Raw genomic sequence first — 59,830 nt, 5'->3', positions numbered from 1 at the left:
CGATCTTTGACACAAAAAACTCATAAAATTCCCACAAGCCTCCACTGAAATAACAGGCCCAATGCTATTTGATGGATTAATAAAAAAAAATTGATAGTATTAAACAATACTCTAGGTCTATGACAGTTATTTTCAATAATAGCAGAAAAGTACTTAGCCTTTGGTGCTTTAACTGCTTTTTGGTAGAAATGCATGGAGTCCCTCAAAATTTCAAAAGACACCCGGAGCCTGTCCTTCCACCATTTACACTCTGCTCTTCTTCAAGTTTTTTTCTGAGAGCTCGTTTGGTATCATTAAACCAGGGATCTACCTAAGTTTTTACATGTTTCACCTTCAAAGGAGCAATAGAATCTAAAATAGTTGAACAACCAGAGTTGAAAGAACACAGTACAGGCTTCGGGATCCGGATATAGTGGATGACTTTCAAAGGTAGAAATATTATGATTCATCAAAAATGCCCTTGAAATCTAATTAATAACGTTAGTTCTGCATATGACACAAAAAAGTCTATAAGATTCAAAAAGTGTTTCACAAGGGGGTCACCAGGACAGCACACATGAATATCCCCCAGACTTGAACACTTTGTTGGCATCAGTGGAAGTGCATTAGCATGGTTTAAATCGTACTTATATGATCGCCATCAGTTCGTAGCAGTGAATGAAGATGTATCCTATCGATCACAAGTGCAGTATGGAGTACCTCAAGGCTCCATACTTCAAAATCCCCCACAATTAAAAATGTATAAAATTTCAATAAAATATCCCCTAAGAGTTCAGAAAATTCATGGATGAAGACTATTGAATTTGGGTGGGCGATAAACTAGTACACACAACACTGGCTCCACTAAATCCAATTTAAAGGCTTGCAAATCAAAACTAGTGAAGTCTTCAAACTCTACAGGTCGACAGAACAAGCTGTTTTTAAAAACTGAGGCTAGACCTCTGTCCCTGCCAAAAAATAATGGAGAGTTAATAAATTTGTCAGGCCAGCAAAAGGACTTAGATCACCAGAGAATAGCCACGTATCAGTCACAAATATAACATCCAATAATTTTGGAGTAAAAAGAGCTCTCAAAATAAGCATCTTACTGTAAAGCAATCTCGCATTAACCATTGCCATTTTTATTAACAAAGAGTCACATACGGACTGTGATAAACGACACAGCGGTCAAAGATTTTGGAGACATACACTCTTACCTTTACGGAGATACGGCATCCAATGTATAGTGTGTTCTACAAAAATTTCCAATGCAATCGGAGCAATCCAAGCTTATGCCAGCTCCAGAGAATGCTGATGAACTAGTTGGTGACAGGCCCACTCACCTTTGAAACCATGGTGATTGAAGTCAGTCATAGACGCCAAAACCCGTTTTAGTCTTAAGTTTGACTTTTTCAGCAAAAGAGGCAAGGGAAGCCGACACAGGGCCGGCGGCACCTCGGACAGGACTGAAAGTGTAAAAAAGTGATGTGACATTCAGCCAAGTATGGTGACCCATACTCAGAATTTGTGCTCTGCATTTAACCCATCCAAAGTGCACACATACCCGGAGCAGTGGGCAGCCATTTATGCTGTGGCACCCAGGGAGCAGTTGGGGGTTCAGTGCCTTGCTCAAGGGCACCTAAGTCGTGGTATTGCCAGCCCGAGATTCAAACCCACAACCAGAGGCGTCGTGCCCATTCAAAGTGAGGGGGCACGTGCCCCCTCAGATTTCTGAGCCAAGTGGATTTTAAATGCAGCTTCCAAACGAAAAAAAAAAATTGCAGAATAAATTTTTTTATATATTTGATACAATCACAGCGGTGTGATTAGATCGTTCAGTGCACAACATCAGCTGCTAAATTCAAATCTGCTTTCGCTGGCTGGCGCTGAGCCAGAGACAGACGCGTTCGTACAACGCTTCATGATAACCAATCAGAAACTATTCTGTTGCGCTTATGGATGCAATGGCCAATGAGAGACGTCCAGAAGAGTCATCACTGAAACGCGGTGTTTTGTTCACTTGCTCGCTGACTGAATTATTTAGCGAATTCTCTCATCAGAAACAACAAAAAGTGCAGATGTGCGTACGAATGTAAGTAAGATATTCGTTTCATAATGTAAAGTGCTTCAGTGATTTTAATGGGAGTTTTTGAGAGTGCCTGAACTCTGGCTAGACTGAATGAAAATGTTTTTTGATAATGTAAATGTTCTTTACTCTCTGTAAAATGAAAGTGTTAAAATAAGTATCTTACAATATTGTTATTAAAAATTACATTAAATGCAAATTCAGTCGTATTAAAAATATTTTATGGCATGATATGGCACTTAAGTAAAAAGTCAGATTTTTATGTGTAGTTAATAGATTAAACTATATTTCCATATATTGATCAAATAACAATCTATAAAGGTGCAAAACGCGTTTACCTACACATATTTGAGAAACGAGATATTTCCTGATATATTTAGCATGTTTGGAATTGTTTTGAAAAAAAGGAAAAAAAATATAAAAAAAATAAGCCTATATCAGTTATACAGTGCTTTCGTAGAATGACTTATACTCCCGACCCCATCCCCCAAACACCCCCCCCCCTAAAAAAAAGTTTCCCCTTAAAAACCATGAATGCATGACGCCCCTGCCCACAACCCTAGGGTTAGGAGTCAATCTCCCTAACCACTAGGCCACGACTTCGCAGGAGGAAGGAGTGAGCATGGTCTTCCACATTCTTGCTCAAACTGTATATCCACAGTGTGTTTTATGTTAGTCAACATAAGACAATCATAAACCAAGATAGCGGTTGCAAAGACAAACAAAATAAAAAACAAATAAACCAGGTATCAGATGGCCAGCCATGCACACAAGTGCCATCTTAGCTATAGTTTTTCATAGTTTTCATACAGAAAACTGTGTTTGTGTGGTAGATCAGTTATTATGCCTTAAAGTGTCTGTGTAAGTGTGTAGATGACACTCTTTGTGAACTGCAGGGTTGAAGTATAAAACTTCAGTGGATCAGAGCCCTGGTTTAGTTGTCATCCTGATGTTATTGCTTCAAAATCCTTCATTTATATCCAACTCTCTAAACTAATACTGTAGGTTTCTGTCTTTAGTGCTGAGATCTGTTATATAACACTGCTACAAATACCAGTGCATCTGAAGATCAAACACACATTTGGAAAACCTATTCTTGACAATATTTTAAACAAAAATACTGCTCAGGCATAATTATTACATCCAGACATACTCTGTACCCTTTTGACCATGTTTAACATTCATCTTTGAATGGTTTCATTTCATTTGGTATTATCTTTTGTTCTCTATTAATCTTTCGCTTTACCTTTGTGCCACATTTGAGTCATCACTCCATCACAAACAGTTGACTTGGATTTTGAGCATGGCTTTATTGATGTCCCTTTGAGGTGTCAAGATTTTATGCTACAAAATGCTTCCGATGTGTTTTGCATGTAAAAATGCACCCAGATGTCATGGTGTTGTGGGTGAGAAATTCACCCAGTTGAGTTGGTGGTTTCTGAAGAAATGGAAAAAATACAGATACTAATCAATTAACTACATTTAAACTTTTACAACGCAAATAAATTTCACATATAAACCATATATAAATATGTTTTACCATGCTGTGATGATTTTATATATATATATATATATATATATATATATATATATATATATATATATATATAAAATCATGTTATATTTATATTTTTGTTTCTTTTTTTTCTGCAGCTGATTGAACTGAATCACACTGAAATTATATTCTCTGCACATCCTATAAACCAGAATGAGAGATCCTGTGGTCTGGTAACATTTTAAAGCACTCCCCGCCTCTTCTCACATGCTGAGATCACAGGAATGTCTGACACCCAGGCTGAGAGGTGTCTCTGGAGTCCAGCAAAGTTCTGTATGCCATTGGCAAGGAAGTGCTTTATACTATATACTATATGTAAGGGATAATACATCCAGCCAGTTGTTTAAGCAGAATAAAGCCCGACAGGCTTATCAGCAGCCGATAACAAATGGTGTTCTGCCGATTTGTGCTACCCACTCAGATTGTGGTGCCTCCCATTAAACAGATAGGAAGCACATATCGATAGCAAAAAAAATGCTACCCATCAGATTGTGCTACCAGTATCTTATTCATGTGGTTTGAAGCTTTTTTAATGTCCATAACTACAGCACCCCTAAACTAAACCTACCCACCCATATGTACCTTTACCCTAAACTTACTCTTAAAACAATGCAAATACAGTTTTGGTAGCAATCTGATAGGTAGCATGTTTCATTGGTTCACCAGCTGGATGTACATTATCCCTCTTATTACGTGGCTTTTTGCCACAATAGTAAATAATTAGCCACTAAACATTGGTCTGACTTGAAATTTTTGAATGCAAGGTTGCCAGCATGTGGCAAGTTCGAACAAGACAGAAATTTAAAGGGGTCCTATTATGCTTTTTCACTTTTTGAAATTTACTCAGTGTATAGTGTGTATAGTAGTAAATTGAATGGTTGGGGGATTGGGAGGGGCAAGGTCATGGTTAGAATGCCTTTTTACAAATTTTTTTCCACTAATAACAGATTATGAAAGTGAAGCAAACGAGGACTGAGTATGTTCAGGTATAATCAGTTTCAAGATGCCTGTTGTTGGGAGAAAAAACAAAAACAAAGATGTTATATCATTGTTATCATTTTTATCAGTATTTGTTTTTCCTACAGTAAATTTAGAGGGTGATAGAGCTGGAAACTGATAAAAACCATTCATATCTTTGGATGAGACATGCTTTAACCTAGCCATGACATGGAGGAGAGGTTGAGAGCCCGGCGGTTGAGAGCAGCCCAGAAACATGTTCGCTGTGGGGCCTGACCACAAAATCAGTGCAATGGGCCCATAATTCCTAGTGACCGCACTGAGAGCAATCATGATTTCAGGCACATCCACAGTTTATCACCTTATATTTCCCCCATACCCCCCTTTCTTTACTTTAAACCAACTGAAAAAATGTTCTCCACATAGAGGTGGAAGGTTCACAATAGGCACCCTCACAAACAAGTCACTCTTCTCCGCCACAGACGACGTGTGCATTGACATCTCTGTATAATGTCATTATACAGAGTTGTGTCCTGATATGTCACAAAAACAAGAGCACACACACACACACACGTGCACACACACACACACACGCACACGTGCACACACACACACACACACACACACACACACACAAACATCCCTTTTCCTTTTGCCCCCTACCTCTCAATTTTCCTTGTCAAAAAGTCAGAGAGTCTGAAAGAGACTTATTACCAAGTATTTAATACAAACAAGGAATTTGACTTGGTGACAGGAGCTTGCAGAAGAAAGTATGAACATAGTGCAAACATACATGATGCATACGTGCAGACATATACAGGAATTGCATAGGAACAATACTGTAATATAACACTTATATAAGAAAAACTGAAAATTAGATGCACTATATACTGAAGTAGAAATATAGAGGGGAAAAAAACATGTAACATTGTTTAAATTAATGTACAGATATGTTAGTGTGCAGTTCACAAGTGAACAATTTTCTGTTTTCTATGTACAAACCCGATTCCAAAAAAGATGGGAGTATATGTTGTTCTAGAACTTGGATATACCTTTCAGCATTGATGGTGCCTTTCCAGATGTGTAAGCTGCCCATGCCACATGCACTCATGCAACCTCATACTATCAGAGATGCAGGCTTCTGAACTGAGCGCTGATAACAACTTTGGTTGTCCTTGTCCTCTTAAATCCAGATGACATGTCATCCCAGTTTTCCAAATAGAACTTCAAATTTAGATTTGTCTGAACACAGAACAGTTTTCCACTTTGCCACAGTCCATTTTAAATGAGCCTTGGCCCAGAGAAAACGCCTGCACTTCTGGATCATGTTTAGATATGGCTTCTTTTTTGACCTAAAAAGTTTTAGCCGGCAACAGTGAATGGTATGGTGGATTGTGTCCACCGACAATGTTTTCTGGAAGTGTTCCTGACCCCATGTTGTGATTTTCATTACAGTAGCATTCCTGTATGTGATGCAGTGCCGTCTAAGCGCCCGAATATCACAGGCATCCAGTATGGTTTTCCAGCCTTGGCTCTTACACACAGAGATTGTTCCAGATTCTCTGAATCCTTCGATGATATTATGCACTGTAGATGATGATAACTTTAAACTCTTTCCAATTTTTTTCTGAGAAACTCCCTTCTGATATTGCTCCACTATTTTTCACCACAGCATTGGGGGAATTGGTGATCCTCTGCCCATCTTGACTTCTGAGAGACACTGCCAAAAAATTGGTTCTCCAGCTGTTCCTTATATGGACATTTAACTTTTTCAGCCTCTTATTGCTACCTGTCCCAACTTTTTTGGAATGTGTAGCTCTCATGAAATCCAAAATGAGCCAATATTTGGCATGACATTTCAAAACATCTCACTTTAAACATTTGATATGTTATCTATATTCTATTGTGAATAATATATAAGTTTATCCATTCCTTTTTTACCCACAATTTGTACAGTGTCCCAACTTTTTTGGAATTGGGTTTGTATAAATGTGTCAACTATGATAGACTCTGTATTGTTATGAATGTGTTAATTGTTCAGGCTGAAGCTAGCCTGTGGGAAGAAAGTGTTCTTATGCCTGGCTGTTCTGGTGGTCAGTGCTCTCTAGCACGGACCAGAAGGCAACGATTGGAAGAGAGAGTGGGCTGGGTGTGTGGGGTCCAAAAGTGTTTTTCTTAGCCCTTTTCCTCACTCTGGAGGTGTAAATATCTTGGAGGTTGCTGGGCAGGGGGGGCAACAATAATCCTCTCAGCACTCCTGACTGTCTGCTCTAGTTTATTGATGTCTGATTTGGTAGAGCAAATCTGTTGCAGAAGTAGAGTCTTTACACTATATTTAAAGTTTGGAACATTAGTGTTACGGATCACTCGGGAGGCTAAAGAGTAACAGACAGAATGGTTTATTGAACAGACACAAGCAGAGGAGCAGGTAGTGTAGGATGGAGTGAGGGATGGATCCGTGCAGGCTGGGTGAAGACGTCAGAGGAGGAAGGTGAACCACACACACGCACACTGGGGATCTGGATCTTCGGAGAATCGCTGGAGAGAGGTAAGTAGAAGAAGAGTTAGTCCTTAGAGTTAGCATACAGGTAAGACCTTGTTGCGAACGAGACCGGACATCGATTGAGTGCGTGTGTGTGGTTTTTATGGTGCTGAGGTGATTGGGTGGTAATGAGGATCAGGTGGATGTGCTTAGTATTCCAGGGAGGGCGTGCGTAGTGATTGCGTGGAGGTGGAACCTGGCGTGTTTGTAACAGTACCCCCCTCCCCACGGCCCGCTCCTGAGGGCCGAGGACCCCGATGACATGGTGGACGTCCTCTTCCCCTGGGAGCTGGTTGGTCAGGATGATTGGAGTGGATGGTGTCGAGTAAGTTAGGATCCAGGATGTCGTTGCATGGGACCCAGGAACGTTCCTCTGGACCGTATCCTTCCCAGTCTACTAGATAATCCAGTTGTCCACCACGCCGCCGGGAGTCCAGGATGTCACTCACTGCATAGGCTGCGCCATCGCCTAGGAGGAGTTGGCAAAGCCAAGGATCCGCTGTAACTCCTTGATGGTGGTTGGAGTGGGCCAATCTCTGATGGCGTTTACCATCCCCTCATCCATCCGGATGCCACTGCTTCTGATGTTGTATCCAAGGAACTGCACTGAGGGCTGATGGAAAGAGCACTTTTCGGCCTTGAGATACAGTTGGTAGGCCCTCAGGCGTTGCAGGACCTCCGCAATGTGGCGTTGATGTTCTGCCAGGCTCCGGGAGTAGATGAGGATATCATCAATGTAGACTAGGACGAACTTGTGGAGGAACTCCCGGAGCACCTCGTGGATGAAGTCCTGGAATACAGAGGGGGTGTTAACAAGTCCATACGGCATCACGCAGTATTCATAGTGGCCTGTAGGGGTTATGAAGGCGGTCCTCCACTCGTCCCCCTCTCGTATCCGGATGAGGTTGTAGGCGCTGCGGAGGTCCAACTTGGTGAACACAGTGGCACCACGGAGATGTTCCAAGGCAGCTGGGACGAGGGGAAGTAGGACCCAGAACTTCACTGTTATATTGTTGAAAGCCCGATAATCAATGCATGGTCTTAAACCTCCGTCCTTTTTCTCCACAAAGAAGAAACTCGAAGCAGCAGGGGAGGTCGATGGATGAATATAACCCTGAGCCAGCGCCTCCTTGATGTACTCCTCCATGGCCTTCTCCTCAGGAATGGATAGGGGGTATATCCTTCCTTTAGGCACTGGTTCACCCAGCAGCAGATCGATTGCACACTCCCACGGCCGGTGTGGAGGCAGCATAGAGGCCCGTTTGGGGCAGAAGACGTCACTGAAGGGGGCGTAGCAGTGAGGGATGGCGATGGATTGGTTTTCCACTGGGCTCTCTATTGATGTGGAACAGACTGGAAGAGGTTCAGGGGAAGGTGTGGCTGGAACTGGACAACCTGTGATGTAGCTCTTGAAACAGGCGTCGCCCCACTTCAGGACTTCGCCCGTCTTTCAGGAGATTACAGGGTTGTGCTGCTCTAACCACGGGCGCTCTAGAATCACGTCAGCGGTGGATTCCTCCAGAACCAGCAGATGGATTTCCTCGTGATAGATTAATCGGGATTGGAGGGATATGGGACCCACACTATGACGCACGCATCTCCTGCTTAACAGCTTGCCGGTGATAGTGTGGACTTGGTAGGCTGACGGCGTTGCCGTGGTAGCGAGCTTGAGCTGATGGCAGAGGGCGCCGGAGATGAAGTTGCCGGCTGACCCAGAATTGAGGAGGGCAGAAACTGGAAGAGATATGTCAGCGGCAGTAAGTGTCACAACAGTGGTGAGTGGTTTCATTTGGTATCTTGAAGGGAGAATGGCACTTACCATGGGACGAGGAGGACGGACGGGGCATACAGAGATGGCATGCCCTGGGGCTGCACAGTAGTGGCACAGATTCTGGGCCAGCCGTCTTTGTCGTTCAGCCATAGAGAGACGATAGAAGTCTAGTAGCATGGGTTCACTGGCTGGTTCTGGGGACCTGACGGCCTCTGGTCGGCAGAGTGGCGTAGAGGAATACGCCTGGCCCTGGTGCTCTTCGAGGCAAGACTGCATACGAATGGCGAAGCGGATGGACAGCTGGATGAATCGTTCTAGCCCAATGGTGTCCTCGTATGCAGCGAGATGCAACCGCACTCGAGGTTCCAATCCCTGACGGTAGATAGTCAGTAAAGCCTGTTCGTTCCATCCACTGGAGGCCGCTAGAGTCCAAAACTGAAGGGCATATTCATTGACAGACATTTTCCCCTGTTTGAGATTATACAGCTTCTCACCAATGGAAGAGTCCCAAGCTGGTCTGCCGAAAACTTCACGGAAATGGTCGATGAAGCTGGAATAAGACTGAATAACTGGGTTATTTTGAGTCCATATTGAATCTGCGCACAGTAGTGCTTTACCTTGCAGTTGAGAAATTACAAAGGCTACCTTAGATCTCTCAAATGGGGTACAAGTGCGATTGCATCTCCAGGACCAGCGAGCATTGTAGGAGGAAACCGCTGCATTCCTCCGCCCCACCAGAGTAGGGCGCTGGCCGGACCATGGGACTGGCGTGAACAGAAGGTGAGGAAGTGCTGGCATCGTTGACGGAAGTGCTCGCTGGTGTTGGGGATGCAGTTGTAGCCTTGAGTGTCCTTCGGAGTGCATTAACCAGATCTTTAAAGGGGTCCATGAGGCTCATGCTTGTGCCCTGCGGTGTTGGTCCGGTCTTCTGTTACGGATCACTCGGGAGGCTGAGGAGTAACAGACAGAACGGTTTATTGAACAGACACAAGCAGAAGAGCATGTAGTGTAGGGTGGAGTGAGGGATGGATCCATGCAGGCTGGGTGAAGACGTCAGAGGAGGAAGGTGAACCACACACACACACACACACACACTGGGGATCTGGATCTTCGGAGAATTGCAGGGTTTCAGTCACGTGATTATGATGACGCGCGAGGGCGGGAAGAAGGCAGATGGAGGGCAGGAAGTAAACATGGAGAATACGTCTATAGAGGAAACCGTTGCAGAAAGTCAGTATTGTACGGATTTAGATCCAGTTTCAAGACATAGATACAAGGAGTTAATTAACAGATATGTTGGACGTGACCCGTACCTCATGAAGATGAGTGAGTTTTCAGTAGAACTGAAAGATTTACCGACAGTTGAAGCTGTTGACATCACCAACTATCTGGTCCTTCAGACATCGTACTACACCAGACAGCAAATGAAGGCCTATAAAAGTCTGGAGGCATACAACTTTTTTGTCAACGGATGGGTCCACAACCTCGGTGTCAAACGGCTCCACGATGATCATTGTTTGGTCTTCGCCAGAGTGAGTGTTTGTTCTTATATTTTTTTTGTGCTAAGAGGCTAGCAGTAACGCAACACATCTTAACGACGACGTTAGTCTGACAGTCGTCTATGTTCCAAGGTAAACCACTCTCAGAGGTCAAGCGAAACACCTCTGAAGACCTGGATTATTGCGAAGGAGGCTGGAGAAATCATTGCAGCTCATTGCAATTGCATGGCAGGGTAAGTAATTTATGTTGGCTGGGATGTTTACAACGAGATCACACACACACACACACACACACCGTACTGCTAGCATACTGTGTACTTCAGAACCAGCGGAGAGAGAGCTTTAAGGAATAAACATGTTGATTAATGTAAAGTGCTACTCCATCCATTTTAGTATAAGTGGGCTATATTGCACATCATCAAAATGTGCTGATATATATGGAACCACTTTGCCACTTGTGCAGATTGCATTTGAGGTTTAAAATATGTCATATTGTATTCTGTTCACAGACTATCAGAATCGTGTTCTCATGTAGGGGCAGTTCTTTTTTCCATTGAAGTTGGGGTAAAGATGCGAGATTCAGCTTCCTGCACAACAGAGCAGTGCAAGTGGCTGATGCCATCACATGTAAAAAAGGTAAGGTTACACGTTCACAGCAAACCTAATGTGGGACAGAGAATGTTATTTTGGGACACTGTTTAACAGTAGGCTAAATTATGATGTTAATAAATTAAAAGGATAGTTCACCCAAAAATTAAAATTCTGTCATCACTCACTCTCATGTTGTTGCAAACCCACATACATTTCTTTGTTCTGATGAACACAAAGGAAGAAATTTTGAGAAATGTTCGTAACCAAACCGTTTGTGGACCCCATTTACTTGCATAGTATTCCTTTATCCTGCTATGGAAGTAAATGGGGTCCACGAACGGTTAAATAACAAACATTTCTCTAAACATCTTCCTTAGTGTTCATCAGAACAAAGAAATTTATGTGGGTTTGTGACCACATGAGAGTGAGTAAATGATGACAGAATTTTCATTTTTGGGTGAACAATCCTTTTTTGATGTTTATATTGTGCCCCTTTGGTTATGTCTTTGCTCTGGTTAATTCATCAGGACACAACATACAGTAGACAAGTAGATTGCTTGCCTTTGTCTACATTTCCTCCTCTATGAGGGGATTTTCATTATATTTCATCTTACCTAATGTCGGTGATTATTAAAGTATTTCTATTCTATATTCTGCCTAAATCTGTGTAGCTTGTGGTGACATTGTGGTCAGTCACAATTTACCTGTTGGGCAAAGAGGAGTTAAGACAACAAAGACCCACATAAATACAGTTTGGCATCTCAATCCTGTGATCTCAATTGGATAAACGGCAGATTTAAACTGCATATAGATGTGTTATGGACCACAGAATGTGGAGTTAATGATCTTCTTTGTGTTAACTTATTTTCAGATTCCTGCTGCTCCCCTAGCTCTGATTGACTTCTCCTCAGCAAAAGCAAAAAAAATAAAGCTTGACAGTTTCATTGATGGCAAGACAACTGACAACAAGGTTGGGAAATCACTTCCATGCCCAAGAGTGAAGAGAGGGTCAGAAACATATGCTAGGTTTTTTGAGACATTAAGCAAAAACTGTCCAAGGAGTGCAGCACTGATGGCTAGGGAGCCTTACCACAAAGAATTCATCCCCAAATCTTGCATGCTTCCTAAAACTGTTCTTGAATACAGAACACCAGAGACTCTGCAGCTACCCCCCAAAGAGCTTGGAGAGCTATGCCAGGATTTCCAGCTAGAAGAGCTCACCCTGTCTCATGTTCAGGCTGTAGAGAGGGCAACTCGAAGTCAGAGTGCAAGCAGGGTTTGGTTTAGGCAAAGAGCAGGACGTGTAACGGCCTCAAAGCTGAAACAACTTCTTAAGACCAACCCCCAGCAGCCATCCAAGAGCTTGATCAAGGGCATATGCTACCCAGAAGCATATAGGTTCATCACAGCCGCTACAAGGTATTTAGGGTTGGAATTAGGGAAAGGCAAAGGTAAGATTTGGGGTATGAGGCATGAACAAATGTTTACTGTTTTCATAGTTGATTCATGGTATGGACAGCCCTGAAAGATAAACATTAGTTATAGGGTAATAAGACTAGGGTTATGCAGGATTAGAACTAAGTATAGGGGTTAGGTTAATGGCATTTAAATCACTGAACTTGCTGTACATGTGCAATACAAAGTAATGATTTTCTGTTTCATGTGTTGCATGTGTACTGTGTACAGTTATGGATGCAAACATGAAGCACAAGCCAGAGGAGCATATGAGAAGCTGATGGTTCGGGAGCATGCACGCTTCTCCTGTATGGACAGTGGTCTCTGGCTGAACCCCTAGTGGCCATACATGGGGTCCTCCCCTGATGGGATTGTCGCTTGTGACTGTCACGGAACTGGCATCTGCGAGATTAAGGTAACATTACAGTTTCTATTGTAGTAAATTCCCTATATCTCTAGTACGAGTCAAGTCTCAAGTCCTAAACTGAGCAAAAACGCAGAAATTATCTTTGTTAAAGGAAAACGAATCTTAACTTAGATAAATTAATACATACCTGTCTTTTTTCAATGTGTGCACTTCATCTTTGCCCAGTGCGTTGTGAATGTGTTAGCATTAAGCCTAGCCCCATTCATTCCTTAGGATCCAAACAGGGATGAATTTAGAAGCCACCAAACACTTCCTTGTTTTCCTTATTTAAAGACTGTTACATGAGTAGTTACACGAGTAAGTATGGTGGCACAAAATAAAACGTGCCAATTTTCTAAGCGGATAAAAAAAATAACTATATCATATTGCGGAAGAGCACTTAGTTTGCAGCACTTCGACCTCAGCGCTCAGTAAAATCATCACTCCTGACTTCAGAAGTTTGAGTGGGGGTGGGTGGGTTTTTAGGAGCGATGATGTTACTGCGCGCTGAGGTCGAAGTGCTGCAAACTAAGTGTTCTTCCGCCATACCATATAGTTCTCATTTTTTATCCACTTAAAAAAATCGCCACGTTTTATTTTGTAAACTTGAGGGCCTTTGCAAAATTGTCTAAAAATATAAAGCCAATGGTAAAACAATTAAAATTTAATCATAATGTACAATCTGATAAAGTATCCTCAAAATAAATTAAACATTACCAGTATTTGCCAATACACGGATTTTCCTGGAAATCCAATTTTGCTCATCTGGAACGTCTTCTTTTTTTGCCCTTTTAGTGGGGTTTGTAGGTGGCCAGTAGCTGTATTGTTCCTAGAATGCGTCCAGTGAAGTCAGAGACATTGTTAAAATATGTACATACATTTCTTAATTTTTATTTTTTTGATTAAGCTTATATTGTTAATGTGGAAGGTTATGAAAAATGTTCTTGTACCCCATTTTCCCTGTGTGTCCAGCACTGGGCTACAATGCCAACTGTCGACTCCTCCGTGAATTCAACGACGACATACATACTAATACAAAAAAACAAAAACAAAAAAAAAAGATTCACTGCTGGTGTAAGATGGCCATGAATGTCACTGTGTCTCCATTTTCGATCTTGATTGCTCTCTTTTCAGTTAGTTTTTTGGAGATCCACCTCATTGTCGTTTGTTTTTTACTGAAGTTGTACACCCCCAGAAGAAATGAGTGGCAGGGCTCGATGAACAATGGTGCAGAACTATGATAAATTCTGCAAAGAACATGTCCATCTTTCTCCTCATCGTTGGTGATCTCGCAGCCATTGTCATCGTCTAGGATGAATGCTCTATCCTTGCTCTTCTTTGTTTGTCTGTCTTTGTTGTTTTTAATTGTGGATGCACATCTTTCCTCAATCCTGTTGGCAATCTGGCTAAGAGGGTGTGTTCCACTTCGTACCATCTTCTTGATCGTATGCAGGTATGTTTCGAATTTAAATGCACTGCAGTTGTCCAGACCATTAAATTGTACAGTGATGTGTACAATTCATCAGTGATGTGGAGCATTGAGTGGATGTTGTACACTATGAACTCATTTCCATAGAGCTCTCGTCCTCTGCTGACAAAGTAGCTGAGCAAGCATCTTGCATATTCGGAGTGCTTCTTGACCAGTGTTGGGGAAACTAAAATGCACATTGCCACACTGAATGCCAAGAAATGTAGGTACATGTCATGCCCAAGAATTCCTTTCAACACAAGCTTGCCTGTATACAGTATGAATTGACGGAATTCTGTTGCCTTCCATCTCTCCAGGTCATCCAGGCCACGAGGGGTGCGAGCAAAAATGGAAGGAATTTGACTCCTAAGCTGAAGCAACCTAGAGCTGACTACTTGTTTTTGGGTGGTGGAGAGCCTGACTCTTCTTTCTCCACGGGTCCAACTGACAAGAAGCCTCTTCATCACCCCCAAGCATGCCTGATGCATGTAGTCGATTGGGAAGCTTTTGACCATATCCATGGGCAGCTGGATGAGTGGAGTATTGGCATTGTGATGCTCAGGCTGAACTTTTTTTTCTGCAGTGTCCATGACTTCCTCCAAGTCATCCTCCCAGTCAGTTTCTTCTGAAGGCCAGGATGCTTCAGAGGACATTGGAGATGATAGATTCATTGTGTTCTCCGTGGAACCTAAGGTATCACCTGCATCCCATTGACCTTCTGTGACTGTTTCGGACTCTTCCAGACTGTCCAATTCAGTGTTGTTAATTTGTGTAGATATCTTTTGAAGAACACGTTTAGTTGCTCTCCAGGATCTTAGATATTGCCTTGAACGTTCTCTTTTGTCCTCACTCATTTTTAAGCCTGTAAATTATTTTAGTGTAATGTCTGAATGTGCTTCTGTTTTTCTAACAACAATTTAATGAAGGTCACCACTCTTAATATTTGTCACTTACCTTGATCAGTGGCTGCTGGGCTGCCAGAGAAATTCAAGAAGCAAATTCTGGGAAATATGTCTGTCAGAGACAATCAGAGCATAGAAATCCCTTTATTTTGATTACTGTGTAAAATTCACTGTGCAAATGGTAACCCATCATTAAAAACACATGAAGTTACTTATAAGTTTTAGACTACATAAAAGTCATAAAAGTCTTATGACTACATAATAATAAACAAAGCTTGAAGTGAAGTTAAATAATATTACTTACCTTGAAATAAAAGATGGCAAGAAAATAAACTCAGTGGAGGAGGCACTTGAAAACGATGTAAAATCTAATAAAAAAAAAAAAAAGATAATCATTGGGTTGGTTTTGGTAAATGCATTGGTATCATGAATTGAAAAAGCGATCAGAAACTGCAAGAGCGAATCAAATTGAATCATGAAATCTATATGAGTCTCCAGGCCAACATCTGACTTAAACTTTTAAATACTAAGAATGTATCTGGTAGGCATTCAAAACATATACTTACAAAGACAAAGTCGCAATGTGCTAGGGCTCTTAAAAGAGCCGTTGGGGTGTAGTTAGCTGCTGTTGACACACAAGGAAAGGGGAGAGAAATTAGAAACATCTAAATATGAGTAAGATATATCTGTACGAATTAAAATGCATTACATTTCGGCAATGATTTTAGACTAATCTGCTTTATCACTTACAATAATCAGACTGCAATATATACTGAAAAAAAGAGAAGAGAATAATTATTTTCATGGTATAAATTCCAAAAGATAAAGGCTGAGAAAAAATGCATGAGAAGAATGCAGTAATGCATCTGATGCATCTAAGAAACCACATTAAGTCAGTAAAATACATTTTCTTTCTTGAAAATACTACTACTAATTAGTATTATTATTTTTAAAACTGTTAACAGTAATATAATATAATTATTATTGTCATTATAATTACGAATAGTATTAATACTAATAATTACTTTATTATTGAGTTTAATTATTATTAATAGTAGAAGTAGTAGTAATACTAATAATAATTATTATTATTAACACTGTTAACAATAATGATTGAAATAAAATATAATAATAATTATTGCTATTAATAAAACAATATTTATAAATATTATTAAATGTAGTGGTATTAATAATATGAACCAGCAGACCCAGACGCGAGTTTACCATAGGAGTTTAACTTTACTCTATCAAACTTTACTGTCTATATGCTATCAACGCGTAGCAGCCGATCTATGGTGCAAGCATTCGGCTTTGATTTGCAAATGGTTGAGAAGTAAGTAGTATAATATGGAATAATGCGTGGAAATGTATGTTTTTTTCATATGACAATTTGTGGGATTGTGAGCGTTTCCCCAGAGCTGTCTAAAGCGTTTTGCACGCGGTCCTGTTAAAGGAGCTTTATAATTTTTAAAATGCAGTGATTAAAACGATCTTATAGAATTTAAAGTAAATCAAACATGTAAGAGAAGTGCAAGGTGCATCCATATGTTAATTAGTTGTGAATTAAACAGTTTTCCTTAAAAAAATAACCTACAGGAATTCTGCAGTTTGTTTTTTTTTGCAGGATATTGTTTTATTTATACATTGACAATATATGTGCAGGAAATTTCTACAGGTTTTAGAATGAACCCTTCAGTACAACAGAAACATGCAGGGACAGACAGGCAAGGCAAGTTTATTAATATAGCACATAACATATACAGTGGTAATTCAAAGTGCGTTACATAGAAGAAATTAAAATAATCAAAATAAATAAGAATAATTAAAGTACGAACATTGGCACAGTGCTCATTCAGAAAATGCACAGCTAAACAGATAGATAGCACAGCTAAATAGCACATCTGGGCCCGTATTAATGCAGAGTAGCTCCTAGTGACAAAATCCTAAGAAAGTTCTTAATGTGGGTGTTTACTCTTAAAATTAAATAAAAATCCTAGTAAAGTAATTCAGAAAGCATCTTAACCCTTAAAAGAGGTCTTAAGGTCAAACTTGTTAGGAGTAAGGACGAATACTTTTAAGAGGCTTAAGAGTTTTTTTTTAGCAGAGGAAAAAATGACAAAGACAAAGAGAATAAATGTTTTGCATGCAATGGATGAGTGAGTTAATAAGACGCTATAAATTAGATCTAAACGTTACTGGAATCAATCTGGTAGCAGTTGCAACTGTTTTATGGTATTTTTGGGAAGTGTTGTATTTCTATTCCACTGTAATACACTGTAATCAAGTATCACCTTTAGATTACAAATGCAAGATGTCAATCCAGGGTCGTCAGCGGAGCATCTAACCAGTTCAGTTCTAGGTTCGGTTGCTAGGGGCGTTTGCTAATATTACTATTTTATTAATAAAATTAATTTAGTATTAATAAGGAAAAATTACTCCTAGTCTTTAGCATGATTTCGTTTCCTTAAAAATATTTAGAATAATCGAAAGAAAAAAAAAATTCCTAAGGCATAAATAACAAACAGTCTTTACCTGAATTGCGGCTCTTTTTGCGTTGTCCCTCTGGAGGTGTTCAACTATAAGATCGTCCATAAAAATATCAACTTTGTCTGTGACAAGTAATTTCTTGTACTATTTTCATCTGAGTTGAAGCCAAAATTACAGGGGTGAAAATGACTTTAGTGAAAGTGAAGGCCAAGTACTAGTAATTTGACCTCTGCACTTAACCCATAAGTTAGTTTACACATTAGGAGTAGTGAACACGCACAGCAAACCTCGGACAGTGGGCAGCGCCAGGGGAGAGATCGGGGGTGAAGAGCAAGGGCATCTCAGTTGTTTTCTGTCCGTATTGAGACCTTTGAGTTACAAGTCTGACTCTAACCATTAGGCCACATCTGCCTTTAGAGAAATGGCAGCACTGTGTTTTTTTATTTTTACACAGAGATTTGTAGATCTATTAGTAAAATCAATTGACTTTAGGAATTTTAGTAGCATTGTATTCCAAGAAATATAAAATATTACATCTTAATATCCTTCTTAAATTCTTAACAAAATGTTATTTTGGTATCATCATTTTGAAGGCCCTATACTGTTTAATTTTCAGAAGGAATTGTTCAATTTTTAATTAATGGTCTGAAAAATGCATATCATGATAAATTGAGTTTTTCATTACACACAGGCATGCTTGGTTTGGAAACTGCTCTACCATGTCCAATGGGAGGCTCAAGAAGGGAGACATTTGGATGTCCTCAGTCTCCTGAAGTCTGGTCACTTCAGCACAATGTGTCATTGGTGCGTACAGTGAGGTTGTCCACCTCTGGGTAAGTCTCTCACCCAGAAACTCATGTGCCCTTCTGTGTGCATTTGTATTGATGTATCAATACTCTATACCATGATCAGCAATGCAACGATTGGCTGACATCAAGACAGCAACATAGCAACATCATATCACATCATATAATTAAAAAAGAAAACGGCCAAGCAGGCAAAATGAAATGAAATGTCTAATAGATAAATAAAATGTATAAATGATTGTTACACAATTCCTAATTGTTCAAAAAGGTTCACTAATTTGTGTATTTGAACAGGTTTGACTTTTTTCAGTTCCAAGAGTATGGCCTATTGTAATGAGCAATTCACATTTCTTTAGGGCCAGGAACAAATTAATAACATAGTTTTTACAGTGTTTAATGTGTGAGGCTCCAATAAAATTAAAATAATTATTCCCTCACAAATAAATCTCTCAATGAGTAAAATCGGCTCTATTATTATGGAATACTAAGAACAAGTACATTTATACTTTTAATGATTAATTTCCCTGGTTCTGCCATGATCCTGCCCTTCTGCATGACGTGGTCCTGTGTACACTTTCTCATTCTGACGTCCGTGATAAAGCAAAAGGCACATCTCTTCAACTGAAACGAAGTTAATAAATGCTAGATAAATAATAGATGATGATGATTAAGATTATAATAATTATTATTATTGCCATTATTAATTTAATGTCCTATCATTCTTTTACAGGTCTTCATCTGTTTAAAGATTTCCTCATTTGGCTGCTTTGGAAGACTGAGTGTCAGCATTACAGAATAGGTGAAAGATGGGTGAAAGCTGGAGAATGACACATGTGTGTTTCCTCTGTATGCATTAATCAGTGGCGTAGTTGAATAGGGCATATACATGCTCAGTCCAACACACACACACACACACAGAGGATATCTGACAAGGAAGAGCAGAAGGGGTTTTACTTAATTTCTTTACCAGAGGCAGATGAAATACAACACAATTACCAGAGTTTAGTTAAACATTAACTTTTCTGAGTGTCCATGGAAAAGTGCAAAACCAATCTAACTGGCTACTAGTTAATCCTGTTCGACTATGTAAGTCTATGTAGGACACGTGCTGAACAAATTCTTGAAACTGCAAATAATAAGTAAGGGATAATGTAGAGCAAAGCGGTTGTTATAGCGAATACAACCCTGACAGGCTGATCAGGAGGAAGCGGAGGGATCTTGAATCAGCCTGAAGGAGTTGTATTCACTATAACAACTGCCTCGCTCTACATTATCCCACTAAATACATGGCTACTTACCAAATAAATAAATCATCTGACACAAAATATTGATTTAAAAATGAGTTTATTGATTTAAAAACAATTGCATAGCTTCTGCTAAAGAAAATAGTCTGTTCTGTTTCTATGGTTAGTGTCATGTATTTACTAGCGAAACAAATACGATGACGAGTAGTCTTGATTTTGATGATTTTTTTTGCTGATTAACCAAAAAGAGTTTTTCAGTTAGGAACTCATACAATTCACTTAAAGTGCTCTGGTATACTGCCTGCGCACACACTTAAAGGCATGTTCCTTTTTATTGGGAGCTTTCACAGCCAATCACAAACACTGTTGCTCTCACAGCCAAACCAGATCAAGTCAACTCAAACAAAAATGAATAGTATTCAAATACAAATGTTAATACACAACACTCCTCCCCTGAAATCTGGAACTCCAAATAAAAAATTTTCATTTCAAACCACCCATACATAATAAAATAGTTAGAATCCTGAGAAGATCGACAAGCCCTTAAGACCACCGTAGAGTAAAAGTTGCAACAATTTATCCATTCTTTCTGTTGAATGTTTTTTCTCACTCGTGTGCATGTAGCTGGAACTATTTGGCTCCAAAATGCAAATCTCAGCTCCTCTGCAGATATGTTCCCCCTTTTATTGATCCTGCTTTATACTATTTGCCCAGTTATTTTTTTTATGCTGTAACAAAACTTTGTTCTGTTGTTCAATTTGTTCCTGTTTTAATAAAACTTTTAAAGCCTGTTGTGTAGTTGTATTGTCATTTTGTTTAGTCTTTTCCCTAAAGACTATGACCCCAAAAAAATGTGTTTGTATGATAAAAATCACGAAGAATCTTTAATATTTAAATAGTGTCTTGCCTGACTTACAGATGGTAACTTGATGGTAATAAAATTACAGACACGCAAGTAAAAGTTATGATTAATAATGTTAAAATAGAAAGAGTCTATGAAAACAAATTTTTGGGTGTGATTCTTGATCATAAAATTTGTTGGAAACCACACATCAAATACGTTAGAACAAAAGTAGCGCAGAGTATTGGAGTAATGGGGAAAGCAAGGCATGTATTGAGTAAAAAAGCACTTTTTATTTTGTATTGTTCACTTGTGTTGCCTTATTTAAATTATTGTGTTGAAGTATGGGGTAACACCTACAAAACCACCTTACAAACATTAAGTACATTACAAAAAAGAGCTATTAGAATAGTAAACAAGGTAGGTTATCTTGAGCATACTAATTTACTATATTTAAAATTGCACACTTTGAAGTTTAAAGATCTCGTTAAACTTAAGACTGCTCAATTAATCTATAAAGCAATAAATAAACAGTTGCCTAAAAACATACAACAGTTATTTACAGATAGGGTTGGGGGTTATAACTTGAGAGGGGATTTAAATTTGAGTCAACATAGGACTCGGACAAAACTCAAAAGTATGTGTGTTTCGATTTGTGGGGTGCTTCTGTGGAATGGTCTGAGCAGTTCAATCAAACAAAGTGTTAATATGTTGCAATTTAGAAAAAGGTACAAAAGTTTTATGCTTGATAAGTATAGAAATGGAGAGGGTGAATGATAATTCATTATGGTGGGAAAGAATGCTTGATAATGGTTTTTGTATATGCTTTTTTCTTCATCTTAATATTAAGATAACGCTTTATTTAATTTAGTATTTTTTTTGTTGTTGTATTATTTAAAATGTTATGTTAATTTTTCTTGTTAGATTGTGAATTGGTTTGGGTAGTTACTGGGGGTAGTTTTTGATAAGCCTAGGGCTTCTAACTATCCCTTTTCGAACAGGTTGAATATTATATTATTATTTTATACATGTTTGTTTATTTATATGGATATTTCTTATGAATTGCTGTCATTTTTATTTTTTATTTTTTAATGAATTGTTCGAAATAAAGATTAATTCAATTCAATTCAATTCAGACATGCGACGTCGAGACTACGTTGTCAGTTGGTAAGTCATGAAATTACCAAAACGTCATGTAACTGGGACAAAGTTGGTTATTTTGTTACCTAAGGAGACCGTACTGACGACGTTGTCAGCTGGTAATTTGATGGTAATACAATTACAGACATGCGACGTCGAGACTACGTTGTCAGTTGGTAAGTCATGAAATTACCAAAACGTCATGTAACTGGGACAAAGTTGGTTATTTTGTTACCTTAGGAGACCGTACTGACGACGTTGTCAGTTGGTAGCAATTTGATGGTAATAAAATTACAGACATGCGACGTCGAGACTACGTTGTCAGTTGGTAAGTCATAAAATTACCAAAAAGTACGAATAAATTACGTAACTGCGACGTCGTGTGTTAGCTGGGATGTGCTTAGTATTCCGGTGAGGGCGTGCATAGTGATTGCGTGGAGGTGGAACCTGGCGTGTTTGTAACAATTAGGGGCCCTATCATACACACGGTCCAATGCGACGTAAGGCGCAGGGCAAGTGTGTTTGCTAGTTTCAGTCCGGCGCCATTCAGTCAGGCGCATTTTTCCGTCCAGCTTCACGTCGTTTATTTAGCAAATGCATTTGCGCTCATTTGTGCGTGCTGGTCTAAAAAAGAGGTGTGTTCAGGCAGATTGCTGGTGCATTGCTATTTGAAGGAGCTGAAAACAGACTGCGCCATAGACCAACTCAAACCTGGTCTAAAGAGCGTGTTAGTATAGGTGGGTCCGCAACGTGCGTACACGCTGCTTAATAAACACAGGGTCGCACAGCAGCACACAAACATGCCAAATATTAAAAATTTATTTTTTGTAGGCTAATTAAATATATATAAATATATATATAAAAATGCCTACATGTCATAATGGATAGTCACCACATGTATCACAATAAGGCTATTTGCTCGCACACGAGCAGCTCCGTTTCATCTCGGAGATGCATTCTGTCTTTGAGCTTGCCAAATTCCACCGTGTAAATAGCAAATCCGTCATGGCACAATCGCAACTGGCTCTTAAAGGAAATGGAAAATGAGAATCTGATTGGTTTATTGCACATTACGCCCAAAAAACACCCATTACTCTTTAAGAGAATAGGGACAATCCGTTTAGACCATGCGCTCGGGTGCGCCAATTGTTTTTCCGTCATTAAAATAGCAAATGTGGATTTGGACACGCCCTGAGTGCACCTACGCCGTCCGCTTTACACTTTGCATTTAGATCGTTAAAATAGGGCCCTAAGACTGTATTTATATCATGTTGTGTTTAAGCATTAAAAAAAAGATAAGATCCATAATTTGTATATGGGGTAAGCATGGGGTAATTTAAACATTTTAGATTATTAGATTTAGATTTAGTATTAATTGACTTAATGTGTGAAAACATGAATTGTGTTAATGGTATGGTTGCCACAGACAGATGTTGTACTAATTGTGTTTAAAGTTTTGAAAATGTGATTGCAGATTGGACAAAAGGATGTTAGCAATTGGATCTTAGCAAATTTACGGAAAAGGTATTTACAAAGGTTTGCTTTTGAGAGGTTTGTGATAATTAGAATTCAGTGCTTCATTTAGCAAAATGTGATTTTGATTATGAATGATTAACAAGATTATCAAGTCAATAGCATGTTGTTTACAAATTTCTAGCCTGTTGCTAACATTATTAACAAGCGACTAGTTAGCACTGAACACATAATTCAGTGGTCAGAATCCTGCTTCCAAAATTGTCTCAACATTACTCTGCAAAGAAAGGAAACAGAGCTCACCCTGACATCCAAACTTCCTGTAGAATACCACAATCATACCGAGGCCATCAGCAAGACCAAGGCTTCTCAACTCCCCCCTTATTGTTCAAGTGACTGTGCCATTGATCTTCAGCCTGTTTCACATCCCCCCATAGGCCGAGCTTTCCCTTTATCCCAAGTCTGAAGCCATGAAGTCATACATTGAGGAGGTGCTCGCAAAGAGTTTCATTTGGCCATCTACGTCACCTGCTTCAGCCGGATTTTTCTTTGTTAAAAAAAAGGATGGAGGTCTGTGCATTGATCATCAAAGACTTAATGATATCACCATCAAGTTCTGCTACCCCTTACCTCTAGTCCCTGCAGCCTTGGAACAACTCCGAATGGCCAAGCATGATCTTCGCAATGCCTACTATCCCATTCGCATCCGTGAAGGTCATGAATGGAAGGCTTTCTCCACCACGTCTGGGCACTATGAATATCTTGTCATGCTTTTCGGGCAGGTCAGCAGTCCTTCAGTGTTTCAGGCATTTATAAATGATGTGTTTCAAGACATACTGAACTGCTGGATCATTGTATACATTGATGACATCTTGATTTATTCTGACTCCAATGAAGACCATGTCAAGCATGTTTGTTCTGTTCTTCAGCATGTCATCACCCATCAGTTATATGCCAAGGCTGAGAAGTGTGAGTTTCAACAGGAAACCATTTCTCGGGTATGTTATCAGTTCAGGAGTGGTGGCCATGGAGGACTCAATGTACTAGAAGTAGTAAATTGGCCCCCACCAGCCACTTAAAGGGAGTTACAATGTTTCCTATGCTTTGTCAACTTCTATTGGAGATTCCTTCACAACTTCAGCACAGTAGCAGCACCCATTACATCGATGATAAAAAATGGGAAACAACGTCTCGTCTGGTCATCGGCAGCCCTTTCTGCATTCCGTGAACTGAAGGAGAGGTTTACCACTGCACCTATCTTGCACCATCCCAATCCCGAATGGGAGTTCATTGTAGAGTTTGACACTTCCAGCACGGGTACAGGGTCCTTTCTCTCTCAACGACATGGTAACCTAACAAGATGATATCCTTGTGCCTTCTACTCCGGCAAACTCAACCCCACCAAACAGAATTATGATGTGGGCAATCGAGAGCTTCTCGCTATGAAGGCAGCCTTTGAGGAGTGGCATTCTCAATGACCATTGCAATCTTGAATATCTGAAATCCACCAAAAGACTCAACAACAGACAGGCAAGATGGTCTCTGTTTTTTCATCAGATTTGACTTCACAGTAACCTATCGTCCAGGCCCTCAAAATACCAAGGCAGACACTCTGTACAGACTCCATGAATCATCCACATTACCTCCAGACAAGGGAACCATCACTTTTCCCACCATTATTCTGGCTCCCATACAATGGGATATCATGACTGAGATCACTGAGGCTCAAACCACCGATCCCCTACAAGCCGAAATGCCACCCAATCTTGCATACATACCACTTACTCTGCAACAAAGCGTCATCTGGTTCATGCTACCCCCAGCTCTGGGCATCCAGGGATCACAGCCACAATTCAATTGCTCAGCAATCACTTCTGGTAGCCTACATTGCAGGCTGATACCATAGCCTTCATTTGAAACAGTTCCACCTGTAATGTGACTAAACCCTCTCATCAGCTGCCTGCCGGCATCCTACAATCTCTACCCACATAGCTATAGACTTCATCATGGATTTTCCTCCATCATAGGGCAATACCACCATACTCACAGTAATTGACCCAAAACTGACCACATCTCTAGAGAAAGCCGAGGCTTTATGTAATTATGTGTTCAGATTATTTGATCTCCCCGGGGACGTAGTCTCTGATTGTGGACCTCAATTTACCTCCCGAGTGTGGTCTGCCTTCTGCCATAAACTCAACATAAATGTCAGCCTCACCTCCGGTTATCATCCTCAGTCCAATGGACAGGTAGAATGTCTGAATCAGGAACTTACAAATTTCCTCCGCTCATATTGTCATTGGAATCAGGCCAATTGGAACCGCAACCTATCCTGGGACGAGTATGCCCAGAACTCCCTCCGCAAACCTGCCACAGGTATCACCCCTTTACAATGTGTTCTGGGTTTTCAACCACCTTTGTTTTTATGGTCCTGGGAGCCTTCAGATTTACCAGCCGTCAACTCATGGCTTCAATGGAATGAGGAGACTTGGAATGAGGCACATTTTTACCTCCAATGAGCCATTTGCCAAACTTGGGAACAAGCTGTTTGACGTCAGCATATCAACCCCAACTATTAGCCAGGCCAATAGGTCTGGTTCTCCACTCTGGATCTCTGTTTTCGGCTTGCCTGCAAGAAGCTCAGTCCCAGGTACATAGGTCCATCAGAAATCTCAGACAGATAACTCCTGTTTCATTCCGTATGGCTCTGCCTTCAAATTACTGTATCTCACCCACTTTCCATGTGTCTCTGCTTAAGCCCACAGGTAGTTAAAGAGGATCGGAGGTCCAGGAGGAGGCTGGTGACCAGGGAGCTCATCATAGACGTTGAGGAGTCGTATCAAGTTCATGAGATCCTGGACTCTTGTCACCGGGGCAGAATAACCCAGTATCTAGTGGACTGGGAGGAATATGGCCCTGGGTCAGTGCAGAGGACATTCTGGATCCCTCTCTCACAACAGACTTTCATAGGAACCACCCAGACAAATCTTTCCACGAGACCCAGTGGAAGACCCCGCTCTCATTTGCCTACTCGCATCTGTAGCTGCTCACAGGGAGGGGGCTCTGTCACAAATTCAGCCTCTGTGGCTCCATCTTATCACCACCAGAGGGAACCGTCACCAGAGTACTAACAAGTCTTCTCGGACTGCATTTCCCATAACCCCGTGCCTGAGACTGATTGCCTGAGTGTTCCACTCTCATTGCAAAGTTTTGATTTATTATTGCTGACATTTCTAAGTGTTTATACCCTGCCTGATTGTCTGTTGGACAGTTTATCAGTTTCTGATCGTTTGCTGCCTGTCTCATTGACTCTGCTTGCCTCCTGGATCGACCATTTGCATGAACCCTGTTTATGATTTTGCCCTGCTTTTATTGTACTTGACGCTACTTATTGAACTCTGCCTGTTTGACTTGTTTCCTGTGTTAATAAAGCTGCACATGGATCACAACTCCACTTACTCCTCATTACACTCGCATGTCGCTAGCATGTTTCCAGCATGATCAGCAAGTGACTAGCATGTTTTTAACATGATTAGCAAGTGACTAGCATGTTGTTTACATGTGTCTAGCATTTTGCTAACATGATCAGTTAGTTACTAGCATGTTGGTAGCCTGCTTAGCAAGTAACTGACATGTTGTTAGAATGATTAGCAAGTGACTAGTATGACTACCAAGTGACTAGCATGTCATTAGCATGATAAGCAAGTAACTAGCTTTTCACTTTCCAGCATGATTAGCAAAAGACTAGCATGTTGCTAGGATGATTAGCAAGTTACTAACATGTTGTTGTTTTGATAGTTTGGTTTATGAAAACCGTAAATTAGAAAATATATAGCAACCTGAGTCAAAATAGTTTTGGCTTTTTCAAACCAACTTAATAAATACATTTTTAAAAATGTCAACGTTAGGTAAAATGTGTGTGTGTGTGTGTGTGTGTGTGTGTTCGTGTAGTAATAGTTTAACACTGTTTTGATTAATTATTAATTATTGATGTGATAATGTGATTATTAATTAATTATTTAATAAAATAAGCGAAGTCAGTGCTTTTGATATTAGAAGTTGTATGATGATGGTTTCATTGTATCTAGTAGGCAAAACTAAATTAATTTAAATTAGTCTGAGATTGTTTTAATGTAAATTCATGGAAACATTCTCTAGGTTAATCAAGTTCAATGCACATTTTAAATTTGTGAATGCAGTACCCCAGGAAACACCCCAGGAAGTTGACATCAAGCTTACCACTAAGTCTAGTGTGAAGAATATCAGCTCCTCTCAGTAATGCACAAGCCGTGTTCTAGATCCCCCACTGACACTAGACATGCTGACATGACATCATTTCTGGCCTTTAGATGGGGGAGATTCATGGAGAGGTAACAGTTGATAGAAACACACTGGCATGTCCCTCAGGGAGCTTGTCACAGGTGAACATGTAGTAAACTCCTTCTGACTTTCAAGCTCTGAAAATTTCAATGACAGTGTGAATAAAGCACTTCTAACTGCTAACTGCGCTTACATTTCTAATACTGTATTCACACACATTGTCTACCTTTGATTGCAGGCGAGGACACGTTCGAGCCACATTCGGTGGAGAAGCAGATTCGCGACCTGGAGGTGATGCAGGCCCAGCTGAGAGAGCGGAGAGCTGTGCTGGAATCATCCCGGGCTGACGCTCACAAATCCGGGGTAAGTATACAGCGTGCTGTTAACAGTCCCACCACGTCTACTCCGTGTGTTTCTCTGCACAGGCCCGGTGCACCCAGGACGCGATCTTCCCAGATGTTCTTCACTCCGGCGCCGGGACACCACGGACCCTGGGTGCATCCACAGCGGAGGGCGCGAGCCAGGCCCCGGGCGACGACTTCTCCCCCTCCTGTCTTCGAGATCTCCACCCGGAACCGCTTCGCTCCCCTCCACGAGACGGGACACGATGCTGTGATCATCGTCCGACACGTCCGTGCTACGTTAGCCGAAGGTAAAGTGCACACTCATTGTTTCCCTGGTGCTAGTGTTCTCGATGTTTCTGTGCAGATACCCGCGATCCTGAAGGCCGACGAGAGCCCCAAAGCGGTCGTGCTTCACGCCGGGATTAACGACACAACGCTGCGGCAGACGGAGACGCTAAAGAGGGACTTCAGCAGCCTGATCGAGACGGTTCGCAGCACGACACCGGCGGCGACGATCATCGTTTCAGGACCACTGCCCACGTATCGACGAGGACACGAAAAGTTCAGTAAACTTTTTGCTTTAAATGAATGGTTGTTGTCATGGTGTAAAGAACAGAAACTGCTATTTGTTAATAACTTTGAGCGGCTCTCTGACAACATCTTCAGGACACTTCGCTCCATTTGACTAGTAAGACAATTCTCAAATAACTATTATGATGACTTTTGTTCCACCCGCTTAAATGATAAAAGTACTTGCGCTGAAAAATATATTAAGACTGTCTGTTCCCCCGAATAGTGAGGTCAAAATATAAATTTAATGTAGGATCTAGAAAAAATCTTATCGTGATTAAACCAGAAACATGTAAAGTAAATGAACAAAAACAATCTTTAAAGTTTGGGCTCATAAATATTAGATCACTCACACCCAAAACAGTTATTGTAAATGAAATGATCACAGATAATAGTTTTGATGTACTCTGCTTGACTGAAACCTGGCTAAAACCAAATGATTATTTTGGTCTAAATGAGTCGACTCCACCAAACTACTGTTATAAGCATGAGCCCCGTCAGACTGGTCGTGGCGGAGGTGTTGCAACAATATATAGTGATATTCTCAATGTTACCCAGAAAACGGGATACAGGTTTAACTCATTCGAAATACTTCTGCTTAATGTTACACTGTCAGACATGCAAAAGAAATCTAATGTATCTCTTGCTCTGGCTACTGTGTTTAGACCACCGAGGCCGTATACAGAATTCCTAAAAGAATTTGCAGATTTCCTCTCAGACCTTCTGGTTACAGTTGATAAGGCGGTAATCATGGGAGATTTTAATATTCACGTTGATAATACAAATGATGCATTAGGACTTGCGTTTACCGACCTAATAAACTCTTTTGGAGTCAAGCAAAATGTCACCAGGCCCACTCATCGTTTGAATCATACACTAGATTTAATTATATCGCATGGAATCTATCTTACTGCTATAGATATCGTACCTCAATGTGATGATGTTATAGACCATTTCCTTGTATCGTGCATGCTGCGTATCACTGATATTACCATGTGGGCAGAACTATTGTTCCAGCCACCAAAGACAGATTCGCAAATAACCTGCCTGATCTATCTCAACTGCTATTTGTACCCAAAAATACACATGAATTAGACGAAATGACTGACAACATGGGCACTATTTTCTCTAATACATTAGAAGCTGTTGCCCCCATCAAATTGAAAAAGGTTAGAGAAAAACGTACTGTGCCATGGTATAACAGTAATACTCACTCTCTCAAGAAAGTAATTCGTAGTCTTGAACGCAAATGGAGAAAAACTAACTTGGAAGTTTTTAAAATTGCATGGAAAAACAGTATGTCCAGCTATAGACCGGCTCTAAAAACTGTTAGGGCAGAGCATATCCACAAACTCATAGAAAATAACCAAAACAATCCAAGGTTTTTATTTAGCACAGTGGCTAAATTAACAAATTACCAGACGCCACCTGATTCAAACATTCCACCAACGTTAAATAGTAATGACTTTATGAATTTCTTCACTGATAAAATAGATAACATTAGAAATACAATAGCGAATGTAGATTCTACAGCGTCTAACACTTCAGTTTCATCCATCGCACCCAAAGATAAACTGCAGTGCTTTACAAATATAGGACAGGAAGAGCTAAATAAACTTATCACTGTAAATCTAAACATCTAAACCAACAACATGTTTATTAGATAAATTACTGAAAGAGTTGTTACCTGTAGCCGAAGAACCGCTTCTCAATAATATTAACTTGTGGTTATCTTTAGGTCACGTCCCAAAACCATTCAAGCTGGCGGTTAATAAGCCTCTTATTAAGAAACCAAAACTAGATCCTAGTGAACTGGCAAATTATAGGCCTATTTCAAATCTTCCATTTATGTCTAAAATTTTAGAAAAAGTTGTGTCTGCTCAATTGAGCACCTTCCTGCACAAAAATGATCTGTATGAAGAATTTCAGTCAGGTTTCAGGCCCCACCATAGCACAGAAACTGCACTTGTTAAAATAGCAAATGACCTGTTTCTTGCGTCAGATCAAGGCTGCATCTCATTTCAAGTCTTACTTGATCTTAGTGCTATGTTCGACACCATAGATCATGACATACTAATAGATCGATTACAAAACTATACAGGTATTCAAGGGCAGGCTCTAAGATGGTTTAGATCCTACCTGTCCGATCGCTACCATTTTGTTTACTTAAATGGAGAGTCATCTCATTTATCATCCGTAAAATATGGAGTGCCACAAGGATCCGTCCTAGGTCCCCTTCTATTTTCAATATACATGTTGTCCCTTGGTAATATTATTAGAAAATACGGAATTAGCTTCCACTGTTATGCTGATGATACTCAGCTATATATCTCAACGAGACCAGATGAAACCTCTAAATTATCTAAGCTAACAGAGTGTGTTAGAAATGTAAAAGATTGGATGACCAATAATTTTCTCCAATTAAATTCGGATAAGACAGAGATATTAATTATTGGACCAAAAAAACACTACACAGAATCTTGTAGATTACAATCTGCAACTAGACGGATGTACTGTTACTTCTTCTACAGTCAAAAATCTGGGTGTTATATTAGACAGCAACTTGTCTTTTGAAAATCATATTTCCCATGTTACAAAAACAGCATTCTTCCATCTTGGAAACATTGCCAAGCTACGAAACATGTTGTCTGTTTCTGACGCAGAAAAGCTAGTTCATGCATTCATGACCTCTAGACTGGACTATTGTAATGCACTTCTAGGTGGTTGTCCTGCTTCTTCAATAAACAAGCTACAGGTAGTCCAAAATGCAGCAGCTAGAGTCCTTACCAGGTCAAGAAAATATGATCATATTACCCCAATCTTACAGTCTCTGCACTGGCTACCTATTAAGTTCCGTATCAGTTACAAATTATCATTACTTACCTATAAGGCCCTAAATGGTTTAGCTCCTGCGTACCTAACTAGCCTTCTACCACGCTACAATCCATCACGCTCCCTAAGGTCACAAAACGCTGGACATACTGTTGGTAGTTCCTAGGATAGCAAAGTCCACTAAAGGAGGTAGAGCTTTTTCACATTTGGCTCCCAAACTCTGGAATAGCCTTCCTGATAATGTTCGGGGTTCAGACACACTCTCTCTGTTTAAATCAGCATCTCTTTCGCCAAGCATTTGAATAATGTATCTTAAATTGTGGGTATAGTTGTATCTGATCAAATGTGAGTTGTTATTCTTTAGCTTGGGTTAAACTAATTAATTTTATTTTGTTGGAACAGCAGCTATGCTAATGATGTCTCTATTTGTTTCTATGTTTTGCCACGGGATTTACATGCCGTACAAGTGTGACTGCATCATATAATAATTATTAATTATTAATAATATTAATAATGTTAATCATCTGGCTGACTACGTCTTGTATTAATTTTTCTACAAATCCTGTCATACATGCACAAACTGACAGTCACCACTTATAAGCTATTACTAAATATTGTAGAAACATAATTTTCTGTAAAGTTGCTTTGTAACGATTTGTATTGTAAAAAAGCGCTATACAAATAAACTTGAATTGAATTGAACTTCATGTCCCCATTAAATGACCTTTATTCAAAAAAAAAAAAAGAAAATACTTTTCTAAATTTATATATATATATATATATATATATAAATTACAAAATTATTTTCTTTCTTTTATTGCTGTTAACTTTTTTTGTTTTTGTTTTCAGCTCTGCTCCTGCTTTGAATCAGTGGGTGAGCTCAAGTAGCTAGAGTAATCTAGTAATATATATTAAATTTGTAATTTGTAAAACCATGTTTTACACCTAATGCCATAGTGACTCGGACTGCAGAGTGAGCAGGGTTTTTTTTTCCTGTCTCTCTCTCTACTTCTCTGCATTAATGAAGGCACGTACATTGATTTGGCACTTACGCTACGCTGAGGAGTTTTCCAACACACATTTGTTGTGCAACGTGGTTTTTAGCAGTTCAGGCTACAAAAACTTTTTGCATGACTAATTATTATTCTTGTCAACCCAAATGAGATGCACTGAGCTGAACTACCGTGTGCATGAGTTCACGTGTAGTGTATTTCTTATGGCAAGCTATAATGCTCACCGTGGACAGTCTACTTCATGTGATCGATGCGGCACTTTCGCTACCAACACTCGCTACTCATGACTGGCTGCAGTAGGTGACTGCAGCATACATTATTATGTGCTATAGAAACATTGGGTCCTTCATGCTAAAAAGCAGTGGTTTGCATGACTAATTACTCTGTTCTTTTCACCCCGGCTGTTGCATTGGGCTGGAACTTTTGCATGAATGTAGGCAACCTATAAGTAAGTTTGCCTCTGTCAGCTGTTTTGTCAGCTGACTATTCTCCGTGCCATAGCTTTTGGAGATTGCAGGGATAGCTGTTGGTTCAGGGTCTATGTTGACATCCAAGCCCCACTTTTGTAGTTGGTGATGGCTTGCCTGATTTTAGTATCCATTTCCTGTTTCAGAGGTTTTTCCCACAACTCAGGTGTATCTGGGCCTCATGAGGGAGGATCTGTCTATTGTATGGTTATACCACATCTAACCTGACTCGACTCTGGAGGGTCAATGCGCCATGGCGCTGGGCTGGCGACCACCTTGTGCTGTGGCGCTGGGCTGGCGGTCCTGTCTGTAGACCCCGGTCTAGAGTCGGCCATCCCACCGAGAGAGACAGGTGTGGCTGAGTCATCCCACCGAGATCGATGCTGTAGGTAACTGGTGAACCCCCAAAAGTCCAGGATCTCCAGCCCCTTTATCTCCCACCCAGTCAAAGGGTCATCCAGGCAGTCGTTGAATAGGTCCTTCAGGGCCTCATCATTATACCCCAGCCCCACTGCCATTGTCCAGAACATTTGCGCCAAGCCACCCACCCCACTCCCCTTTTGACGGAGAGGGTTAGGTTTGAAAGTCTCCCCATCCGCTCCTCTATGGTGGCTGGGGAACATATACGAAATCCCACACCGCTGGATCTTGGCATGATGGAGTCCTTTTGATTGCAAGATTGGCACCGCCGAGTCCGGTCGCCGTCCAGGTCGATCTGCTTAGATTATGTTTTTATTTACTTTTTTACCTACTTTTGCTTTCTCTTTTTACACACATTACCTCTGCACTGATCATATACGAAAAGGAAACACTTTTGGACATTGGACACCGCTTCACTGACCTGTTTAAGGACACTTTATCCTCCAACCCATCGTGGCCATCTGAGATTCTCCGGAATGCCGAGATGAACAATGGCCACCTGAATAACCACCCGAGGCGACGGATCAAGAAACACCGCGTGAAACGTGCTGGGATTCGCAACAGACTGAGGAAAAGAGCACACAGCCCTCCTTTACCGAGCATTCTGCTCGCTAATGTCCAGTCTCTGGAGAATAAGATGGACGATCTTAGAGGCAGGATAAGTTTCCAACGGGACATTAGGGACTGTAACATCCTTTTTTTGTCTGAAACGTGGCTCACGCCCTTGGTCCCAGATGCTGCTGTAACACCGTCTGAAAACTTCTCTGTTTTACGGATGGACAGGACAGCTGAGGCCGGCAAATCCAAAGGCGGAGGAATGTGTTTCATGATTAACAAGAAATGGTGTGACCCCAGGAATATCTCCACTCTGTCGCGCTCCTGCTCGCCTCATCTGGAACATTTATCCATTATTTGCCGCCCATTCTATCTGCCTCGGGAGTTTTCATCGATCATCATAACTGCTGTTTACATCCCACCACAAGCAGACACCGGCTTAGCTTTGTCTGAGCTTCACGATGCGCTCAGCGGCAACATCAACAAATATCCTGACGCTGCTATTATCATTGCTGGGGACTTTAACAAAGCCAAACTCAGGCAAGTTATGCCTAATTTTTATCAACATGTATCCTGTCCAATCAGAGGACCGAATACACTAGATCATTGCTACACTCAGTTTAAGAATGCCTACAAAGCTCGCTCACTACCGGCTTTCGGCAAATCGGACCATGCCGCCAAGATCCCCCGGTGCAGAGGGTGGTGACGCGATGGTCCGCCCAATCAGAAGCAACGTTACAGACTGCTCTTGATGACGTAGACTGGGACATGTTTCGCGCAAGTTAATCTGACGTCAGCGAGTTCACGGATGTAGCATTAAGCTTTGTAAACTCGCTAGCCGAACAAGCTACGGATACAATAACTATAAGGACATTCTCAAATCAGAAACCGTGGGTGGACAGATCAATCCGTGCAGCAGTAAACAAACGCACTGCTGCTTACAACGGCGGTCTTCTGTCGGGAAACATGAGCGAGTATAAAGCATCGTGCTATGCTCTCTGGCGCGCAGTAAGAGCCGCCAAACACAGATACAGGGAACGCATAGAGTCACATTTCCAGCTAAATGACTCCCGACGCATGTGGCAAGGACTAAGGACCATCTGTGCCTTTGGACATAAATCCTCTGCAGAGGTGAGAGCAGATCCGTCGCTGGCTGAGGAGCTAAACACTTTCTACGGCCGCTTTGAAAGCAATCTAAGCAGTGTGAGTCTGCCGATTAGCGCGTCAGGAAGCAGCAGTCAGTGCAGCGATCATCATGTGATTACCGTGTCGGAGGATGAGGTTCGGAGGGCACTAAAGCGAGTGAATGTAAGGAAAGCAGCCGGACCTGATGGGATTTCTGGGCGTGTTCTGCAATCCTGCGCTGATCAGCTCGCTGGTTTGTTTACATCCATTTTTAATGAGTCTCTTGCTACATCGGTGGTTCCCACCTCATTCAAAAAATCGGTCATCATCCCTGTGCCTAAGAACAATAAACCCTCTTGTCTGAATGACTATCGTCCAGTTGCCCTCACATCAATAGTCATAAAGGTATTTGAGGGACTGGTTAAAAACGTCATCTACTCCTCCATACCGGATACTTTGGAACCTCTTCAGTTTGCCCAAACAGATCCACAGATGATGCCATATCTCACATCCTGCACTCTTCTCTCACACACATTGACAGCAATAACAGGAACTATGTAAGGCTGCTATTTATTGACTATAGCTCAGCTTTTAATACTATAGTCCCCCTAGGTTCTAAACTCATAGACCTCGGCCTGAATTCTTCACTCTGCAACTGGATTCTTGATTTCCTCACCAACAGACCTCAAGTGGTGAAACTAGGGCAGTACACCTCCAGCTCCATCACCCTGAACGTAGGAGCCCCACAGGGCTGTGTCCTGAGTCCCCTGCTCTACTCTCTCTACACACATGACTGCGTGTCTTTGCACAGCTCCAAATCTATTATCAAATTTGCTGATGATACTGTGGTTCTGGGCCTCATTCACAACAATAATGAGACCGCATACTTGGATGAGGTAGAGAAATTAACATCATGGTGCCAGGACAACTGTCTCTCTCTGAATGTGAGCAAAACTAAAGAGCTGATTGTGGACTTCAGGAAGAGACAGCAGCAGCCCTATACTCCTCTTATGATCAGCGGGATCCCTGTGGAGAGGGTGAGCAGCTTCAAGTACCTTGGTGTAAACATCTCAGAGGACCTGACTTGGACTACTCACATTCAAACACAGGTTAATAAAGCCAGGCAAAGACTGTACCATCTGCGACAGCTGAGGAAATTCAGGGTCTTACCAGCAATCCTGAAAACTTTCTATTCTGGGGCTATAGAAAGTGTATTGACTCAGTGCATCTCAGTGTGGTATGGGAACAGCTCCAGTCAAGACTGCAAAGCCCTGCAGAGAGTTGTGTGCTTAGCTGAGCACATTTCAGGGTCTGCTCTCCCCTCTCTGCAGGACATCTACCTCAAACGCTGCAGAAGTAGAGCTGCTAAAATCATCAAAGACTCCACCCACCCCAGTAACCATCTTTTCACTTTGCTGCCATCTGGTAAGCGCTACCGTAGCCTGATGGCAAAAACCGAGAGACTCAGGAAGAGTTTCTTCCCCCAGGCCATCAGGCTCCTAAACTCTAAACCAGCCTCTTAACATCCTCATGCCTCCACTTAATGTTCACTTTATCAGTAAGATATTCATCATTCACTACCTCACATAGACACACTGACAGTGTCACCCTGTTTGCACATTTGCTTCTTGTACATTCCTGTGTATCTTATATTTAAGACTACAGTTTACTTTCATGCACATTATTTTTCGTTCTATATTTAATTCTACAATATACATCTTTTTTATATTTTATTCTTATATTTTGATTGTTTACTTTTATTTCATTCTTACATAGCTATATTTATGTATATTTTCATCTGTGTTGTTTTCTTTAATAATTGCACTGTCCATGGAGCGGACCTGACTCCCATTTCACTGCTGGTTATATATGGTATATATAATTTTGTATGTGATGAATAAAAATCTTGAATCTTGAATCTTCTGTCATGTTCGGGTACACAGGAGACGTGAGATCCAAGTGCAGTGTGAGATTTATTCTGCAATCCAAAATCAGAGTCAAAACAAGCCGGGGTCGTAACCAAACATCAGTCAAAAACAGAAACAAACAAATAAACAAACAGGATCAAGAACAGGAACTAGAAAACTAGGAACACAAGGAAACCCGGTGATGGAAAGTAAGGACTCCATGCAGACAAACAGAAAAGGACTGGTTAATATAGGTAGGATAATGACTAACAAGTGAAGACCACTGAGTGCAATTAACAGGAGTGCAATTACTGTGATGAAGGGACAAGGCTAGTGGGAATTGTAGTGCCTACGGTGAGGTGCCTATGGGGAAGTGAGACCACTAGTGGACACCCAGGGAAACAGAGACCAGACAGCGTTACAGCCACAGTCCAGGAAAAGGTCCGTGAGAGTGATTTTGAACTTCTTTATGATGGCACCAAAAGGCGTTGTTCACTTGCAGAGCACAAACTTCTGGAGGGCACATAAGATTTAACCAGTGAGTTTAGGTATGTTGGTGCCGTGCCAGTGGCCGTGTTGTAGGCAAGCATCAGTTCCTTGAATTTGATGCGAGCGGCTACTGGTAGCCAGTGTAACCTGATGAGGAGAGGAGTAACGTGAGCTTTTTTTGGCTCATTGAAGACAACCCTCGCTGCTGCATTCTTGATCAATTGCAGAGGCTTGACAGTACATGTAGGAAGGCCCGCCAGGAGACCACTACAATAGTCCAGTCTGGAGAGAACAAGAGCTTGGACAAGAAGTTGGGTGGCTTGCTCTGACAGGAAGGGTCTAATCTTCCTAATGTTGTATAAGGCAAACCTGCAGGACCGGGTCGTTGTAGCAATGTGGTCTGTGAAGCTTAACTGATGATCCATCACAACTCCTAGGTTTCTGGCTGTCCTCGAAGGAGTAATGGTTGATGAACCCAGCTGTATAGAGAAGTTGTGATGAAGCAATGGGTTAGCTGGAATCACCAGGAGCTCTGTCTTCGTAAGGTTAAGCTGAAGGTGATGGTCATTCATCCAGCTAGAAATGTCACTCAGACAGGCTGAAATGCGAGCAGCTACCGTCGGGTCATCTGGCTGGAATGAGAAGTAGAGTTGGGTGTCATCAGCGTAGCAGTGATAAGAAAAGCCATGCTTCTGAATGACAGATCCTAATGACGTGATGTAGATGGAGAAGAGAAGTGGTCCAAGTACTGAGCCTTGAGGAACCCCAGTAGCAAGGTGTTGTGACTTTGAAACCAGACCTTGAATCCAGACCTCAAATCACCATATCCAACTCTATCTAACAAAAAGAGTGTTTCTCATTTTCCCAACCAGACCAGAAATGTAACACAATTTCCCATTTCATCTAGATTGTGAGCTTTCCTGACTTTCATTATAGGAAAACCTAGATACACTCAACTAGACAGTCTTCACTGGGGAATATAGATTAGTGGTATAATTTGAGGTTTAAAAGGATTGAAATTGTCATTATGTTGAGAGCTTTGGTGATGAAGAAGGCTATATGTCTCAAATATATTTATGCATACATTACTCAGATGCAAGCTGTGTGGAATAGTTGTTCACACTGTGACCATTTATTACCATTCATACATTAAAATTCATGAGCAAGTAATAATGGTTATTGTAATGGAACTATTAGACATAATTACAAAATCACAAACAGCAGATGGGGGAAATCTTTATTGCAATGGATGGTTATCTAGTGTATATAATCCAGAGATAACTATATTGTTTCATATAATGTAATCATATGCCTACAGGATATACATACATTATTAATATGCATTTGAATAGTTTGAATGGGTGTCAGGTTTGATTAATCACTGGCAGTAGCGGTTTTAGGCAGACTTAGAATGGCAGACTTGACATGTTAAAAGGAGGGTGATGCTTGAAATCATTGTTCTTCCATTGTTAACCATGGTGACCTGCAAAGAAACACATGCAGCCATCATTGCGTTGCATAAAAATGGCTTCACAGGCAAGGATATTGTGGCTACTAAGATTGCACCTAAATCAACAATTTATAGGATCATCAAGAACTTCAAGGAAAGAGGATTAATTCTTGTAAAGAAGGCTTCAGGGCGTCCAAGAAAGTCCAGCAAGCGCCAAGATCGTCTCCTAAAGTGGATAGGAGTGCCACCAGTGCAGAGCTTGCTCAGGAATGGCAGCAGGCAGGTGTGAGCGCATCTGCACGCACAATGAGACGAAGACTTTTGGAAGATTGCCTGGTGTCAAGAAGGGCAGCAAAGAAGCCACTTCTCTCCAAAAAAACATCAGGGACAGATTGATCTTCTGCAGAAAGTATAGTGAATGGACAGCAGTGGACTGGGGCAAAGTCATATTCAATTTCGAAAAAAAAGAAAAGAGGAGAAACGAGCAAAAGATAAAGGTATGCAACTATGTTCTCTCTCTCTGTATGATTACAGTATCTATTTCATGAATGAAGGGCTAATGTTAATTGGTGGTGGGTATAACTCTTTGTTATTCTTTTTGCTATGATGCTTGCTATGCTTATACAACAATAATTTGGTTTCAACTCGATCATGAGATCTAATTTATAATATTGCACTTTGCAATAAAACTGTTACAAGTTCAGTTATAATTTCCATCAGTTGGTTTAACGTTAGGCCCTGTAAATAACCAACAGCATTTTCAAATCTGTAGGTTAAAGACGAACATTTGCTATTTATTTGCTACACAGTATGCTAAGTATAGTTTCCTAAGTATAGTTTTACAAGTCATAACAAAGTGTGTCATGCATAGACTTTGAGGCAGTAACCAAAGAGCTAATGGTTCCTCCATGAAAGTTAGATTAATATACAAATTTTGGTTGAAAAATATCCTGAAACCCAAAAAGTTTTTGGTGATTAAAAAATAAAATCCCATTGTTTTTGCCTATACATATAATTTAAAGTAATTTTATTTTTTAAACAACTGAGTCCCAGTGACCATAGCATAACATGAATAAAATATAATTTTTCAATTTTTTTTTTTACCATTTGTTTCTATGCTCTAAACAATGTGAAGACATGGGGGAGAAAAAATGAAAAAAATAAAATAAATAAATGTATTTTTCCGGGTCTAGGAGGATATAGCGTGTAATGACAGACATTTAGTGTGTAAGAGCATGTTTATGTAACCCTTCTATTATGTTTTGAGTCAATTTGACCCCAGGCTGTTTTAGCTTTATAAAACATTATCCTATGGTCTTTTGATTTGTAATGCAATTCAATTGCAATTTCAGGGGCACTTCTAAAATATTTTGAAGCATCCTCTGCCACTGGTCAGGATGAGCCAACCATCTCCCCCGCTGCACAGGCCTCTTCTGGAATGGTCTCGACCCTTCAGGATGAGCCAACCACCTCCTCCGCTACACAGGCCTCTTCTGGAATGGTCTCGACCCTTCAGGATGAGCCAACCACCTCCTCCGCTACACAGGCCTCTTCTGGAATGGTCTCGACCCTTCAGGATGAGCCAACCACCTCCCCTGCTACACATATGTCTCCACAAATATCTAATATTGAAGGATGAAGACCTCTTTGCCTCTACCTCTCCCCAGCATGAGCTTTCGTGTGTGTGTGTGTGTGTGTGTGTGTGTAGGCTACAAGACAACTGCACAACTGCAATTTAATGTAATTTTAATATTTCTGATAATTTATGAGTAGGACTATGTTTTTTCACTGCTATGTGTTTTGAGTAATATGCCAATATGCTTTCTGATAGAAATGCCTGGAGCTGAACCCCCACTGAGCCTCACTGGTGAGGATGAGCCTCTGTCAACCGACCCTGCTAACTGGCCCTCACATCTGACTGACAGGATTTGGACTGAGCTGGTTCGCAGAGGACCAAGTAAGGTGCCACCTGGCTTTGTTTTCAGTAGGAATGAGAGTGATGGGAGAAGTTGCCACCACCAATATTTTAAGAAGACATTAGTAAGTGGTAAAAAGATGGCAAGAAGTTGGCTGATTTTTTCAATTAAGAACAACAGCCTCTTTTGCTTCTTCTGCAAATTGTTTTCCAAGAGGAACATCAATTTAACAAGTGCAGGAATGGCAAATTGGAAACATGCAAGCAATTATCTCACATCACATGAAAACAGTACAGAACACCTCAATTGCATGAAAACATGGAAGGAACTGTCAGTGAGGTTAAAAAGTGGGACAACTATTGATAAGCAGGAGATGGCAATTCTGGAGGCTGAAAGGGTGAGATGGAGAGCAGTGCTGACACGTCTCACTGCTATCGTGCAGTCACTGGCCATTCGAAATTTGGCTTTAAGGGGACACACAGAAACACTGTTCACACCATCAAATGGGAACTTCCTCAAAGAGGTCGAACTTATGGCCAGGTTTGATTCCATCATGAAAGATCACCTTAACCGTGTCGAAAGAGGAACAGCAAGTCATAACAGCTACCTAGGCCATCATGTGCAGAATGAGCTGATTGATTTGTTGAGCAGCAAAATCATATCTGCTATAGTGGATGACATCAAGCAGGCAAAGTTTTTTTAATAATTTTGGATTGCACCCCAGATATAAGCCACACAGAACAGTTGTCAGTGGTCATTAGAGTGGTCTCACTGACTGCTGATGCTTTAAGTTACTTTGGTGTCCTGCAAAAGCTGTACACATTATTTTCAGCCTCCACCCAAAGATGGGCCATACTAAAGAACCATGTGAGCATCACCTTAAAGATGTGGGCAGAAACAAGGTGGGAGAGCAAGGTCAGGAGCGTCGAGCCCATGAGGTACCAGGGAGCTGCCGTGAGAGAGGCTTTAATTGAGGTGAGAGACCACACCAAAGACCCTGCTATAAAGGCTGAGGCCCAGTCTTTGTCTGAGGAGGTGGGGTCGTACCGCTTCAGCATCTGCACGGTTGTTTGGTATGACATGCTATCTGCAATACAGCATGTCAGCAAACTCATGCAGTCTCCTAACATGCATGTGGACCTAGCCGTGAGTCTTTTGAAGAAGACTGTGCGAGATCTCCAGAGCTACAGGGCAACTGGCTTTGTGACTGCACAGATGGCGGCCAAAAAGATTTGTGAAGATATGAATGTGGAGGCTGTATTAAAACAAAAAAGGCTGAGGTCCACAAAGCGCCACTTCTCATATGAATCACATGATGAGCCTTTCAGTGATGCACTTAGGAAGTTGGAGGTTGAATTCTTCAATGTTGTCGTTGATGCAGCCACGTCAGCCATCAAAGAGAGATTTTCCACATTGGAAAATGTGGGAAAGAAATTCTGAGTTTTGACCAATTTCCCAAGTCTTGCAGACGTTGAGCTGACAGATCAATGCAATGCACTTGCCACCACACTGCACTTTAAGGGGCACTCTGATTTGGACATGTAACCCATATAGAATATGTTGTCACTAAAGGGTTAACTAGTCGAGTGTCAAATTACATGATGCCAGTAGAGGGTGCAATAGCACTGTTTTTTGCATTCATTATTGGGGGATTCTCTTTTGTATCAAGTTGCATTAGAAAGAAAGCTCTAGTTCACGTGGCGAAAATAGATCGAAAACATTAATATCTGGTCAATTCTAATCAGGAGTTGTGTGGATAAGATGATCTTTTACTAGTAACCCGAGGATTGCATTGTTGGAGACGGTTTACGGTGTTCTTTATCGTGTTTTCTGCTGAAACCTCCGATTGGTTTTTATCCTGGATTCAGTTTGGTTCCAAACCATACCGACTTCGATGGCGAGCCTGTCCCAGTGAGTGAAATTCTACAGAAGGAACGTTTGGACGTAGTGTGGCCAGCTGTGTCGGATTCTCTTCTGCGGAGTGACTGAACTGATTCGTATCCAGACCTCGGATATTGGATTCCATGGATTTCAGATAAGGAAACTTGAATGTGTTTTGGTTTACTACCCGGGTAGATTGACTTTCTATTTTCCCAAGGACAATTTATTTTGTTTTCCTATTTTTTTCCTAAATGAAAGAGCTCTATTTTATTTTGGGGTATTCTCTAATGTAAGAGAAAATAATTCTGTGAATAGTGTGTTGCACAGTGATTGTGTAATAAACCTCCCAGCTGTTCTGTTTCAAAAAAAAAAAAAAAAAGGGTCACGTCTCCTTGTGAGTCTTGTCAATTACTGCTCAGAGCCTAGGTAATAGATATATAGCTATTATTCTAAATTCAGGTTAGAGGTGCTACATAAAGCTTGGCGAGCCAGCCAGGAGCAGTTTGTGGTTATATCTATATTTATACAGAACAGCTTTGGCACATTTGTTCACAATTCATCATAATCTCTTAGACTGTAAATTTATGTGTTTTATTTTTTTGGGTTGTTTTGCAATTTTACTTACTGCAGCATGGATGTTATTCAGTCTAAGAACATTAAGGTGCCCAATTCAGTCCTAATCAGTGGGCTTTATGGTACTGATGTAGATGATGAGGTGGTTGGTTTTTTGGAGAAATATGGGTCCATTGAAAGAGTAGTTAAGATAGAAAGTTCTGATCCTGATTTCAAGAACACAGCTGTTGTTGAGTTTCAATTTGGCGCAGCTATTCAAACACTCCAGAGTGACTTACCATGTCACAGACCCTCTTCTGATCCTAACATTGTTCACCACATCCAGCTTTTGTCTAGCATTTACACTGCTAATGTAGGATCAAGCTTAACCCAGTCCTACCTTTCTGAGTTAAAAGATGTAGCAAAAATGAGTGGTACAGATTTTGAGAAAGTACTGCTAGAGGAGTTGGCTAGAATTCAACACTCTGCAAAGCAGGACCAGCCATTTGAGCATGAAGACCCCTTGGTCAACATATCCCCACTGTATACCCCTGATACAAATACAGTGATAGCCCCAGTAACTGACCAGACCCCAACTGAGCCAACTACTCAGTCCAAAGTGACAATGAATATGGATAGCATCCAGTTTCCGCTCAAACAGGCTTATGAGGTTCCACATAGTGGTAGTAGAGCAACCTACCAGCTAACACCTGAACAACTTACTACACCTGAAGTCCAAAGAGTGGTGGTAGAACACATCGTGAAGAGCAATGATATGTCATCAACACCTTATAGCTTTTCCAAGTGGAGGCCTTTCTCTGGAAAAACTCCATGTCCAAGCCTAGAAGTTGATTATGACACCTGGCGTAGCAATGCAGAGTTTTACATCACAGATACCACAGTCTCTGACAAACAAGTGGTCAGAAAGATTTCAGAAAGCCTGCTTCCTCCAGCTGCCAATGTTGTGAAACATCTAGGGCCTCAGTCCAGTTCCCGTGACTATCTGAGTGTTCTTGACTCAGCTTATGGTACTGTGGATGATGGTGATGAACTCTTTGCTGCATTCCTAAACACCAACCAAAACGCAGGTGAAAAACCATCTGCTTACTTACATCGACTACAGGCTACATTGAGCAATGTAGTCAAAAGAAATGGTATTGCTGCTGGAGACTCAGACCGCCAACTGCTCAAACAGTTCTGCAGGGGATGCTGGAACAACAGCTTCATCACAAATCTCCAGCTGGAACAAAAAAAGAATAATCCACCCTCATTTCCTGAGTTGTTGCTCTTACTACGAACTGAAGAGGACAAGCAAACTGCCAAGTCCTGCCGCATGAAGCAGCATCTTGGATGTCCCAAAACGAAAGTCCAGTCTAACTCCCTGAATGTGTACGACTTTGACATTGATGAAAAAGACATAGCAGCTACTGCTGCAGAAGACACCCCTGATGTTGGTACAAAGAAAATGAAAAAACAAATAGCACAACTTCAAGCCCAGTTGGCAACCTTGAAAGCATCTATGGATGAGTCCTCAGCAAAGGCTACCTCCAAGACATTCAAGTCAAAGAGATCTAAGCCGAAAGAGCCTGCAGAGAAATCACCACAGCACAATGTGGGAAAATCCGGCAAGAAACCTCGCCCATGGTACTGCTTTAACTGTGGTGAAGATGGACATATAGCCCCATCCTGCAGCAACGAACCCAACCCAGTCGTTGTTGAGGCTAAACGAAAAGAACTCAGAGGGAAGCAGCGGTTGTGGGAAGCCCAAACTCAGCCAGAGTTAAACTAGATTCTGTTCCTGTTGAGGGGCAAACAGGAACAAAGACTAATCACACTCGTCCCAAACCAAATGTTAAACAGAATATTTCAAGTTACTCGTTGAGCACAAAGCACCGGTCTAAAATACCAAAAGGGTTAATAGGGGAGAAATGCACCAGCAATGTTACTGTGTCAGGAGTAAACTGTAACTGTCTCCTTGACACCGGATCTCAGGTGACCACAGTATCAATTGCATTCTACAAAGAACACTTATCAAAGCAGCCAATCCAGCCTTTTAATCTACTTGATGTTGAGGGTGCTAATGGTCAGTTTGTTCCATACTTGGGGTACGTAGAAGTCAGCATTGGTTTCCCAAAAGACTTCATTGACACTGCACCTGAAGTATCCACATTAGCATTAGTTGTCCCTGATCTACGCTCCAACAGTGACTTACCTGTTCTGATAGGGACTAACTTACTTGATGTGCTATATGATGAACACTGCCAGAACAACACTCGGAAAAACACTTCAACTGTCTATGGCTATAGACAAATCCTCAGGGCACTTGAGCTCCGGAAAAGGCTGAACACCACTGGAGAAATTGGCCTCATGACACTTAAAGGAAAAACACAGCAAGTCATTCCTGCACATGAGAAAGTTGCTGTGGAAGGTTATGCCAATGTCAGTTCTGCTAATACTGAGAAATGGGCAGTCCTGGAGCGACCAACAACCTCTGCCTTACCTGGTGGGATTTTCATTGATTGTTGTCTCATCACTCTTCTACAGCAGCACCAACAGAGGTTGCCTGTTTGGATCAGGAATGAAACAGACCATGATATAACAATCCCCGCAAACTGTGTTATTGCAGAACTTCATGCTCCCGAACAGATCCTTGAAAACGTTCACTTACCTGACAAAAACTCTGCTACTGTGAACTGTTGTAGTGCCACTGTTTCTCCATCGTGTCAAACCACCCAAAGCAACCTGACGTTTGACTTTGGTCAGTCTCCTCTGCCAGAGGAGTGGAAAAGGAGAATCACTGAGAAGCTCAACGGTTATACTGACGTTTTTGCACACCATGACCTTGATTTTGGCCATGCCACCAAAGTCAAACACCATATCAAACTAAAAGATGAGACTCCTTTCAAGCAAAGAGCATGGCCCATCCATCCTAATGATTATGAAGCTGTGAGGAAACACTTGCAATCACTGCTGGAAGCTGGTGTGATACGAGAGTCAGAGTCCCCTTACTCTTCACCCATCGTTGTTGTAAGGAAAAAGAATGGTGATGTCCGCCTTTGTGTCGATTACCGTAAGCTTAACCTGCAGACCATAAAGGATGCTTATGCATTACCAAACCTGGAAGAAACATTGTCTGCCCTTACAGGGTCAAAATGGTTTTCGGTGATGGACCTCAAGTCAGGCTATTACCAAATCGACATGGAGGAGTGTGACAAAGCCAAGACTGCTTTTGTGTGCCCCCTGGGCTTTTGGGAGTTCAATCGGATGCCACAGGGAATAACCAATGCGCCTAGCACCTTCCAACGGTTAATGGAGAAATGTATGGGTGACATTAACCTGAAGGAGGTGCTAGTGTTCCTTGATGATCTAATCGTGTTCTCAGACTCCCTGGAGGAACACGAAGCCAGACTTCTGCATGTACTGCAACGGCTAAGAGAAAATGGTCTCAAACTCTCCCCCGAGAAATGCAAATTCTTTCAAATTTCTGTGCATTACCTCGGACATGTCGTCTCAAGAAATGGTGTGGAGACTGACCCTGGGAAAGTCAGTGCACTGAAAACCTGGCCAAAGCCCCAGAGTCCTAAAGAACTGAAGTCCTTTTTAGGCTTTTCTGGCTATTATCGTCGTTTTGTGAAGGACTATTCCAAGATAGTTAAGCCACTAAACAATCTCACTTCTGGATACCCACCTCTCAAAAAAAGTCAGAAGATGACGACATGTAAAGGGAAGTATTACAACCCAAAAGAGCCGTTCGCAGAAAGATGGACACCTGCTTGTCAGGAAGCTTTTGAGTGCATAATAGAAAAGCTGACCTCCTCTCCAATCCTGGGGTTTGCAAATCCAAAGCTACCATATACTTTGCACACAGATGCTAGCACTACTGGTTTAGGGGCTGCTTTATATCAGGAGCAGGACGGACAAACACGGGTCATTGCCTATGCCAGTAGGGGCCTTTCAAGTAGCGAGGCGAGGTATCCAGCACACAAGCTGGAGTTTCTAGCTTTAAAATGGTCAATTCTAGAGAAGTTCCAAGATTATCTCTATGGCAATACCTTCACTGTCGTAACGGATAACAATCCGTTAACCTACATACTCACCTCATCAAAACTAGATGCCGCTAGTCATCGTTGGCTTGCAGCCCTTTCCACATTCAATTTTAACATCAAGTATAGGGCTGGAAAGAGCAATCAGGATGCCGACGGCCTCTCTAGGCGACCCCATGGTATGTTGGTTGATGATGACGCTGAACTGGAAGAGAAAGAAAGGATAAAACAGTTCACATCACATCATTTGGCATCATCAGCTGATCATCTAAACTTACCTGCAGATGTGGTTACAGCTGTATGTCACAAACACCTTCTAAGAGAGCCAGACAACTACTTACCTTCCCTTATGTTGGTTGAATCTCTGGCTCTCCAAGCTGAGGCTGTACCAGACATCTATGGTGAAGAAGACTTAATAGGACATGAAACTGTACCCACCTTTAGTGAAGTGGAACTCAGAGAACGACAGGAAGCTGACCCCATCATCAACCATGTCATTAACTGGTTAAAAGCTGGAGACGAAGTACCCAGTGACATCAGTCCTGACTCCCCTGACCTCAAGCTGGTGCTTAAAGAGTGGAAGCGTCTTGAAATGCGAGATGGTCTACTGTACAGGAAACGTCAGTGTGAAGAGAAAACATCCTATCAGCTCGTACTTCCAGAGTCACTCAGGGCAACTGTACTCACTTGTCTTCATGACGACATGGGGCATATGGGGATAGAGCGTACAACTGACTTAGTAAGGTCAAGATTCTATTGGCCACGAATGGCTGCTGACATCGAGCACAGGGTCAAAACATGTGGACGATGTGTTAGAAGAAAGACTCTGCCTGAAAAAGCAGCACTTCTTGTTAGTATCCAGTCATCTAGGCCAATGCAATTGGTTTGCATGGACTTCTTATCACTTGAGCCTGACACCCACAACACTAAAGACATCCTGGTCATCACAGACCACTTTACAAAGTACGCAGTAGCCATACCTACTAAAGACCAAAAGGCTACTACTGTTGCAAAGTGCCTGTGGGAGCAATTCCTGGTGCATTATGGGTTTCCTGAATGCCTGCATAGTGATCAGGGCAGGGACTTTGAGTCTCATACTATTAAAGAGCTCTGTGCCATAGCTGGCGTCAAGAAAGTGCGGACCAGTCCCTATCACCCGCGAGGAAATCCGGTTGAGCGGTTCAATCGCACCCTTCTTGGCATGTTGGGTACCCTAAAGGATAAGTAGAAGAGTCACTGGCGGGACTTTGTAAAACCACTCAAACATGCCTACAACTGTACCAGGAATGAGGTTACAGGGTTTAGCCCCTATGAGCTGATGTTTGGGAGACAACCCAGGTTGCCTATAGATATTGCATTCAGTTTACCTGTCAGAGAGGGGAAACCAGCATCTCACTCACAATATGTGCGGAATCTCAAGTCTAGGTTAGAGGAGTGTTATCAAACAGCCATTGAAAACGCACAGAAAGTTGCTGACAGGAACAAACGCCGTTTTGATAAGAGGGTCAGAGAATCTACCCTTGAAGTGGGGGATAGAGTCCTGGTCAGGAACGTCCGGCTGCGGAACAAGCACAAACTTGCTGACAAGTGGGAGTCTGCAGCGTACTGTGTTCTGAAACAGATGGGAGATTTACCTGTGTACATGGTTCAGCCAGTAAATCAAGATGGTCCAATCCGCACTCTGCACAGGGATCTTCTGTTACGATGTGGGCAGTTGTATGAAGCTGAAGAAGATGAACCAGATAAGCCAAGGGCCACACATCGTCCCAGGACACGACAAAATTCTCCTCAGCAGCAAGAAGAGGAAGATTGTGAGTCTGAAGATGACTACACCGTCTTTCCTGTGAAATCCTCAGTCTTTACTGAGGAAAGGTTCACAAATGTATACGACATCCAAAGAAAGCTGGATACATCTGCCCATTTTCCCGGAAAGAGTGATTTGAGCGAGACATTACCACCCCAGTCTCCAGAGGAGCTCTTGGCAGGTAATTAGATGGCATTGCCGGTAAAAGAAGCAGAGGCATGTCTTGAAGAGGCTGGAGAAATCCAGCCAGAGACTACTGTTGCACAACCTTTTACTGAGGATGTGGAGATCTTGCCTGAGCCAGGCAATGTGATGCCAGCTATCACTCTGGAAGATGATGATGTTCCCTTGTTGGATTTTGGTGATCCAGAAGATGGAAATAATAAGATAGGAGTACAGAAAACTGACATTGAAATCCCTGATGGTTGTGATCAACAAGATGAGGAAGTACTTGGAGAAGTTGTGGACGACACGTCTGTACGTCGATCGGAAAGGTCAAGGCGAGCACCGGGCCGATTCCACTACCCACAGTTGGGAAAACCCCTCATCTCATTTGCTCAAAACCTTTTAGATAGTTTCAACCAAACACTCAGTATATTTAGTGAATATGAACATAAAGAACTTATAAGTGTTTGAGCCAGAATATTATAGCATATGAAGGGACTCATGCTGATTTAGGAGGGGAGTGTGTAACCCATATAGAATATGTTGTCACTAAAGGGTTAACTAGTCGAGTGTCAAATTACATGATGCCAGTAGAGGGTGCACTAGCACTGTTTTTTGCATTCGTCATTGGGGGATTCTCTTTTGTATCAAGTTGCATTAGAAAGAAAGCTCTAGTTCACGTGGCGAAAATAGATCGAAAACAGTAATATCTGGTCAATTCTAATCAGGAGTTGTGTGGATAAGATGATCTTTTACTAGTAACCCGAGGATTGCATTGTTGGAGACGGATTACGGTGTTCTTTATCGTGTTTTCTGCTGAAACCTCCGATTGGTTTTTATCCTGGATTCAGTTTGGTTCCAAACCATACCGACTTCGATGGCGAGCCTGTCCCAGTGAGTGAAATTCTACAGAAGGAACGTTTGGACGTAGTGTGGCCAGCTGTGTCGGATTCTCTTCTGCGGAGTGACTGAACTGATTTGTATCCAGACCTCGGATATTGGATTCCATGGATTTCAGATAAGGAAACTTGAATGTGTTTTGGTTTACTACCCGGGTAGATTGACTTTCTATTTTCCCAAGGACAATTTATTTTGTTTTCCTATTTTTTTCCTAAATGAAAGAGCTCTATTTTATTTTGGGGTATTCTCTAATGTAAGAGAAAATAATTCTGTGAATAGTGTGTTGCATAGTGATTGTGTAATAAACCTGCCAGCTGTTCTGTTTCAAAAAAAAAAAAAAAGGGTCACGTCTCCTTGTGAGTCTTGTCAATTACTGCTCAGAGCCTAGGTAATAGATATATAGCTATTATTCTAAATTCAGGTTAGAGGTGCTACAGACAGTAAAGAGCTTGTGCAGGAAATTAAGAACTTCCCTGACCTGCCATCAAAGACCATGAGCCTCCTTGAGCTTATCACTTTTATGGATGATGAGGATTTATCGGAGATCTACCCCAACTTTTGGACTGCTCTCAGGATTGCGCTTACTCTGCCAGTCCCTGTGGCTCAAGCAGAGAGGAGCTTTTCAAAACTCATCAAGTCATACCTGAGGTCCACCATGTTCCAGGATCAGCTCACTGGACTTGCCGTCATCAGTATCAATCACTTAATAGGGGAGCAGATTGCATACGATGACATCATTGATGATTTTGCATCAAGGAAGGCAAGAAAGGTCAGGTTTTAGTATGTTTTCTGTTCTTTAGTTTGTTTTCTGTTCTGGGCCTATGCCCTCTTTAGTGTTTTTTCACATTTATGTGATGAAGAATTTGTGTTATTTAGAATATTTATTCTATATTTTTATATTTTTTGTTGATGATAATATTGTTTCTCTCTGCTTTTGTTACTTTTTATATATCTGATTGTATATATTTTTGGCATATTAATATAGTGTATATTTATTTGAGTTCTGATAACTTATACTCATATTTTGTGCAGAATGGTGTTCATTGTCCTTTGGCATTGTTGGAGGTGGAAATTGTGCACCTTAAAAAGTGTGTTTGCTGTTTAAATTGCAATAGTTAATAACTTAATTCTCTTAAGTCTGGCTTTCTAATGAAGGATATGTGCAATTGAGAAATTACCACTTATGTTGTTATAATAAAATATAACTGTTTGTGCAGAACTTTGTTTGTTATTTTTGTGTGTGTGTGTGTGTGTGTGTCGGGGGGCGCTCGAAAGGGGTCTCGCCCAGGGTGTATTTCAATGTAGAACCGCCACTGATCACTGGTGCCATAGATTTGCAAAGATGTACAGTTCAGGTGCACAACAGAGTGACTGTGTATTTATCACAGTCATCCAAAATATGACGGACACTAAAGAGAGTGCTGAACCCTCAGAATGAAAATATTCTGAGCAGTTTCTGGTCGCTGTTACTAAAGTGAAATGTGATAAATGAAAGGTGTTTGCTTATGGTTGATGTCATCTGTTGACATTAGAGAAATTAATATAACTAGATAGGTTAGAGATTTAATAAACTGGATGCTATGGTGTGCTTGTAACTTCATTTAACTTTTGAAATCTCAAACTTAAACAGAAACTTTATTTGCTATCACACAGTTTTGTAATCTTCACAGTTTGAAATCCACCACTTAGTTGTTTCTGCATTATTTTACCCAAAAGTGCAGGTCAAGAAATTACTGAACCGTATTAAAAAGGGACAAAACCATGACAATTTTTTTTTTTTTTTTTTTTCAAAGTGACTCATAACTGATTCAGATAAAAATGTATTTGCCTCATGTCATAATTTTAAAATGAATATGTCTAACATCAGATAGTTTTTTGATGATATAGTGTTAAATATTTGTCCTTAAATAAAACACAAATCCATAAAATGGCACACACAAAATCCAAAATGCCTCACATATCTTGCAAAATGAAGAACTGCATTCAAAGTATCACAACCCCATCTCAAAAGCAAATAATTGTCTTACTGTACGTTGAAAATGATAAATCATGTACACACAGTTTTTCAAAACCTAAAGCTATTCTGTCATAAGCTCCTACATTTCTGTACAATATTGAAAGTAATTGGCAAAGAGAAAAAAGTCAGTAAAGATTGAAACCCAATTTATTTATTTATTGCTGTAAGCATTTGTGGTAACTTGTGAGCACAGTATTACACATTATGAAAAATTTAATTTAATTAATTTTAATTAATTAATCAGTTTGCTCTAAAACATGTCTTCAACGGTTATTCAACAGATTAATGAAATGGCTATTCAAATGGCTATTTTTATAAATGGCACATTTTTCAACCTAAATTTCTTTGATTTCTATCAAGATCTATGCTGTGTGTTACAACCAACAGTAAGTATAGTAAGTAACCTACACATATTCCATCTTTGCAACATGCACTGATTCATGTTGCTGTTACATGCAGTACAGTACGTCAGAATTTTGTTCTAATGGGAACTTGGGTACGACAGTTAGCTGAAGCTAAATATGGCTGTTTATATGTTTTAAATATAAAAAAAAATTCTTACAGAAAGGCATCGATTCGCTTCAGGAAGCTTTATTCACCCCCCACCCCCAAGCCATGTGGGACACTTTTTATGATGGATGTATGCGCTTTATTTGACTTCTTTAGGTCTACTGAAATATAACACCCATTCACTGCCGTTATGCAGCTAGGAAGAGCCAGGATAATTTTCACAAATAACTCTGATTGGATTCGCCTGATAGAAGAAAGTCATAAAGGATGCCAGAATTTACATTTTTGAACAAACTATCCCTTTAATATCAGGCAACACATACTTTCACAAAGTGTTCTTTCACAGTTTAGCTTTTTGATGCATTTCTTGCAAGTACTAGGTGGACACACTGTATTCACAGAAGCCTGTAAAATATTAAAATTCACACTAATATTTATTACCAAACTAATGCCAAAGCCTTCAGGAGATATTGCACATATGGGAGAGCTACATTGTCTTCAGGCCAAATTACACCATATGATGCACATGTCCATTACAGCTGTGCTAAAAATTCATCATCAGCCACAACTTTCTCATAGAATGTGTGAATTTAGAAACTTACCCCATTATAATTGTCAATGTGGTTTTCTTGTCAGATGATTACAATGAGACTTGCCAAAGTCACCCTGTCAAAATGGGAGTGAGAAACAATATATCTTTTCCAAGCTGGAAAAGCTTGTTATAGCCCCACTAAAAATGACTGAAATGACTCTCCATAAAACTGTACACAAATTTCTGATCACCTCTACCCCCTTTAAACTTCATATGAAAATGACAGCAGACTTCGGCTTCTCCCTGCCTTTCAGCACATACTTTTTCAATCGGGAGACCCCTTAATGATATATTGTTATAATATCTGCATCTGTGAAGTTTTGGTCTTTGTCATAAATACAGTTTACAAAATATCATTTGGTTCCCCATCTAATGCAGCCTAAGTTTTCATTACCATGTGATGACATGTGTGCTTGCACACAAAACAAAAGTAGGCATTTGTTGCATCCAGTGGGAACATAAATAATTATTATAATGACTTACATTGTCTTATTACGCATTGCATTGAGTATCGCGATGCATAAACAAAACCATGTCTGCATTTGTGATCTGCTCAAAACTCACGTTTGAATTATCAGTGGCAAATCCTTTACATATGTAAACGTACTCATATACTGTGAGTCAGAAGCCCCAGACTGTCCTTGCAAATATGGAACTGTCCTACTTTATAGAATCAGACACCGGGTTCATGAGTGCACCTTGCATATAATAAATCTGGAAGAATAGCAAGAATATTTGGCGTGCTGTCCAGGGGGTGGGCTCTGAGCTCAGCATCAGCCCAAACGCTGAGCGCTCCCCCCGGAATGGGTCGACGGTGAGTAGTCGCTGTTGGAGGGAAGCTGAAAGACTAGAGAGAATGAAGGTAAGGCTGCTGAGATTATTATAGTGGTTCTCTCTCCTGGTGGTTGGATAAAGCAGTGGTTCCCAAACAGGGCTGGCCCAGGTTCTGTTGGTGCCCCAGGCGCCCCTCATATATACAATTCTGAAAATGCAGATTAAAAAAAATAACTTTACTATAATATATCAGAAATACTGATAAGCATTAACATAAATAAGTTGTGAATAAATTGTGATAATAAGTGACTTTTTATGAGTGAATCTGTTAAAATAGCCTTTTGAAGAGACCAGACATGAACTACTCCCACAACTATGCCTACAGTGACAAGTACTTATTACAACAAAAGAGAAATATGAGCAATATGAAATGCCAAAAACAGTTTAATGGACAACAAAGGCAACAAAATAAGGGCTACATTTTTTAATTAATTTGTACATGTTTGCCAGCTAGCTAGCTAGTCTAATTAGCATATCCATAAATTTTATTTCACTTTTGTGCATACAGTGGAAAATTACATTCAAACATACAAACTTATTTCATTTTATGAATGCTAGATTAAAGTCACAGTCCTGGTCTTTTTTAAAAGACATTGAGACACTTTTTGGTGAAGTAAAAGCAACAACATTACGGAAGCTTAAATTTATTTTAAAGAAAATAAAGCAGTTAAGCAGTTAACTCAATCAATTCCATGGTGTTAGTGTTGCCTGTTAAGATGTTCTAAATAGGCTATTTCAAAATACTACATAAACACCACGGGCTAATACACAGTCGTTAACTTGTAATTTTTATCTCTATAGGCTATTGATATTTTTTTCTGCTCCTCTTCTTTATGTGTCAGGGTTCATGAATTCATTGTTTCCTGCTCGTCTCATGTTTACGTCACGCTGATTGTTTGATGTGGGCGTTACCGCTGAGCATCTAATTCCTACAGCCTACTTAATGCTCTGTCTTTTGTCTCTTGTTTGTCAGATCGTTGTTTGAGATCCTCTGTGCTGCATGTCTTGTGGGTTTGTTCCGGTTCCATGTTTCACTGTGGATTACTTCGTCATCACCTGGACCTTTCATCATCCTTCACCAGCGCACTCAACTCACCATCTTACCCATCCTGTGCTGTCATCGAGGTCCCTGCGCCACACGCCGTCAGCTATAGCCTTTCTCATTCATTTGTCAATAAACCGTTACTTGCATTTTGCTTCCTGTCTTCAATCCCCTGACAGAACAATCTAACCACTATGGAAGCAACGAGTAACCCCTCTTAATCGCTGGAGGAATTTCTCAGCGCCAGCATTCGTTGGATGGATTCCCAGAAGAGGAACCTTAACGACACAGGTTGTGCTGTACAGGCATTGGTGGCGCAGGTGTCCGAGCTCACCCAGCAACTACAACTCCTGCAAGTTCCGACTGTGCCGCCCATGCCGTCCGTCCCCCCCACACCACCAGAGAGCCCCTCCCAGCTAGAGACCTACCTTCCTGTTCCAGAACCATATTCTGGTGAGCCAAATTACTGCAGAGCTTTTCTAACACGATGCTCTATGCATTTTTCTCTTCAACCCAGGACCTTCAACAATGAACGAGCCGAGGTCGTATTCGTTTTAACGTTGCTGACTGGGAGAGAGCGGCATTACGGGGGATGGTGGAGTGGGAAAACCGAGACCCATGCTGCGCCTCGTTCCAGACACTCGCCGCTGAGATGAAACAGGTGTTTGATCGGGCCGTTGCCGGGAGATAGGCGACCAGAATGCTTGCGGACTTGCATCAGGGAGAGAGATCAGTGTCGGATTTCTCCATCGAGTTCCATACCTTAGTGACACAGTGTGTCGGAACGAGGGAGGAGTGGGAATGAGGAGGCGCAGTGGGACATTTTCCTGCATGGGCTGGAGAGAGATCTACGCCCTGGACCTTCCGACTTCTCTCAATGGACTTATTGAGTTGGCACTAAGAGTAGATGCACGACTGTCCCAAGTAGAGCGACGGACCCTACCCAGTCATACTCCGAGAGATCCTGCTGGTACGTGAGTCAGCGGCGGGGACGCGGTCAGCCCCGTCTACGATCACGAGCCCATGCAGGTAGGGTGAGCTTGGCTTTCCCGAGAGGAAAAGGATGACCGGGGGAGCGGTCGTCACGCCTACATCTGTCCGGTAAAAGGCCAAGCCCGATAGTAAGTATGAGGCTACTATCGGGTAGGATCTCCACCGAGAAGACCTCATCATCATCTACGCTCCTCATGGTAAGACTGAGATGGTCAGCACACACCCACGACTGTCAAGCACTTCTGGACTCCGGTGCTGAAGGTAATTTCATGGGCCATGCACTTCCGCACAAACTTCAGATTCCCCTCAAACCACTCACTCACAAGATCGCTGTTCACGCCCTCAATGGCCAAGAACTTCCTGTCATTTCACTCACCACTGGAGAAAGTAACCTCATAACGTCAGGCAACCACTCTGAAATCATCTCCTTTTATACATTAGACTCTCCTCTTGTACCCATAGTCCTTGGACACCCCTGGCTCATCCGTCACAACCCTAAAGTGGACTGGCAACTGCGATCTGTCTTGGCCTGGAGCAATAAGTGTCATGAGTCTTGTCTTGTGTCTGCCTGTCCGTCTGTTTCTGTGTCTGTGTTTCAGGAAGAAGCAGTGGATTTGTCTAATGTGCCCACGGAGTACCTCGACCTAAAGGAAGTGTTCAGAAAGTCTCGAGCTGCTTCTCTTCCTCTGCATCGTCCCTATGACTGTGCCATAGATTTACTGTCAGGTAAGTCTCGGCCTAAAGGCAAATTATATTCACTTTCTGTACCCGGAAAGGGAGGCTATGGAGAAATATATTTCTGATTCTCTAGCTTCGGGGTTAATCCGCCCTTTCTCTTCTCCAGCGGGGGGACGAGGATCTTTTTTTGTGGGGAAGAAGGACGGGTCTCTGCGACCTTGTATCGATTACCGGGGAAACAGCATCATGGGGGATGAATACTTATCCTTTGCCATTGATGTCTTCAGCCTTCGAGAGGTTGCAGGGAGTGTCATTCTTCATGAAATTGGATTTACGTAATTCTTATCATTTGGTCCGCATTAGGGAGGGGGATGAATGGAAGACCGCTTTTAACACCCGCAGGGGGCCCTTTGAATATTTGGTCATGCCTTTCAGTTTGTCCAACTCCCCAGCGGTCTTCCAGCCATTCGTCAATGACGAACTGCGAGATATGGTCGACCAGTTCATATGTCTACCTGGATGACATATTGATTTTTTCCTCTTCTCTCCAGGAATATGTACAGCACGTCCAACGAGTGCTTCAGAGGTTGCTGGAGAATGGACTTTTTGTCAAGGCGGAGAAATGTGCGTTTCATGCACAGTCTATTCCTTTTCTGGGGTACATCGTTTTGACTGAGGGAATGCATATGGATCCTGAGAAGGTTAAGGCTAGGGATGTCCCGATCAGGTTTTTTTGTCTTTCAGTCCGAGTCATTTGATTTACAGTATCTGGCGATAGCAAGTCCCGATCCGATACATCTATAATACATAAAAAAAAGAATAAAGAAGAGCGAAAAAACAGATCCAGGATGTTCAATAAATTACATTTTGAAATATATTCAAATATAAAACAGCTATTTTAAATAGGCTACTAAAAATATTTCAAACATTTTACTGTTATGCTGTACTTTGGATCAAATAAATGCAGGCTTGGTGAACAGAAGAGACTTCTTAAAAAAAAAAAAAAAAAGCTTACTGTTCAAAACTTCTGACTGGTAGTATAGGCAACTTTAATTTTTTCTCTTATTTTCTAGCTTTTAATTGGCTTAGAAATCTATAATTGCTGGACAATAACAAATAATAATGATTTGTTTATATACTACAAACACTGTTTATCACATAATAAGGCAGAATAGTTTCTATACTGTAATAAATGTCAATTAGCACTGCATTGTTCATATACTTTATTTATCACCTGCTGGAGATGACTTAAAAACAATTTATTGTCGTGATCGTATATATTAATGTCTTCGTGTTTACATAAGTTTCTGTTTTCCTGTGAAAACCACAGCGATAGCTGGATGCTTTTGTCCATATTGTGAGTTTCCTGATATCGCTATCAGCCAGAGAGCGCGCTTTGGCTTCTAGTATGAATGAAACATACACTGCATGAGAGTTTAGCGCTCCGTGATGTTCATCTTGCTGTATTCTGGGTCCGAATGAAATATCAGGTCAAACGCAGACTATCCTGTCTCTTTGAGTTTAAATCTATATTTATTCACACCAGCTCTTGAAAACAAAGTGATGTCATGCCGCACGCGTTGCTGTTTCTGTGTGGAGTCAAAAGGGTCTAACTCTGTGCCACCGCATAACTAAAGATGTGTTAAAAAATAATGGGAATATATATATATATATATATCCGAGTCCTGATTAGGAGGTAACATCTGATTCCGATATAGTCTGAAACCACACGATCGGGCCCGATTTCCGATCACGTGATCGGATCTGGATATCCCTAGTTAAGGCTGTGGTAGATTGGCCAAGTCCAGATTCCCGTAAGGCCCTACAGAGGTTTCTGGGGTTCGCCAACTTCTACCGGCGTTTTATTCGCAACTTCAGCCAACTAGCAAGAGTTGTTGGCGGTCAAGTTGTTATTGGAAGAATGGCTCCACTGGTTAGAAGGCTCGGGGGTACCTTTTATAGTATGGACCGACCATAAGAATCTAGAATACATTAGAACCGCCAAAAGGTTGAACTCCAGGCAGGCTCAGTGGGCACTTTTTTCGGTCGTTTTGATTTTACTCTCTCATACCGCTGGGTTCCAAGAACATCAAACCCGATTCTTTGTCAGAATCGGTTATTTGTCCTGGAGGGCTTACGGTCCGACGTCATTCAGTGGGGGCACTGTTCCAATGTGGCTTGTCATACGGGAGTTAATCATACTAAGTTTTTGGTCAAGCAATGATTCTGGTGGCCACTTATGGCTCGCGACGTTCACAGTTTTGTTTTGGCTTGCTCGGTTTGTGCCACTGGTAAGACTTTCAATCGACCCCCAGATGGGTTACATCAACTGCTGCCACCAGCGCACTCAACTCACCATCTCACCTGTCCTGTGCTGTCATCGAGGTCCCTACGCCACCAGCCATCAGCTAAAGCCTTTCACATTCATTTGTCAAAAAACCGTTACTTGCATTTTGCTTCCTGTCTTCAATCCCCTGACATTATGTTGAGACACTTTACTAGTTTGAAGCTTTGATGCAGCCATCATCTTCTCAAGGTGCAAACAGGAAATAAGCTGTGAAATCATGTGAAACTGCACATATTTAATTACCCTTTATTAACCCTTAAGATTTGTTGTGAAATCTTATGATTTTTCATTGATGCCAATTTTATTGTATTCTAACATTATTTTAATCAATTTGTTGATCGATCAGTAATAAAATTATGTTAACTTTAGAAATAATTTTGCCTAATATGTGGGTTTAGGCGCGCAAAAGATGTCACAAGAGGGCGCACTTCTGACCAAAAAATATTAACTTTCCTGCCCCGCCCCCAAGTCATTTTGTGCCCTAGGCAACTGCCTATGTCGCCTATGCCACGGGCCGGCCCTGTTCCCAAACCGGTCCTGGAGGACCCCCTGCCCTGCACATTTTGGCTGCATCTGAAAACTCTTAAATGCTGCCTTCGGAGGACACATTCCAAGGCAGGAAGGCATCAAGGCACGTTCGAATCCAAATTCTGTTTTACTTCCTGTCTCCGGAGGACCTTCTTCTGACCAGATTTTGAAGGCAGCATAGATGTATCCTTTCGCTGCCTTTGATATCCCACAATCCTGTGCGTTCCATTCCGTGATGGTTGAACTAAAAAAAAAAAGATCTGAAAGTTACGTTTGGTGGTCAGTTTGTGAGTAAATGCATATTTCTGACTAACTCTTTGCACATTTGATGTTA

At 41.3% G+C, this 59,830-nt stretch overlaps 1 protein-coding gene across 1 annotated transcript; it reads left to right on the top strand.

The window, feature by feature from the left end:
* The first annotated feature begins 10,012 nt into the window (after positions 1-10,012).
* Positions 10,013-11,091, top strand: LOC132160583 (uncharacterized). Its single transcript, XM_059570226.1, has 3 exons — positions 10,013-10,422; positions 10,522-10,622; positions 10,899-11,091. Exons 1-3 carry the CDS (start codon positions 10,033-10,035, stop codon positions 11,089-11,091), a joined length of 684 nt encoding a protein of 227 aa, XP_059426209.1. The 5' UTR covers positions 10,013-10,032.
* The last annotated feature ends 48,739 nt before the right edge of the window (positions 11,092-59,830 follow it).

The sequence above is a fragment of the Carassius carassius genome, chromosome 17 (assembly GCF_963082965.1).
Source record: "Carassius carassius chromosome 17, fCarCar2.1, whole genome shotgun sequence".
Lineage (NCBI taxonomy): Eukaryota > Metazoa > Chordata > Actinopteri > Cypriniformes > Cyprinidae > Carassius > Carassius carassius.
Note: the sequence above shows the minus strand (reverse complement) of the source record. Positions and strands in the feature narration are given on the sequence as shown.

Coding starts and splice junctions, on each gene's coding strand:
- LOC132160583 (XM_059570226.1), top strand. CDS start 10,033: ATGATGACGCGCGAGGGCGGGAAGAAGGCAGATGGAGGGCAGGAAGTA. Junction 10,423..10,521: donor ATTGTTTGGTCTTCGCCAGA/GTGAGTGTTTGT, acceptor CTATGTTCCAAG/GTAAACCACTCTCAGAGGTC. Junction 10,623..10,898: donor CATTGCAATTGCATGGCAGG/GTAAGTAATTTA, acceptor TTCTGTTCACAG/ACTATCAGAATCGTGTTCTC.